At 35.6% G+C, this 55,571-nt stretch overlaps 2 protein-coding genes across 3 annotated transcripts; both read right to left on the bottom strand.

Moving 5' to 3' along the window:
• Window positions 1-15,959: 15,959 nt before the first annotated feature.
• cd79b (CD79b molecule, immunoglobulin-associated beta) lies at window positions 15,960-21,211 on the bottom strand. Its single transcript, XM_053510764.1, has 5 exons — window positions 21,042-21,211; window positions 20,256-20,570; window positions 18,959-19,077; window positions 17,293-17,346; window positions 15,960-16,669 (listed from the first exon to the last, which is right to left on the bottom strand). The coding sequence occupies exons 1-5, from the start codon at window positions 21,091-21,093 to the stop codon at window positions 16,562-16,564; spliced, it is 648 nt and encodes a 215-aa protein (XP_053366739.1). The 5' UTR covers window positions 21,094-21,211; the 3' UTR covers window positions 15,960-16,561.
• A 7,926-nt stretch (window positions 21,212-29,137) lies between these two features.
• scn4aa (sodium channel, voltage-gated, type IV, alpha, a) lies at window positions 29,138-55,156 on the bottom strand. 2 transcript variants are annotated; one of them, XM_053510969.1, is made up of 25 exons: window positions 54,872-55,156; window positions 54,636-54,754; window positions 54,335-54,424; window positions 54,012-54,140; window positions 52,332-52,423; window positions 51,217-51,483; window positions 50,481-50,544; window positions 50,229-50,370; window positions 48,437-48,637; window positions 48,194-48,343; window positions 46,236-46,368; window positions 44,481-44,719; window positions 44,223-44,396; window positions 43,411-43,767; window positions 39,482-39,859; window positions 38,657-38,789; window positions 38,329-38,483; window positions 35,167-35,340; window positions 34,477-34,599; window positions 34,105-34,383; window positions 33,739-33,792; window positions 32,466-32,607; window positions 32,279-32,379; window positions 31,840-32,110; window positions 29,138-31,594 (listed from the first exon to the last, which is right to left on the bottom strand). In XM_053510969.1, exons 1-25 carry the CDS (start codon window positions 55,127-55,129, stop codon window positions 30,303-30,305), a joined length of 5,517 nt encoding a protein of 1,838 aa, XP_053366944.1. In that variant the 5' UTR covers window positions 55,130-55,156; the 3' UTR covers window positions 29,138-30,302. The 2 variants fall into 2 exon arrangements, with proteins under 2 accessions (XP_053366944.1, XP_053366945.1); XM_053510970.1 differs by lacking the exons at window positions 54,636-54,754; window positions 54,872-55,156 and having other exon boundaries at window positions 54,335-54,426.
• Window positions 55,157-55,571: the final 415 nt, after the last annotated feature.

Raw genomic sequence — 55,571 nt, 5'->3', positions numbered from 1 at the left:
TACTGGGAATACAATGTTTGTACGTTTGGTGCACCTTTGTGTCATTTTGACTTTGTGCAGTGTGAGCTCTGGCTTCAGCTGCCGATGGATCAATCTTAAATTCAAGCAGCACCATGAGACATGTTTAGCACTGCTTAGAGAAATGGTGAGTCTATCTATCTATCTATCTATCTATCTATCTATCTATCTATCTATCTATCTATCTATCTAATGTATTATTTTATTATTTATTTTTATTATTTATATCTATCTATCTCATTTATTATTTTATTAATCCTGATCTATAATATAATGCAAAATGATTTTGTAAAATATACAACACAGGCATACACTTTTTTTTCCTACAGGAGGAGGAAATCAGTACCAGCTCATTCATTCCAGATAACTGGCATCACTGGTTCTTTAACCAAAGCTATTCACAGGTCAATATTTTAATGATAGTGTTCATATACAACAACTGTTGTCCTAATCCTGTACACTTTCTTGATGTTCATCTCCATCTGTTGTCCTCAGCCCGAGAAACAAATCTGGTTCATCATTCAGTCTCTGGATGAGGTCTCTCGGTTATTGGAAGAGTCAGACTCTGTCCCTTGGAACATGGACAAGCTGGACACTTTGTTACATATGCTGGATCTGCAGGCCAACGGACTTCGTTCATGTGTGAGTGCTCCTTTTCTCAATACTTTCAGTATATGTATCATGCAGCTGTTGGATGAAGAGTAAAGAGAAGTCCTGATTTTTTTTGCCTGGCATTTGCTCAAATCAAAAAGTATAATGTACTCTTTCTATAACCTTGGACCTGTTTAATTTGATTTACACAGCTTGATCACAAAATGAAAAAGAACAAAAGATTGCCCTTGTACTTCAAACGACTAAGAGATCTCACCAAGAATGACAAGGTAAACAATCATCTCAATGTTCTTTATTCACATACATTGTGACAGAGACAAAATTATATTTGATATAAATCTGAAATGATGTAGGTGGCAAGGTTTAATATTAGGGTTTAACTTTACGACAGAAAAATAATGAGGCCTGGGAGGGGATCAGAAAAGAGCTGCTTCAACTTTTCGGGCTGTTGGACTTCTTCCCTGCTGTCTCTGTGAATAATGCTGCAAAGAAGATTCACTAATCTGTTTAATCCTCATTTAATGTTTCTGTGCTCAAAATCATAGTAAAAAATGTTATTGCATTTTTATGCTTCATTTTTTTATGTTCCTTGAAGTTTGAAGTTAAATTAAGTTTATCTTTGTTTTTCATTTACTGAATTTTTTTAATGTACATTTATGTTAAATTATAAAAAAATATGCATATAAAATATGGTATACTTTTTATTTATACTACTATGCTATTTATAACCATATTGTCTTATTTATTTATTTATTTATTTATTTATTTATTTATTTATATTTGAATTATATGTGTAGAGTATATTCATATATTATGCAGCTGGACTGTGAATGTCTTACAATAAAAAATACATTTAAAAATAGCCATGTGAATGTTGTTTATTGAAAATACTGTCTTTTTAAATTATGATGAAAGTGCAAGTTCATGCTTATAATAGCTTCATGTTCAAAACACAAGAAACTAGTAACAAAGTTCTGCTTTGGGGAACTTGAACTGTTTACAAAAAAATCATTCAAAGAACAAAATAAACTGTGTCTCATTGTCATAATGAGGACTCAGTGGACCATTTATGAACAATTCAGCACAAATTCAATGCAAAACCTGATATTTGTTGATAAGTAACATTTCTGCACAGTAACTGTACCACAGTGGTAATCATATAATACATGCTTCAAATATTGAATATATATGTCGTACAATACATGCTGTATTTGTGTTAGTTCAACCATCCACTACAGCAAAAACTAAAAACATAAAGTCAATGCAAACTATGTCCTTTGAATAGCAAACAAAACACAACTGTTTTAAATAATAAAGTTGGAATGCAGAAATGCAACACTATAAAATTCTATAGGCCTATATCATATATATATATATAGGGAGGGATTTTGGGCCATTCTTCTTGCAGAATAGTGGCCGGGTCACTACGTGATCCTGGTGGAGAAAAACGTTTCCTGACTCCCTCCTCCAAAACAATATAAATAAATAAATAAATAAATAAATAAATAATAGTATTTAGATCTGATGACAGCCCATGGGAAATTTTCAACTTCACTTTCATGTTTATCAAACCATCACTGAACCACCCTCATGCTTCACTCCGGGCATGCAACAGTCTGGGTGGTACGCTCTTTTGGGGCTTCTCCACACCGTAACTCTCCCGGATGTGGAAAAGACAGTAAAGGTGGACAATACAGGTTTCACATTGTCCACAGCCCAAGATTTTCATTGCTGGAACCATTGGAGCAGGAAAGGAACTACCAGACCCCCGTCATCAATGAGAGCCCAGTGGAGATAGTGGACAGCTTCAAATATCTTGGTGTTCACATCGCGCAGGACCTGTCATCGTCCTATCACATCAACACCGTGGTAAAGAAGGCCTGACAGCGTCTCTACCACCTCAGACGCTCGAGAGACTTTAAACTGCCCTACAAGGTGCTCAGAAACTTTTACTCCTGCACCATAGAGAGCATCCTGACAGGAACCATCTCAACCTGGTTCGAGAACAGCACCATGCAGGACAGACGTGCCCTACAGAGGGTGGTGGGATCAGCTAATTGCACCATCCGGACTGAGCTCCCTGACCTGTACTTGATCTACAGCAAGCAGTGCTGGACCAATGCCAGAAAAATCGTGAAGGACTTTAACCACCCCAGCAATGGACTGTTCTCTCTATTGAGGTCAGGAATGCAATTCCGCTCCCTGAAGACCAACACAGAGAGACTGAGGAGGAGCTTCTTCCCGCAGGCAATACAGTCTCTTAATCAGTACACCACATAGTACTGATCCATTTTACACATACACACATATGGTTTCTGCACTCACTATGGACATTCTGGACATTCATTAACACTAGTGGCCACTGCAGAACTGCACATTTGTGGGCATTAGTTAAATCCCTTTAACACAAGTCACTTTAAAAAAATCACTTTTGAGCATACTTGCACACCCCCTGGATGTTCTGTTACCCTGATGCACAAGAAACTTTAAATATGTGGATTGTGAATCACTACTCTTTCAGGCACATTTGCACAGCACCTGGACATTTTCATTTTTATTTCCATAACTTTGTTTTATTTTTTAATTAACTTTATTCCCACATAAAATTCCATAAATTCTATATTTCTACATTGTACGGCTGTTTTTCTTATTCTTCTTTATTTTTATTTTTGTCTTTTATTTTAAGGTCACGAACAGTTGTTTAAGCATTTCACCGCATATCGTACTATGTATGACTGTGTATGTGACAAATAAAATTTGAATTTGATTTGAAACCGACATTTGTCATTGGCACAAGTGACCAAAGGTTTGGCTATAGCAGTCGGCCATGTACATTTAGGCATTTGGCAGATGCACTTATCCAGAGCAACTTACATTTTTATCTTATTATACATCTGATCAGTTGAAGATTAAGGGCCTTGCTCAAGGGCCCAACAGTGGCAACTTGGTGGTTGTGGGGTTTGAACCTGGGATCTTCCGAACCGTAGCCTTATCCACTGAGCTACCCCACATTGACCCTGTGGAGCTCCCGACAAACAGTCTTGGTGGAAACAGGAGAGTTGAGGTGCACATTTGATTCTGCAGTGAGTTGGGCAGCTGTGGTTTTATGTTTTTTGTATACAATCCAGGTTAGCACCCGGACATCTCTTTCAGAAAGCTTCCTCTTGCATCCACAGTCACTCCTGTTGGATGTGGTTTGTCCTTCTTGGTGGTATGCTGACATTACCCTGGATACTGTGGCTCTTGATCACAAAGACTTGCTGTCTTGGTCACAGATGCACCAGTGAGACGCGCACCAACAATTTGTCCTCTCTTGAACTCTCTTTTACTTTTTAACTACTTGTAAGTTAAATAAGAACAAAGGAAGAGGGTTCTTGAGAGATTAAGTCAAAGAAAGTTGGCAAAAGGTGACAATAAATAAAAAGTTTCATTAAAGGGGACAATTAATAAAAACTTACTTCCTGTTTTGAGAAGCTACATTTTCAATAATCTTCCTTATTTAAGTAAACATTCTGCCAAATAAATGTTATTTCTTAATATATTAAGACATAAGAAAAATAGGCTAAATTTGTTAATGTCAGAGGTGACCAAAATATGTTTTAAATAGTTAAAAGGAAGTATTAAGGATTTTCTTTTAATTATTCTTTTTACTATATTTCCAAAACCAATTTAAGAAAATTTATATGCAGAAAAGTGTAATCCAAACAGTCTTTTTGATAATGACACTAACACATCTGCATCAGTTTTAAGAAAGGATATCTATTTAGATTTAGAATTACGGTTGAACTGTATGTCTCATCATGTTTTAAATTAATACCCAAATTATAGCTTTGTACCTTAAAAGTGGAACAATTCAGTGTATCCCGTTTTAGGTTGGAAAATTTCTGTCATTTTGAAAATGATAGAACAATTTTTACATAAAAAAACATAAGGCAACAATTTCTCTTAAGTAACCACATCAAACTTTTTTGGTTGTATAATAATCTAAACTAATTTAAATCTACATTCCTATAAATGAAAGAAAAAGAAAGAATGTCTAATTTCCTTGTATATTGAAATGCTTCCAAACGTGTTAAGAAGTGACAAACAATGCACCTCTGGTTAAATTTTCCTTAGTAGTACACAAAGAGTGCTGTGGTTTTGGGGTTATACATGGTAAAGCATTATAGTTTCTTTTACTGCAAAATGACAGTTTGAAACATATTACTTTTAGGAAAATTAAATCAGCTCATGGGAAGGTAATTTGAGAGTTGTATAAAAATGTGCAAACATACAAAAATAAAAACATTCTGCATGAAAACATTTTTGTTATAAGGTACTTATATAAGTATCCACGGTACCAGACACTTTGTGACAAAAAAATAATGAATAGTAAAATAAATTAAGTTTTTGTTTTTTTAACATTTGCCCTACAATCTCTAAAAATTGGGATTGTTTGTATATTTGTTATGTCTGTGAACCTAAAACATTTTGTAAATAAAAAACTAAATTGTATTCATGTATTAAGTGTCAAGTATTTTCAAATTACACTGCATATTCCAAAAGGACCAAACCTGGACAAGCAAAACATTATTGGGATTGTGACATTATTTTTTTGGTGGCACTAATGTGGGAAAAAACATTGTTTGTGTTCAGAATTTTCATATTCATTTATTAGTTCAGACTAAATATGTATGAGACAACAATTAAACTATAAAAAATGATTTCATCATTTATTTCTTTACAAAATTGCTTCAGCTCATTGAGTTTTTTTTTTTTTTTGGCAGGCACATGCACAGCTTTTTTAAAGCCAATTTAATTAGATCAAAATCTGGACGTTAAGTAGACCATTCCAAAACCTTGATTCTTCTATTTTTCAGCCATTGTGGTGTAGATTTACTAGTGTGTAACAAGTTTTTGCTGACGGAAAGATGGCCTCACATTTGCATTAAGGAGTTCATGGTTGACTCAAAGACTACATTGTTCCCAGGTCCTGTGGCTGCAAAAAAAGTCCCTATCATCTCCCCTTCACCACCATACTTGAAAGTGTATATGAGATGTTTCTGTTGAAATGCTGCTTGGTTTTTGCAATATGTGGCAATGAGTGTTGAGGTTAAACAACTCAACTTTAGTCTAATATGTCCATAAGACGGCAATGTGTCAACACACAACTGAGTACTCCAGAACAGAAACTGCCAAAACATTTGCTTTTATAGAAGTCTGCACACCTGCTGATGAGGTTAATTAAAGGCTGATGATTTTCAACACCTGTGGCCCAAGTCTCATTGTGTTTTTACTTATTACCCAAATTATAGCTATGGATCTTAAAAAGGAACATTTTAAGATGGTGTCAGTTAAAAGTTTAATTTCTTAAAAAGTCTTAAAGCCAATTTGTAAATAATATTAAATCTTCTAAGTAACACATGGATTTGAAAATGTTTGGGTGTAGTTATATAATAAAATGGCAAAATTAAACAATCTAAACGTCAATCATGTGATGGACAGAACAACAATAAATGCTTAAAATGTGGCTATTGCCAGACAGATCAGGAAGGACATTACTATTTAAAATGGAGAAACTATCTAGCACTTCTAGTTAAATTTAATATATAATTTCCACACAAAGAGTGCTGTGCTAAAAGTGGACAAGCTTTAGAGTTCTTCAGAAACTGCAGAATGAAAAGTTCCACTAATTTAACTTAAAAATAAATTATGCTCAAGGGAACATCACATACAAAAAGAAAAAAGTTATTATTAAAAGTGTAATATTTTAGATATTTAAATAGGAATAAGATATAGACAACTGGATAAATATTTTAATAATAATAAAGTTCATGCAGTTTCTTTCAACATTTTACATATCTATTAGAATAAAAAATGCAATAAAAAAAATAAAAAAGCTTCTGTCAACCTAAAATATTTGTAAAATGAAAAAGAAATTGTGAAATATTAGCAATACTGGTGTGGTCCTATTGTTTTTTTTTATGTTTTTTTTATTGTATTATCTTTTATTATTATTATTATTATTATTTTTAAGAAAATGGGTGAAACCAGAAGACATGGCCAAGTTTAGTCTTTAATAATGTATACATTATAAGGATTAATTTATAGGAATATGTAAATTTCCAGTTGTTCAGTGACATATGTGAAATATTTAAATGGCACATTAAAGTAAAGTGGGACAGCTAGCAAAATTATTTTTGAAATATGAAATTATTTTTATACAATTCCCTTATCATTTTCTGTGTTTCAGTCAGGTATAATCAGGTTTAGGTGTAATTAATGTGCCTAATATAACACTGAGTTCTTTTTAGACAGAATTTTCTGTTTGTTTCCCAGTCCTGTGTATGATATTTGTGTAATCAGTTTCACTCAGCAGCGACAATGGCAACATATTCTGTGTGAAGGAAAAAACACGCACGTCAATACTTTCAGTTAGCTGTGCGCGTGCTTCGTTTAACAGACTTGTTTCCGGTTAAAACTCCATTAACGAACTGCTAATAATCATTACAAACTGCTAATCATCATTGCGGTGGCGTTTCACACTCGCTGTCTGAGCTCCTGCGCTTTCTGTTTCTGTTTCAGCAGAATTCTTCAGTAGGAATTTCCTCAAAGCTCCGATGTGAATCTCACACACAGACAAAGACCTGAAGCTCACATACAGTACAGTACTACTCTACTAAATAGTATGGAAACGTAGTACGTCTAAATAGGTGTTTGACTGCCCAAGTAAAAAAAAATATATATATATATATATATATATAAGTATATTAAATCCTAGTTACTGAGCTTCTCCTAATGTATTCGGCAGTGACGTCATAGCGGTCCTGTCGCACCTGCTCTCTCAGAAACATTCAGTGCAGTAAATGAGAAACTTGTTTTAAAGTCAGAATGTATGTTTATAGACAAATCTTTGTATGAGAATTGCAGTTGCTGTTAAGGAGGACGGTGCTAATGTATTTTATTTTGCATCCTTCAGATGAATCACATCAAATCTGAAGGCGTTTGTATTAATTGTCTGTCAATAAACTGCAGGTATGTGTAACAAAATCAGAAAATCAACCACTAGGCTATAGGATCTGACAAATTGAAATATATTGGCCATGATATTAAGGTACATTAATGCATTGTTATTTAAGTTTATGTTATCATTTAATTTGTTTTTGTGTGGATGTCAATTGTCATAAGTAAGACACAGAAAGGTAATATAAATTGTTTTATAAAACATTATTGTGTTCGAAAAAAAGAAAAGGAAAACAGCCTGTCACTGGAGAGACTTAGATGAATTACATCGAATCTGAAGGCGTGTGTATTAACTGTCTGTCCTCTGTCAATAAACTGCAGACTCATCCCCGAAAGAGCCTGGTGTCAGTAGTTCATTTGTGGTGCTAAGTAAAATCCGCTACACAATAACACATTTTACATTTATTCATACACATAATATAAACTGTAACTATTACACACACAGACACACGTCTTATCAGTATGTGGTTTTGTTATTGTTTGTCCAGAAAGTGAATTTTGACTTGTAGGACTTTCCTTTCATTGTGCATCCCACTTTTTACCTATAAATCTTGAGCATTAACAGCTCACAAGATGGTAAGAGTAAAGTATAGAGCACTTCACACTCTTATTAGGAGTAACAGTCTGCTGGACAGGAAAGTAAAGTGTGTATTGAAAATACAATGTTTCTACGTTTGGTGCACCTTTGTGTCATTTTTGTGCAGTGTGAGCTCTGGCTTCAGCTGCCGATGGATCAATCTTAAATTCAAGCAGCACCATGGGACATGTTTAGCACTGCTTAAAGAAATGGTGAGTCTGTCTGTCTATGTTAAAAAACAACCCAACCATAACCCAGCCGCTGGGTTATTTTTGGACAAAACAAATGCTGGGTTCTTTTGAACCAAGTGCTGGGTTTAACCATTTAACTTAGAATTCTGGGTTGTTCATCTGACCCAACCAGTGGGTTAAATTGACACTCTTGCTGGTTTGAATGTTAAAAGGCTGGATTATTTTATTTGACCCAACCAGTAACACTATTGCTATTAAATTTTTTGATATTTAAAAAGGATGCAAAATGTACACAACTTCACATAATTCATTATTCAACTTTCACAGAATAAGAAAATGTGAATAACTCAATTTTGACAAAATTCTCAGGCAAAACCATATAATCCCAAGGTGACCATTTGTTAAATATAAAGTAAATGTAACATACTGTAAATACTGTAATAAAAACAGTGACCCCTGTAAATCTGAATTGCATTTTTTTTTTGCATTTAATAAAATGTTTAAACATTTTATATAAACATTTTCAATACAAATGTTATAATGCCCACATGACATTAAACATTCCCCATCTTAATATTTTAACTATTAGTTATTTAACTATTACTTAATCTGATCTACAGTATGCTGGAGAAACTGGCAGGTGAAAAAAAACTGGTTTGTGTAGTTAACGTCAAAGATTAAAAAAAAAAAAAAAACAACTTTAAAACCAACATCAGCAGCCTCCACCAAAGAGTCTGTATCAAAAGCATTGCCTTTAACAATGGAAAAGATCTGTCAGGTTTCTCTTGTCTCATCCCACCCACAAAATGTGGAACATAGCTCCAGACATCCCCATATTTTGCAGATATCATTCCGACCATGCTGGTCCCCACCTGTGGACCACACACCATCACTTAGTGTTGCAATATAACTAACATTTTTGTTAAGGACATACAGCAACATATGTATTTAATGCAAAACGTTTTTTATCTGGCGGCACTGTGGTGTAGTGATTAGCACGGTCACATTGCACCTGCAGCGTCCGGGTTTAATTCATACCTAACCACATACCTAACCAGTCTTCTGATAAGCTATAATCCACCACGCTCCTTAAGATTGCAAACCTCTGGAATTCTTGTAATTCCCAGAATTTCAAAATCTACAAAAGGGGGTAGGGCTTTTTCATATTTAGCTCCAAAGCTTTGGAATAGCCTTCCAGACAGTGTTCAGGGCTCAGACACAGTTTCCCAGTTTAAAGACGCATCTCTTTAATCTGGCATATGCGTAACTCATCCCATAACTTCAAACTTCAGTACATCTATCCTGAATGGCAACTACGCTAATTCTCTCCATTTGTTCTGTACTTTTCTACCCATCCCGAGGCATCTGGAGATTGTACCAGTCTCAGTAGACAAAGGCCAACCCTGCGAGAGTCCTGAGGCATCCAGAGAAGGACCAGCTCCAGCTGGATTCTGCTTTATGATGGTTGAAGCTACACATCCTGCTGCTGTGCTCCCAGTGATCCAGACCCCATCTGCCCTCTGCACCTACTGACTCATCCCTATGCTGAACTGGATTTTATGTTAATTTAAAGAATTTCTGTTATATTGTACTTTCAGCTGCATAACACACATGATGTTATATGATCTCTATCTGTTATCACCCAAATGAGGATGGATTCCCTGTTGAGTCTGGTTTCTCTCAAGGTTTTTTTCTATTGCCATCTCAGGAGTTTTTCCTTGCCACTGTCGCCATCACCCTTGGATTGCTCATCAGAGACATTTCATTCATTCATCTCATTATTATCTAGACACATTTTTCTAACACATACAGAATTTATTATTATTTTTATTTTATTTTATTTTATTTATAAATTTCTTTCATTTTTGTAAAGCTGCTTTGAGACAATGACAATTGTTAAAAACGCTATATAAATAAAATTGAATTGAATTGAATTGATTTCCGGCCAGGCTCGATTCCCGTCTCTGTGTGCATGGAGTTTGCATGTTCTCCTCTTGTTTGGTGGGTTTTCTTCGGGTACTCTGGTTTCCTCCCAGTCCAAAGACATATAGATTAGTTTGATTGGCATTTCCAAATTGCCTGTGATGTGTGAGTGAGTGTTTGTATGTGCCCTGCGATGGATTGGCACCCTGTCCAGAGTGTACCCCGCCTCGTGCCCCAAGCCTCCTGGGATAGGCTCAAGGCCCCTGCGACCCTGAATACAGAATAAAGTGGTATGGAAGATGAGTGAGTGAGAGTGTTTTTTTCACTTGTCAATAAACAAAAATACATAATGTAAACATGAATTTAGTGTATATTTCTGACTAATTTATCTCACTATTTAACATGTGAGAGATAACAGGATACGGTGCTCCATCTGGATTTAATACAAAACGTACAATACGATATTTAAATGATGAATTTATAATAAATATTTCATAAGGATGAATAAAAAAACTTGTTTTAAAGTACTTAACGATTCCACACACAGCTTTAGTAAAGATTACTAGTAATTTACCTGAAATTACATTTAAGATTACATTTAGTAAAGTAGGTTTTTATCTGTGTGTGCTACAAACGCAATTTTCTCATAAAATACAGTACAGCCGACTATTGGAACAGAATATAAAAACATAAAAATTATCCACACCGCCATTTCAAAGTGCGACCTAAAAGATGGAAAAGCGAATGAGCTTGCTTTTACCACAACTACAACATTTTAAAATGAGGTAAAAATTCATATTAACTTACCATAAAATACTGCCAGCTTTAAGTGGCGTGGCCCTCGCTTCAGAAGTGAAGAATCCCGACGTCATGCCGTGTCTCAATTCCAAGAACGCAAAGAATAGACTTGACTTGAAAGTGCACACTTGAGGGTTTGAAGACACCGGATATACTGTGTTGCAAATGGAACGCGGAGTACAAGATGCGTCACACAGGCACGATATATTATGCCATAACCGTATTATACCAAAGATTGTCTTTTAGAAATACACAAAGTGAAATGAATCCGCTGTTTTAACCACTGCAGAGACCTCACAGCCAGCGGTAGTTTTCAAAAGTCCTTCCCAAGGTGAGGCAGCGTTGGGCGGCTACATGAGCGCAGGGCACCTGTATTGCCTGCCTGGAGCTCAAATCTCAGAAATCGTTGGGGGAGTTTTTTAAACGCTATCTTTAATAACCGATTTATATTTTGAGCTGTACACACATACATTCTCGCTTAAACAACTCCTAAAACTTCAATTTGTGACACAATAAAAGTAATATTTTAAACATTTTGCAGGCTGCCGTTACATACTCTTTACTACAGGGGGAGGAAATCAGCACCAACCCGTCTATTCCAGATAACTGGCGTCACTGGTTCTTTAAGCAAAGTTATTCCCAGGTTAATATTTTAATGATGGTGTTCACATAAAGCAATTGGAGGAGTCAGACTCTGTCTCCTGGAACAAGGACAAGCTGGACACTTTTTATTTTTATTTTATTTTATTTTTTTACATATGCTGGATCTGCAGGCCAACGGACTTCGTTCATGTGTGAGTGCTCCTTTTCTTAATAATTTAGCATATGTATGATGCAGCTGTTGGATGATAAGTAAAATGGAGCATTAATCAGCGTTGAGCTTTTGAACAGTCTGGCATTGGATAAAATGAAAAGGATCCAAGCATAATGTTCTCTTTTAATAAAACTGGACTTGTTTGTTTTAACACAGCTTTATAACAAACTACAAGGTAAAACAATTATCTCAATGTGCTTTATTCACATACACTGTGACAAAGACTTAATATGTTTAATTGTAATGTGACATGATGTAGCTGACATGTTTAAATATTGGTATTTAACTTTACAGCAGGAGAAGAATGAGGCCCGGGAGGGGATCAGAAAAGCACTATTTCAACTTTTTGAGCTGACTGACTTCTTTGCCTCTGTGTCTGTGAATCATGCTGCAAATGAGAGCCAATAACCACTTGATGTTATGTTGTTTTATTTAAAAGTTTAAGGTTTACTATTTAATTATTTATTATTTGAATAATATATTTTTAATGTCTTTTTTCATGTATTATGCACCTGGACGGTTTAAAGTTTTGGAATAAGAAACATGAAATTGTTTTAATATGTGTTTAAATATAGAGTTACATTTAAAGAATGCCTCAGTATAAAAAGCAATTTTAATTGCATTTGTTGTTCATTCATTACTTAGTACTGGATTGTATTATTCAGTTGAAAGATGATATGCATTGCAGATTTATCTTGATGATATAAAATGCATATATACAAAGAATATGTAATAAATGAGATATTATTCATTCAGCATTCTAATTCTAATTCATTCATTATAATTTATAAAATTTAAAACACATTATATATAAAATAATGTATTATTTGCCTTATCATGCATTAAAAAAAATATTATGTTACATTTTGACATATTTTAAATTTGATTTTGACTTTCATAAAGTTTGTGTGCTGCAAACAAACTTTTATTCTAAGAGGTATGATAATTTGTTTTTTTATTCAGTGTTGAAATGTTGTATAAAGTGACAGCCTCATTATGCCTGGGTTGTTTGGCTGTTCTTATAGCAAGGTGCTCCTATCATAAATTATTTTACACTTTCTTCTTACTTGTTGTTTTCCAAATTTCACCACAGGATGGCCCTCGTTTCACTTGTCATTATTTTAGTACACTGCACAGCTGAGGCGTCACCGCAGTGGAACTGACTGCTCATGAGGGTGCCCCAACATCTCCTGTATGACAAAGTTTGCATATTTCAAACACAGGAAAAAACTTTTCACAGATACTGCCTCTGCACAGGGCAGGAAGTGTGTGGTGCATCACTGCTGAACAGTAAAACATTTATAGTTGTTATAGCATTTATAATATTTAATATGTATACATACAGTACCAGTTAAAATGTTGGACACACTTCACCACATCTACTGTAATTATGATTTTTTTGTGCATTATTTTTTTTACATACCATGATTTCAAAACTATGAAAAGTTATGCATATGGAATTATGTAATTAAGTAACAACAGCAACAACAAAAGTCAGTTGTTATTATAAGACTGTTCTGGAATAGTTCTTGCAAGAACAGTATTGTCAAGTGCATTTGCAAAACCAAACAAGCTCCATGATGAAACTGGTTCTCATAAAGACCTTCTCAGAAAAGCAAGATCAAAAGATACCTTCTGCTGCAGAGGAGAACTTAATTTAGCGTTACCAGCCTCAGAAATCACCAATTAACAAACAGCACCTCAGATTAGAGCTGTTACAGTATAAAGGCTTTACAGAGCATAAGTAGCAGACACATCTCAATATCAACTGTTTAAAAGAAATTATTGCATATTTTGGATGCCTTCAGTATTGTATTACAGTGTAGAAAGAAATAAAAATCAGGAAAGACCATGGGATGGAGTGTGTACAAACTTTTGATAGGTACTGTGCATGCAGTACAAATACACTGATTTATATACACCGATTAGTGATAACATTAACGTCACCGAACATTGGCTCATGGGGCCAAAAGCCAGCCTGTCTAGTCCATGCAAAAGCCAATGCAGCACACAATAATGCAATGTTGGCCATGATAGAAAGGCACTAGAAAACCCACTGCAGCACAGGCTGCCAAGAACTGGGCCCAACTGGAAAAGAGCCCAAGGTCTCTGACCTGGCCTCCATCTATCCACTCTGATTAAAAGCACCATGGAATGCACCTAAAAAACCAGTCCGATCAATGCAGGCACCACCCTGAATCCCACAGCACCCAAAGGATCCGCTGCCAACGTCTTTGTGCCAGACACCACAGCAAAGGTCTTGTGAAGTCATGCACCTGAGGCACCAGCGCGGCCCCGGTGGCACAAGGAAAACCTGCACAATACTATAAATAATATTTTGTGTTGTAATGTTATGGCTGATCACTGTAAAGAACAAATAATTGCTGTACAGTTAAATTCGGAAAATAATAACCAAAAGGCTTGTGTGATTAGGCCCAAAGTTAAATGGAGTTCCTATTGCTGCCCTGATGTTTTTTGATTGTTTTTTACTTATTAATGCACACCTCTGGGTGTTTTAATTCTAATACAACACACGAATTTGTAATGTTATGATCACTTACAATGAATTATCTTGCATTTATTAAAAACAAGACATTCTACCTTTTCATATCTCATAGGTGTTACAATTGCTGTGAAACGTTATTTAAGGTATTCATTCCTTCTTATTATTTTTTCTTAATGTTACATTTAAATAAATACTTCCCCACAGGAAACATTTAAGCCCATCTTTCTATACACTTAGTGTTCTTACCAACATAATACTTAAGAAGTAGAATTGTATTTACTACGTTATATCTATACACTTTGCATGTGTTGTGAATTTAAATGTGTATTTTGGGTTCTTATTCTTTTAAAACTGCATGCTTTATTTTAAAAGACTTTTAGCATCTCAAAGCATGTCATTGCATTTGAATTCAAATATTTGATGTATGTGTTAATATTGCAGTGTTTGAGCATGAATGGAAGTTTTTAAAATGTGTGTGAATGGCTCATGGAAAATCAACTGACCATCTCGGTTTCATGTTTAAAAAATAGATTTGAAGTGAAAGAGAACACAGCTCATGACCACATGCCTTTATTATGGTAAAACAAATATCATAACTGGTCCTTTTCATGGAGAAAAAAAAAACTCATTATTAATATACAGAGCACCATAAAATGAACACTTAACTAACCTTAAGCTGGCAAACAAAAAGCATCTTCCATTTAATGAAACAAACAAATCTAAAAGAAATTAGGTACAAAATAAGTGCAATGCTGATTATATTATATTATATTATATTATATTATATTATATTATATTATATTATATTATATTATATTATATTATATTATATTATATTATATTATAACAAAGTTATAAGTCAAACCGGGACTTGTGATAAAATGAATGAAGGCATAGAACCAATTGTCATTTACAGAAGACTTCAAGTGATGAGACTCTTAGCCGCAGTAAAAAATCTGAATGGTGCAAACTTTTTAAAGAAGGCCGCTGATTAAAGATGTCCTTGAATGATGATCCCCGCCGGGTGGCTTGAAGCCCACTGTAGTTGTTTCTGGGAACATTCTGTGTGTGGATCGCATGATCCTTGGAAAGTGATGGATAATTTGCAGAAGAGATGCATTTGGCTGGGAGTTATTGCCACATCCCATGTACAGTCCTGACCTCGCTCTTAGATATTTCCACATGTTTGGGCTATTAAAGGAGTTCCTGAGTGGCCAGCATTTTACAGATGAAGCAAGCAGTCAAATCCTGGCTCTGGTGTACTGAGAAAACTTTCGACCTTGATAGTTTTCAAGCACTAGTGAAACACTGGGATAGGTGCATTAGTGTAGCAGGGTATTTTATAGAGAAATAAAGGAAGGTTAAACTCATAACTGTATCCTGTTATTCAAAAGACCCGGTTTGACTTGAATGCCCCTCGTATATAATGTAGTAGACCTGGGATAAATTAAACATGGTACAAGATTTTAAAAAAAATATAAAACGACATACTTTGTGTAATATGGTTAATATTACACTAAAAGTAAAACGTTTGGACACACAACATAATCCCATGTCTCTCCTGATTTGTATTTCTTTCTATACTGTAAAACAATGCTGAAGACATTCGAAAATTCACAATAAACTCCTTTAAACAGTTGATATTGAGACGTGTCTGTTACCTATAACTCAAATTTTCATAACGGCTCTAATCTGAGGTACTATTTGTTAATTGGTCATTTCTGAGGCTGATAACTCTAAATAAACTTCTCCTCTGTAGCAGAGGTAAGGCTTGACTTCAGAAGTCTTCATAAGAGCCAGTTTATCATAGTGCTTAATGAGTTTTACAAATGCACTTGACAATACTGTTCTTTTAAGAACTGTTCCAGAACAGCCTACCTTCCTGTCTTAATAACAATTTATTGTTTTTTTACTTAATTTCCAACTTCCGTAGTCAAGTTTTTAAATCTCCAATACTGTTCTAGAATGAGGGAAACAAATCCAAATTTGTGTCCAAACGTTTGACTGGTAAGTTATAGTATGTACTGTATTGCTGCCATGTCATCCTTGTTTTCCAAACCAAAAATAAAATATATTTCAGTCTGCCTACTGCATTGTTTGTACTCTGCATCGCACCAATTTTACTCCTGTTCCGGAGACTCAATTTGCCAGGATGCGTCTGCATCGGGGGTTTGTGAAAATGCAGTTAGGTCTTCATAGAGGTCTCCACAGTGCTCGATCTCCAAACCCTGAGAGAGATTGAGAAAGAAGGAAAGACAAAGAAAGGCAAAGACAGAAATACAGAACGATGGGTTGGAAAAAAGCAACAGGACAAAAAAGACAAAAGCAAGAGAGTAAAACAAGAAGAGGCAGATGAAGACATTTAAAGAAAAAGAAAAAACACAGGCAGGACATTTGCCAGATAGGCAGAAAGAAAAGAGGAAGAGCGGTACAACAAGAAGCAAAGACAGCAAAGCAGAGTGAAAATGACAGTGAAAAAGAGATAATGGCAGTGAATAAAAAGTGTGAATGAGCATCAATGTCTTGCGAACAAAACACTTTCATTCAAACACAAATCAACAATAATAATACCAAACATCAAAATTAAAAGAGCGGTGGTGAACTGTTTTGGTTAGGTTAGGTAGCAGTAAGGTTCTGTGTACTCGTCTTTATTTTTTAACACTTCCTCTTCCTGGAAGACACGCTGCAATGGCTGCAGCTCTTTGCTTTGAATAATCACCCAACCAAAACCACAATGCTGTCAGGCTGCTTTATAAACTTATAATAAAGAGCAGGCTTTAATAAAGGCGCCTTTGTGTTTTCTTCTAATTAATGACATTGAATATGTAATAAAGTAATTAAAAACAGCAACCTCATATGTATGATCATGCACAGGTTCTTCATAGACGGCTTCTCCCTTTTGCTCCTGATAATAAAAGATAGAGAAAGAGAAACAGAGAAACAGAAAGAGAGAGCGAGATGGAGAGAGAGGAAGAGAGAGATAACACTTATTATCTTTATTCAGACATCACTTCACACCTCTCTAACCTCAAAGGTTAAACAATTGTTTCATTGTAAGTCTTAATATTGTCAGTTTTTCCTTTAAATGTTTTTCAAAAAACATTAGGATGAAGGAAAAATGTGTTCTCTGTGACTTTGCTTATGGGATGGTTTTGGTACCAGATGTGTTTCAGACATTGTTGATCTCCTCAGAATTTCACACACAATCACCTCTAGAATTTATACATTATAGTGGGTACAAAAAGACTAAGTGACTGACAGTTAACATGGCACTCATTAAGATTTAAATGTTAATAGTCTATGTTAATGATTTTTCCAAAAAGTATATATACGTACATACGTTCAAGGCACATTCATTTACCCATAAAAATATGCGAAAGTATTTATTTTCTCCAAAAAGTTGTGATTTCCTATGGTACTGATATTGGCATTGTTACCAAATGTGGTTGTTCACTTAATTGAGGGTTACATTTTTGTTTATAAGAAAGATCATGTTCCACGACAGTCAGCCAAAAACATAAATGCAAGGCTTTGGGCGCTGGCTCACCTAAACTAGACAGCTTAGAAGATTAAAATAAAAAATTACTTGGTCAATTTACAGTTTAGCCATAAAGTTTTGGTGAGTATGTGCCCATGATCCCCTTAGATTCTTCTAAGTGATTCGTTTGGCTAAGTTGGGTGTAACCTAATGTGATAACCTGTTAAAGTGCGTTCACATCAAGTTTTGATGTTTTGTGCGCTCTGAGATGCTTTTCTGCCCATCGCTGGTTATACATATTTGAGTTGCTATAGACTGCTTATATGATTCCTTTGGCTGATTAAATAACTGCATGAATGTGCAGTTAGACCAATGTTCATAATAAAGTATATGTGTGGCATGATTATAACTTTACATTTAAGAACATGATCACATTGGGGTATAGGGTGTCATCAAAATCGATTAGGTTCCATATTTTTTGATGATCCAAAACACGGGTGTCAATTTTTCAGTGTGTGCGGGTTGTAATTCCTACAAAACATTCCAACTTCTGCATGGTTGGAATGAAAACACACACACACACACACACACACACACACACACACACACACACACACATGAACAATGGCCTTTTCTGGAGAAGGTTTGACACCTGTGAGCTAAAATGATGATTTAAACTGCATCCTAAAATAATTGTAGATGAGAGATGACTCAAAAGATTAGGAACATGTAAGTACGTGCAGCTGTCTGTGGAAAATGTTTTTTTTTTTTAAATATAAAGAAATGCCTCATGTCCTACTGTATAATTTTTTTCCACTATATGTTTTTGATACTTTCGTCTGTTTTACCCATACAATATATATATAGCATTTTTTTTACCTGTATTAGGAATGATATCAAGTGATCATTAATTAAACTAATATAAATTAATTATGCATTATATCCCATGGTTAATAAATGTTGGTCAAACCAAGCATGTTACATATGCTTTACACAAGAAGAGCTTTGTTTTGTTTGTATTGATAGGTGTGTCTCTTACCAATCTGTAATACCAGACCAGGGGAATGACTACACACAATATCAGCAGAAACCCCTGGAATAATATGATCATGTCTTTTATGTAGTTCCTCTGTTCAATCCGTTTTGATTTGCCACGTCCTGACAAAAACAATGAAAAAAAACGGTGCAAAATTTTACTCAAAAATTCCATAGACAGAGACTGACAAACAAAGTAATAGCTGACATACATCTATAGTGCCGTGAAAAAGTATTAAGATCATCAAACAAATTTAAATGTTACACAAAGATAACTCAAGTCAATAAAAATGCAGTTTTTAAATGGTTGATTTTATATATTAAGAAAATAAAGCTGTTCACACCAACCTTTGGGACTCCAGTTAACCAGGACAATGACATCTCATACAAAAACTACAGACATCACTTGCTCAGTTAAGGTCAGTGTTCATGATTCAACAATAAGAAAGAGACTAGGGGGGGGACATGACATCCCATGAGAGAGTTCTACAGCGAATACCACTGCTGACCGAAAAGAACACAAATGTTCATCTTACATTTGCCAAAAAACATCTTGCTTATCCCCAAAACTTTTGGGCAAATCTTCTGTGAACCGATAAGACAAGGTTAATTTTTTGGATGGTAAAACTAACACAACAATTCATAAAGAACATCATTAAAATAGTCAGACATGCTGGTGGTAGTGTGATGGTCTGGGGCCATAATTGATGGAACCATGAACTCTGCACTCCACCAGAAAATCCTGAAGGATATTGTCCAGCCATCAGTTTTGTTATACCAGCAATCCACCTCTGGATGAGACCCCAACAAAAAAAATTATGTTTTGTAGTGGCCTAGTCAAAGTTAGCACTTTAAACAGGCCATTCATGCTTGAAAACACTTTAATGTGGCTAAATTAAAACAATGCTTTATAGAGAGTGGGCTAAAAATTCCTCCATAGCGATGTGAAAGACTTATTGCCAGTTATCACAAAGGTTAATTGCAGTTGTTGCTGCCAAGGGTAGCACTTTCAGTCATTAGTTTTAGGGGGCAATTACGTTTTCACGTAGGCCCAAGTAAGTTTAAACAACTTTTTCCCTTAATAAATGAAATGATTATTTAAAAACTGCTGTTTGTATTTACCCGAGGTATCTTTGTGCAGTATAAAAATGTGTTTGATGATCTCAAACATTGAAGTGTGAGAAATATGCAAAAACATAAAAAAAAAATACACTTTTTCACAGCACTGTAGATGTGATGGTCCTTTGGCACTTGGTCTACAGACCGTCCTGAGCAGCTATATCATTTGAATGGACACTTACTGAATACTTGTAGCTCTGTTCCGGGTCCCCAAACATCTTTGATCTTGCAGTAATAAATGCCACTGTTACTGACCTCTACTTTTTCGAGGATTAACTGATACCTAATGTCGCCCAAAAATGTTGGTATTTTGGAACTAATGATTTTATCCATTTTACTATTGGTTACTTTTTCCTCATCATATTTTTCGATCTTGTACCACGTCACATTTGCATCTTTTAGAGTGAGATCATAAGCCAGACATATAAATCCCACTCTCCTTCCCACTTTGATGCCATAAAACCTGGGCTTCTGGTAAACTTGAAAATCAGCTGTGACTGCATGTGAGACATAAAAAGAAAAATGAAACATTGTATGATCAGCAATATGAACTACTAAAGGACTCTAATTAATAGATAAATAGCACATAAACAGCAATGTTACTGAAATGGTGAGGGTTACACAGACATGTTTTTAGGCCTTTGTGACTTCCTCTTTTATGCACAGATGGAGAGGAAGCAGAAGACTGAAAACAACACATCCACTATATGCAAAACACGTTTGCTTTTCTACAGTTCAGCTCTTTACTGTTTAGTAAAAATGAATGCTGCATAAACAAAAATGTGACCGAAATGACATAACACCTCAACTCACGCAATACCATAATGTAGCACAATATGCACATTACTTACAGTATTATGCATTCAACAAAAAAGGTCTCGTAAAATAATTAAATAGCACAAAAAAAATAATTTTATATTATTAAAATCATTTTAAATATTTTTATAAATGGTTAGTTGAAGTCCTACCTGTGAGGTTAACAAACAACAGCAGGAAACAGCCTAAAAGCATGCAGTTCATGATCTTATTGAGTCTGACTTCTATCCAAGAAACTCGGACATGCACGACAGTGTGTATGAAATGAATTACATACAGAAGAGAATGTATTCGTGTGAATAAAAGAGAGAGCAAGAGAGAGAGAAAGAGAGAGAGAGAAAGAGAGAGAGAGAGAGAGAGACGTATGGACCTCCCTGTGCCATAAAGGGGGTGGTTATCGCTAAACAGTAATAATAAGATTCACTTACTAGGCATCATGCAAATTAAATCATTCAGGCATAAAATCTGAGTCAGAATCTGGAAAAAAAAAAACATTAACGGTGATCAAGAGACTATACAGGCTAGATCCATCCTAAAACTTTTTGAAAAAAAGTAAGGACAAAATGTAGAGTCCATTTATATGTTATATATTCTGAATGCTTAAATTCTTTCTATAAGGTTTTATGCAGTTCAGAAAACTGTGCTTCATGTGTGGAATTCAAATTATTCAGCACTTGTCTCCACAAGGTCTGTTCTTATACTTATACGCTCTCTCTCTCTCTCTCTCTCTCTCTCTCTCTCTCTCTCTCTGTCTCCTAATTGCACTGTATAAAAGTAATGAAGAAGGACGAGGGATGGACGTTTAGAAAGTTTGTTATTAAACAATAATTATTTTGTAAGCTAAGCATATTGATAGTGTCAGTCTTGCTTGACCAAATGTGGTTCATGAGTAATTACTGGTGGGGGAATCAGAGTGTATTATCAAATTCTTGATTCAGTTGAAATAATATGTTTGTTTAAAATATTAAATAGCGTCTAAAATTATAATGGCGAAACGGTGCCTTGGTGGTTTGCGCTGTCGCCTTGCACCTCAAGCCTCAAGGGTTTGATTCCCGCCATGGGTCTGTGTGCATGGAGTTTGCATGTTGTGACTGGTGCTTGGTGGGTTTCTTATGCATACTATGGTTTCCTTCCACAATCCAAAGATATGCAGATTAGACTAATTGTTGTTCCCAGATTTCCCGTAGTGTGTGAATGTGCATGTAAACATTGACCTGAGTTTCTACCACGGTCCCCAGTTGTGTGAACATTGGGCTCCACGGTTCCTAGTCGGACTTTAGAGATTCCAAAATGGATGGATGGAACATTAGGAAAAAAATGAACTCATTGGTGTATTATCATACTGGAAGCACCTATTAGAATCTACGTAAATTGTGGCCATGGAGAGATGCACATGGCCTTCAACAATACTAATACAGGCCGTTGCATTCAAGCAAGGATTGACTTGAGGCCCTAAATGTTACATGAAAACATTCCCCACACTATTACACTACATCCACCAGCCTGGACTGAGACAGCCTTGACACGAGGCATGGATTTCTGCTATTTATTCATCAACTGTCAACTTTTGGTGATCCTTGGCCAACTACAATCTCAGGTTTCTGTTCGTGCCTGACAGAATTAGAACTCAAAATAGTTTTCTGCTATTGTAGCCCATCTGCCCCAAGGTTTAAATGTGTTTTGAACACTGACATGTAGCTTTTACAGTGGTTATCTCAGTTATTGTGGCATTTAATATTACACTTACTATTGTTCGCAAAAGTAGGTCGGTATGGTCCATAGTACTGAAGAGAGAGCAGCGGCCTGCCAAAACCCTACATTTAAAAGCAGTGACAGAAGCACTTTTAGCAAGAAAACTAATTTGATAACATTGTCATCATAAATAACACTTTGTCTATTTAATAATTGCTCCTAAATAATTTTAAACCATATGTACTGTTTATTTTCGCCTGAGGTGAGATACAAAGCTAATTAGTGCCTAACACAAGGCTGAATTTCAAATCTAATTCCTATTTAACCCCTGATCAAGGGCACTACTAATGTGGAATAAGTGATTGTACACCCAACATAGCACACTAGCTTTCCATTTAATGCTATTTGGGATTCAACTCGAAACTTGAAACCTGGAAGTTAACAGGACTGTCAACCACCTTTAACCCGTGTTAACTGTTAATCACTAACTGTCGGTTGCCAGACTATGTGTGGGCGCAGAAAAAAACTGAATTAATAAACAAACAAATCATAATCTGTTGTTAATAAATGTGTTTGGGCAACTGTTGTATAAAAACAATATCACATTCAATGTTTTACTGAATATCAGCATGGTTGTGATATCTCAGGCTGCAACCTCGTACCTATGACTGTGCTCATATTCAACACAACAGCATTCCTTCTCATGTTAAATTGCTTAAATAATACATTTGAAATGTATTTTTATTCCATTTATTAGCATTTATTATACGTTTTTTTACATTTTCCGAAAATTGCTAGCTTTTGTCACACTCACCAATCACATTCAATTAACTTGCTTTTGTATTTTATAATGATTTGTTGTTTTATTTGTATGTTTTAAACTTGACAGTGAAAGTAAGAAACTTGATTGATTCAAAACTGTAGCAAAACATCTTAATGATAAAGGCTTTATCTTAATGTATTTTATATCATCGTTATATATCAACATTATTTTGTATCTCAGTTTGCCAGGTCAGTCTGTCTCATAATAAGAGAAATACAAGATGATATCAAAAAGTTTCAAAATTTGCTCTGTTTAAAAGAAAGTAATTTATCACTTATTACTAACTTAATAATACTTTATTATTATCTGGCAAGTAGGGTTTACCTGATGCACAAGTTGCCAAATGGTTTGTCATTTTCGGGGGTCTTCCTAAACTCTTGTCCTCCTCCAGTGATGTTCTTCAGCTCTTGAAGTGAGCATGCCACTCAAAACACCTCAGATGACTCATTGCAGCATAAATGTGCCAAATCATGTCAAACATCTCTGAATTACAGAGTTATGTATCAGTGATATACTTACTAAAAATCTGAAACCAAATTCCAGTAGATGACAGGAGATTTTTCAACTCTCTGAAGCTATGTGAGAATGTGATAATTAAATAATATAAAGAGAATGTTTAATATAAAATGAACCTAAAATAAAAAGTAAATTGTTTAAAACTATTCAGATGTAAACTCTAGTACAAATACAGTTTTTATGACTTATGAGTAAATACTGTTTTGTACATGACTGGAAGAGCCCAGTATTGTGCATCTGGTAAGAACATCTAAATGTTACATTGTGTCCTTACAATATCACAAAGTGCTTTAAATATTTCATCAGCAGAAAAGAAATGATTGTTTCCACTGCATTGCTAAAATAGATATGATGTGTGTAGGTAGATGTGACGTGGCAGTCTCTGCAAGAAGGTCAGCCTACAGCTAAGTGGAAGTGATACATTATGTTTAACTTGTACATAACTTATAAATAGCCAGACAGTGGAAGGTTATGAAGTGACACATAACTATGGAAAAATAATCATTGTTTTTTTTTTTCATGTATAATTACACGGATGCTAATATCTACTCACAATTCATCTACCAGGGTTATAAATGGAAGCATCATTATTCATATTCATAAACCACCATATTTGCATTTCCCAATATTTGTATTTTTTCTATATTTGTATTACTCTGCCCCAGAGTTGCTTGGCTTATTGGGGAGAAATATGAAACATTATAATATTATATTACAAAAACTGAGAAATAAAACATACGATCCCCTTTACAAAATATTTCATGGCCTGTTCTAGTTTTCACTTAGCATTGATATAGTTTTTTAAGAGATACTTTGACACTACACTCTGTAGGGAAGAACTTCAGAGCTTACATTGAAAATAACGATTTATGTAGGCCTATCAACATATTTAAATCAGAATCTCCACTCAAGTTAAATATGTATATATGTATATGTATATACAAAATTAAACAATGGTAAATAATACTAAAAGTGGTATGTATATGCTAAATTAATTAGTAATAATTAATTACATATATGAATGTCATTTATTTTAGCAAAATTAAGATAATAGCAAGTATACAATTATCCAAAAAGGCCAAAATCATTTTATTGAGTGTATCTAGTGAAAAATGTGTTTTGATTAAAATTAGTTGAAGTGAAGAGTTTGTAGAACTTAATTAACAGTTAAAACTAAAAAATAAGCTGATCAACTTTAATGTAAACAGTGATATTATAATTTCAAGTTTAAGCCCATGTACAAGTCTTTTGAACTTGTGTATGGCAGACATTTCTGCCTAACTTATTAATACAAAGAAATAAAATTTGAGTATCTTACGCCATGTTAAGTTGTACTTCTTTTGTCTTCAGTCAAATACACTCCCTGTTTAGTAATTGGAGCGTGAATCTCAGGAGGTATCGAAAAAGTAGATCGAATAAGGATGAAGTTTTGTATTAAAATGACTCCAGCACATTAAAATTCACTTATACCACTTCAGCACTTATACCACTATATCACTTCTAATTCATATCTAATGGTGCAGGTGTTTGTTTACATTGAGCAAATAACTTATTAGTAGCTTGATTTAAAATAGATTATTAAATTATAACTGTTCAGCCACAAAACTGATCATAATATCATATTTACTCAACATTTTGATTTAACTTTTGGTGGAGGTTAAAGTTCAGGCAGATATCTACCTCTAAGTTTTATTAAAGCTGTGACAAAATCTGGCTGGACTGGCAGACAGACATCGAGACAGACAGACAGACAGACAGACAGACAGACAGACAAAAATAAATTTTTCTAAGACTAGCTTCAGGTCCTTCAGTGTATGAAACATAAAAATATAATTGAAAGAACGAGTTGACCAATTTGGAGACAAAATATTTCTGTTGTTTATATACTGTAGATAACAAATTTATATTGTAATATATATTTTTATAGAAATTATGTAGGTCGGGAAGGTAATTCATGCCAGGGCGGAATTATAGAACATAACACTGAGAATTTTCCATGTCCCTTATTTCGGACTGCTGCGGATAAATTTGCTGCTGTGGTTAAAACCCATGTTTTATCTCATACTGGTGCTTTACATGACTGCTTTTAATTAGCACCATGGTTTTTAGAACATATAAGACAAACTGGTTTTAAACTTCCCACAGGAAAAGCAAACATGTATTGATCTGTCCATGATCTTTCCTTTGAAGTTTTCATAGTCTACTATGCCTTTTTTTTAAGTAAGCCATACGTTTATGTTTCTTAAGGATGTCGGCAGCTTGACCAAAATATTATATTAATAATAGGAGAGTTAAACCAGCCCATGTAGTCTTTTAGTCTATACCCTAAAAACATTCAGTGGTGGCTACTGTAATTCTTGTGTGAAAATGTTTCCTTGTGGTTCCAGAACTACTCTTTAAACAATTTGAGCCTGATGTACTTTATGTTGGCATTGTCGTCCTTGAATATGTCTATGTCATCAGATAAAAAAAACTCCATAGATTTAATAACTTGGTCATTCAGTACATTCAGGTACTCAACTGACTTAACTTTATTGCCATATAACTTTACTGAGCCTAGCCCAGATCATACCACTGCCCTCAGAGGCTTGTACAGTAGGCCATACGGGTGCCTGACGGGTGGATAGCTCCTTGTGTTTTCCTTCTTATTCTGATGTGCCCACCCCTCTGGAGAAGGATTAATCTGGACTTTTCAGACCAAATTTCCATTGCTCCAAAAAATTGCATTTTTTATTTTGCTAAACAGTTTTTACCACTTTTTAAGCATTTTGTTTAAATTACCTTAACTAACAAGTGTTTTCTTTGATAAAACACTATAATTTTCATTCCAAACAAAATATATCTGAAATACTAGCAGTGATGTCCACATTGTATTTTTAGTGCATCCTCTGTCTTAAAAATTGAATGTTTAACATCGAGCTGATGGGTAAATAAAAGTACAAACTAAGAGACATAATTGGTATACAAACATGAAATATTGCAATATGCATAAAATACTTAATATTTAAAATAATAAAATGCATTACAATCTTTTAGTCAAAATTATGTTTTGTTTATTTTATTTAAAAGTTTTTTTTATTATGTATGCAAAGGAAAAGGGTAAAATAGCATTTAACATTGCATCTAACACTGTAATAATAATAATGTAATAATGCATATACAGCCAATACAAGTCTAATGAAAAAGTAAAAAGATAAATCAAAAATGCTTTATTTATGAATCTGCACATTTTCAGGAGTAAGACATTAGAAATCAGGTTAAGACTTAAGCTTTAGCTTCCAAAAATATCCTAATTATAAATTATTTTTTACCAGAATTACACAATCTATTTGACACTGTCAATAAATCTTTTTTTTTTTTTTTTTACAATGAGTATCGATTCATTCAACTTAACCATTCATAACACATAACCAGCAGGCAATGAATTTAAATCAATGCGTATAAATTAAATATCAGGCTGTAAACATTGTAAAATAACATTGCAGTCACGGTCTATAAATATTAACTATTGTTCATTGCTGCTCTGAACAAAGTAAAAAAAACATAGTTTGACATGCTATATAAGTGTGAGTCTAAACCTACTCCTAACGTCTAGAGTGAGGTTTCATTAATTGATTTATTTAATAAATATTCCTGAAAGAACCTTTACATTAAGGATGTCTCAGTTTAACTTCTAATTTTACCCTTTTAGTGTAATAAGCATGTCTCACAATGTATTTACATAAACACTAATATAATAAAAAAAAGAGTTGTTTTTAAATACATTTGGTCACAAAGTACAACTTCATTAAGCATACATAAAAAGTATGGCCCTGTGTAATGTAGACTACTAGAAATATCAACCTGAATTTATTATATTAATAGAGCAAACCCGTGTGCTGTCTCACGCACCTGCCGCTGCCATACTGGTAAACAAACAGAGCATCTGTTCAGATCATTTTCTTGGTAGGTGCCATTTAAAATATATTTTGATCTAGTGATTATTACAGTTTGCCTAAATGCACATGTTGTTGCCTGCAATAGGACAGAACTTTTTAATTTGAATTCAATTCATTTTTATTTATTTTTATTTGTGCAGCACTTTTAACAATTGTCATCATCTCAGAGCAATTTTACATAATCCAAAAAAATTATGGAAATTTGTATAAAATGTGAAAAAATATCAGGAACTAGTTACTATGACTGTTAATGGTAAGAACCCTAGGTGTACTGCTGCCAGTGTTCTGTCAAACCATGCTACTGTATATGTAATGTTTTGCTACTTAACAGTTCCATGCATGGAAAGACCCAGAAGCTTGGGAATTTTTTTTTTTTTTGTTCATTTTGTTGAATATGTACTTGTTGTCAGTGTTACTCAAAAAAAGTAATCTACTACAAATGACTAATAACTACTTTAAAATTGTAATTTGATTACATTACTGATTATTACATGTAAAAAGTAGTCAGATTACTAAATGCTTCAATTTCCTGTTACTTTGAAAACATCCAACATAATAAACTACAAAGTTCTTCATTGATTGTTTAAAGTGCATGCTCATTAACTGATGCTGCTGTGTAAAACGTGTTTTTTAAATAATTTTTAAACCCTACATTTGTAGGGCTAGTAAGGTAATGTTATTGACATTGATACCTGTAATTAAATTACATCCATTAAAAAGTAATGTGTTACATTACTGTGTTATCAGGAAAAGTAATTAAAATACAGTAACGTGTTACACAATAACATGTTATACCCACCTCTGCTTGTTGTATGTATTTGATGGGAATATTTGTATATCAGAATGTGCTACCCCTAAATTCTCAAATAAACAGCCACTATAAAAACGCATAAAAACATGCTTCACTTGCTGTTAGAGTACATTTACACATTAAGCATTTACTATTTTTCAATAGGGTATTGCGAATTCATCAAATTCAACTTTGGTAGCATTTTTTTGACAAGGCAGCATAATTTACCAGAATTGAGATATGTGCATAATAATATTGGTCGTGCTCAGCATCAGGTGCTTGTCTTCCAATATGGCAGCCACCAGAAATTACGTGGGGTATCGGTACAACCAACTGCACTAAAATAATGTTAAATAGCACTATTTATAAGTTTACATAAATTATGTTAAATGTCTAAAAGCTTTATACTTCCAGTACAAGTTTAACTACTATACATTTTTTTACTACTTTTTAAAATAATGTTTTTACCAGGAAGTGAACATTAAAATAATGTTCAAGTTCGAGTCTGCAGAGATTTCTTACAGCATATTTTTGTGAGTGTACTAATGATATCATGTCTTTCATAAGAACAGGTCACACAACTACTAACTAATTATATCTGAGCATGTAATTTTACCCAGATAGCTGATGCATAACAACACAGAAACAGTGCCAACAGAAGAGGAATTAGACAAAATAAGCATAAGAGTGCCCACATGTGAGTAAAGGCTCACAAAAAACAATAGACGCAAACATAATTGTGCTGACACTAATAAGAAAAGCTTATTTGAGTGGATATCACTGGGACATCTTTTGATAATGTATTAATTTTAACCACACCCTTCTGGACCAGGTCGCTGACTGCACCCATGGTCATAAATATTCCTCTGCCACACCCTTGGACTCTCAGTCTTATGCCTTTTTTATGCTTTTCTGTCATGATCACGAAAATAGCGCTATAATGGTATGAAGACGACTAATTATAATATTCTGAAAAACATTTTACCATACTGTTTTTAATCCCTAATGAGGTTGAACTGATCCAAGTATTTTCAGAAGATTTGTAATAAAAACTACAGAAAGTATGTACTGTACTGGTTATGTATGCCTTATGCAGTTGCACATAGTGCCCAATGTGACAGGATACCTCCCGTGTCATTGATCAGAGCCTGTTTTACTTATTCTATCTCCCTGCTGTAAACTGGCAGGCCATGAAATGGGGGTCTAAAAATAGTGCAAAGGAACGAGAGGTTCCAAGACATATCAGGAACTAGTTACAGCAGCTTTAGGGTGAAGGGAGAGGAAATAATGTTTAATAATTCACGTTAATACCAGGAAGTGAACAATGTTATATGCTCAACATGCCTGCACAAAAAAAAAAAAAAAAAAAAACACTGTGGATTTTGGGAACATGGGAAGCAATAGCCAGACTAATGTAAGGTTTGCCACAGGATAAGTGTTTCATCTTCGAGCATGGAACAGTTAACAACTTAGCTCCTAAAACAGAATCTATTGTGATAACAAATATCACTACTGGACACCAATAAATATCACCTCAACAACTCTATAAAATTGATGTGTTTAAGAGCATCAGTATTGTTTCTTTTTGTGCCAGTGATACACCAGTTAAACACATCACTCTCTGCTTAAAATATGAAAAAACATTGTCTCTCAACTATATGACTGATTCATTTCCTGCTGCCATGTCTGAACTTGAAGAGTTCGGCATAGATGTGGGTGCAGAACGGAGAACTACGTCATTTGTAACTTCGACTGGCACTATCCTCTGATGGCCTTGGGTCCGACGAAAAGGTGCCGGCATTGGGAGTCCAGATGAAGTTGATTTGACTGGCATAGGCCTAGACTTAAGCTCCAGAGCCATAGCAAGCTCTGCGTTGCTGCCATATAGGGCAGTCATCTTGCGTGCTAGCAGACCCTCTTTTTCTGGTGGCTCTTCATCCCCCTGCCGCCTTACTTTTCTTTTCTTAGAGCGATGCATGAAGGAGGCATGCCGGATAGAGCGTTTGAGGAGATGTTTGCGGAATGAATTTTGAATAACAATGGCGGCCCGCTCCTCCTCCTTTCTCCTCAGAGTGGTGATGATGGGCTCAAAGGATTCGGGACTTGGGTTATTCATTTTGAACTTTGCCTCCATGCTCTCCCTCATGGCCGCCATCTCAGTAGTATCTCCTAGCACGTTTTGGGTGACGGCCAACATGATATCTAGACAGTGAATCTTGTCCCCTATTACAACTGGCAGATCCATATTGACAAGTTTGATTCTGTTAGGTTTGTGAATGCGCAAGGGTTCTTGTAGTGCATCTACAAAATCAAACACTTGTTCATAGGGCAAAAACTGAGTGGCTTCTGTGTCAAACCTCTCCCAAGTCTCATCAAACATCTCAAAGTCATCCTCACACAGCAGGTCACTGCTCTCCTCCTGGGCAACATTAAAATTCTCCAAGATGATGGCGATATACATGTTCACCACCACTAAGAAAGACATGATAATATAACTGCAGAAGAACATTATGCCCATGCCTGGGTTTCCACAGTTGCCCATTACATCTGTTCCAGGATTTTCAAAATCAGGGTCACAGTCAGGAGGACCACTGTTAAGCATGGGGAGTAGGAGCCCATCCCAACCAGCTGAAGTTGTGATCTCAAATAGGCACAGGATGCTATTCCCAAAGGTCTCAAAGTTAAAAATGTCATCGACGCCAGCCTGCTTTTTTACATAGGCGAAGTTAGACATGCCAAAGATGGAAAAGATAAACATGATAAGGAAGAGAAGTAGGCCGATGTTGAACAGAGCAGGAAGTGACATCATCAGAGCAAATAAAAGTGTCCTGATGCCCTTTGCTCCTTTAATAAGACGAAGCACACGTCCAATTCTAGCCAAGCGAATGACACGGAACAGGGTGGGGGACACAAAGTACTTCTCAATTATGTCTGACAGCATAAGTCCTTTGGGAAAAACAGATATAAACAGTATAAAAATCTATTCAAACTGTAAACTCAGAAGCAAGAGGAATAGCAATGTGTACAGTATAGACAGGACATTATCAAAAAGCCTGACCACAATTAACGTGGAATGGAATTATACAGCTAGAGTAATCAAATTTTAACCCACACTCTATCTCACGAATTAATAAACCAGAATCAATACAAACTGATAAACACTTCAGGACTTCTCAAAGCTTACAACCTACCAGCTATAGAAAGGATGACAACAATGAAATCAAACACATTCCATCCCACGGTGAAAAAGTATTGTCTCAGCGCCACCATTTTTAGGATGCACTCCCCAGTGAAGACAACGATAAAGACCAAGTTGATCTGGTAAAGAACATTTTCTTTCTCTTCACTTTGGTCATCTGTCTCAATCATCATGGTAACCATGTTGAGGCAAATAAGCACCATGATGAAGATATCAAAAAATTGCTGAGAGATGAAGTCAAACACCACACCCTGGATTATATTCTGGAAAGGTAATAGAAACAAAAATTGATGCCAATTAGAAAAGAACAAACAAATCATCCTGGATATCCTTTAATGGGTAATGTCTAAAAAAAATCATCAAGTCTAAGCATGCAAAAAGGCACAGCAGAATGTGTAGCATTCAGATTATTTGTGCTGATTTGTGCATACTGTGGGACGAGGTATGGGTTTAACAGGCTTCTTGGAACCCAGCTTTTTCATGGCATTGTAGTACTTTTTCTGCTCCTCTGTCATAAAGAGATCTTCCCCACCTAAGTAGAAAATGAAAACAAATACACAATTATTTTTTCTATCTATGGAAAAGAATCAGTCTTTTCCTGATTCAAATAACTGGCACATATCTTTTGTTTTTGCTGATTAAAGTTGTCTATGATGACACCAATGAAGAGGTTGAGGGTGAAGAAGGAGCCAAAGATGATGAAGATTACAAAATACAGATACATGTATAAGTTAATCTCATATGACGGCTGGTCTTCAATCTGCAAGTCAACCGAAATATGTAATATTAATGAAATGCTTAAAATGTATGAACACATTATATAACACAATGAATGAACTTCCATTTTTTGTCAACCTGTCTGAAAAACTTATGTATCAAACTAATAGAGATCAGCTGCCTGCCAAAACCCACATGCAAACCCAGTCATGGAAGGACAGCAAAAATCTGATAACATTATGGCATCTTATACCCTTAAAACCCAACTGGCACAGATCTGTGCTGATAAATGACAATTAAATCTACTGTATGTGCTTATATGGAAGCCTTGCCGCTGTGTGTTAACGCGAAAGCTGCATTTGTGTTTTCGGGTATTTTAAATAAAAATGATCATTACTGGTTTTTTTAAGGCTACACACTTTGCCTACTTAGTATCTGCTTCAAAGTCATTCCAAACTGCCTTAAACTGTCCGTGTTTTGATCTTTCATTTGTCCTATTTAATGTGAGTGTGAGTTTCCGCCAGAAAGCTGACAGGTTCATGAATCACCTCACTGCTATGTTCATGGCTAACACGAGTTAACCAATTCTAACATAAGGCTGAATCCCAAGTAGCTCTCTAACCCCTGATCAAGGGAACTACTTGATTCTTTTTTTTTTTTTTTTTTTTTAATATTGTCAGCAGCAGTTGAACAGAGACTGTGAAATTATATTTTTTTAATTCTCAGAGGTTTATTCCAATGTGTCTAAGGATAGTTTCCGTTTAACTTATTTTTATGTTCCGACGCCTTAGTAAGTCATGGCCACAATATACTGTACCTTGTTCCAACAACTTAGTAAGTCATGGCCGCAACATAGCATAGTTTCCACTCCTTAGTAAGTCACCATGACAACATAGTATCTTGTTCCCCCAAGTTAGTAAACCATGGCCACAACATAGTATTTAGTTTCCACAACTTAGTAAGCCATAGCAAAATAGAACCCTTAATTTTATTATTGCTCTCTATATTTTGTTATCCATCTTACTTTCCCTCAACATGCCGCTGTTTTGCACACATAAATAATAGAGCTATTTGGTGGATTTAGATCAGAGTGTATACTCCATGCTTTATATATGCATATAAATTATACATAAAACTGGAAGTGTTTACAAATTATTAAACACAAGTGTGTCACCTCTCTGGAGTCTACTGCAGCATACATAATGTCCATCCAGCCTTTAAATGTAGCCTACAAACAAAAATGTATATATTAGTATCGGACCAAAGACATCTACACATTAATAATTAGGCTTAAATGCAGCATTACCGTGCAACGTCTGAAGCAAGGGAATAAAGATAGGATAAGAGTTATATTGTAAACTCACTTCAGAATGATGTGGTTTAAAATTAAACAATTAATATTAACTAAAAGCAACAATGATCCAGGTTTTCCACAGTAACCAAAATTCTGCCATAATGCGTAATTATAGAGTAATGTACTGTACATAACCTGGAAAAAAATAAATAAATAAATAAATAAATAAAAAAAACATGAGCTCACCACTTGTAGCAGCGAAAGGTAACCTAACCCCACATTGTCATAGTTGACCTTGACATTGACCCAGCGCGATTCATTAGTGTGCATTAGCGCTATGCAGTCACTCATGTTGTTCACTTGGTCGATGGGGAAAAGTTCTTCTGTTGTGGTATTAATGCAGCGGTAGAATTTTCCAGCAAACAAGTTGACACCCATAATGCTGAAGATGAGCCAGAATATAAGACACACCAGGAGCACATTCATGATGGACGGAATGGCGCCCAGCAATGCGTTCACTACCACCTGTACAGATTGTTACGATACACATAGAACTGATTAACTGAAAACCTGTATATATACATATTATATAAGTTACACTCTGAAAGAAGCTCTCACCCTCATTCCTTCAAATCTGGACAAAGCTCGTAAAGGTCGAAGAGCCCTAAGAGTTCGGAGAGATTTTATTGGCCCCAGTTCTGAATAGCCCAACAGATTTGCTGTCAAACTGATAAGTGACACCTGAAACAATGCATGAAAAAACAGTTTAGACATTTAAGACATAAATTTTAAATGATTAAAAATACACACAGTATAAATTACAGTACTGTGCAAAAGACACCATGTTTTCTGTAGAACAAATTTTGATTTGACAGCATGTTTAGTAAAACTAATGCTAACCTGTTTTACATACAGAAATATGCAAAAGTCTTGGGAACAAAACATGGCATAAGCAAAGACGGCTATTAAACATTTGTTGAAAATAATCAGTAGTGTTAGACACTACAGCTGGTAGTTTTTACTGAGTGTCCTGGAGAATATACCAGAGTTCTTGCTCCTTTCTATTCTACTGTACATTAGTTTTTTTGTATCTACAGTATATGAGCAACTATTCTTCTGTAATGTTATTTATTTATTTATTTATTTATTTATTTTTAAAGTTATGTTTAAAAATTTTGAACATTCTTGTACATAATAATGCAGAACAAAGACTGTATTTAAGACACTATGGTGACTAAAACTTTTGCACAGTAATGCATCAGACATATGAGCGCACTGCTCTCTAAAAATATAGGATAACAAGCTTACATCAACGATTAAAAAATCCAGCCAGCACCAGGCATTGGTAAAGTAAGTCTTGAAGCCATATGCAACCCATTTCAGTAACATCTCTACTACAAATATATATGTGAAGACTTTATCTGCATACTCCAAGATAATCTTAATTGTCCTGCGACGCTCGATGTAAATGTCCTCAAAAGCCTGAGAAAATACAAATTAGTAATTAACATTACAAATTAGTAATAAAAATATAATACAATATATGCAGTATATGTACAATGAATAATAAAAGTAGTGATTTACTAAAAAATAAAGGTTCAAGTCCAATAGCAAGGATTAATCTTTAATCATTTTATTTATTATTTTCATGCATAACCATTGTTTTAAATTAAATTGAGCTAATATTATAAATAAACTGGTTTACATATTTGACTAATGTTACATCATATTTAACCTAAAATGGCCAACATAAAAAAAACTATATATATATATATATATATATATATATATATATATATATATATATATATGCATTTTTACTTCTTTAATTGAGAAGTGTAATTTCAGAAGTGGCATATCGGGTGTGGTTGAGCATGTGGTGGCTGGGGAGAGGAGGAGGTTAAACCTTAAGAGGAGGCAGTTAACGAGTACTTGTAAGTCTAGTAGTGGGCAAACGTACTGACTCACCCCTCATTTCTCCATATTAAATTAAAATTTAAGTGCTTAAAGATACAATTAGATAATTGTTTATGTAACAATTTCAGCAGCTACCTCATTTCCATTCTCGTTTCCTAAATACTCTGTTCATCAATATATTAATCACCGGCCTGATCATCTGTCATCATCTGCTCCTGTTTCTTACTGGTTCATACCTTAACTTAGATGGTTTTACTGTATATGCTTGTCACTGTGTGGCTTAACTAGCAAAACACATTCCTTAGAAACCTGTTAGGTACAGGGACTGGACTGAAAATGAGAGACAAAAATTTGACAAAAATGAGAGACAAAAAGCCGTTCAGGAAGCCTGGTGTACTCTTCCTCAAGACCTGCACTGACAACAAGCTTGCATTAACATACAGAGTTTACAAGTTCTAGACTCACACTAGCTGTAGCCTCCCGCAGCTGTGGAGCCTAGAGTAAACTGAAAGGCCAAGCTCTCTCGTTGAAGCCATGAGTGACATTTTAGCACTCGCACATCAATTTCAAAGCAGAGCAATCATGTGCCAGGGTGGTGGTTGTAGACTGCTCTTGGTCTCACTACACAGGGGGAACTTTTATGCCCACAAAGACCAATACAAAACCCAGGCTGACTCTGCAGAATTTGTCAGACCACAAGCATCCACTAGTGCCTCTACTAGTAAATTTCTTGTGATAGTGCTTACAGCACACCGCACATAGAATAATGAGGTGCTTGATTGGCAATGGAGGTAGTGACAGAGCTATTGGATTAGCATCATGGAGACTAGGTAGTGTAAGAGGGCTTTGCTCCCCTATTTACCTCCACAAGAAGTGTTAAATTCTTGTGGACTTCCTTTTGGAATAGCTGTGCCATTACCGTGCCTTCTCACTCAACCATCAAATGTGTCAAACACTGTGCCATCCCACTCATCCATCTCAGACTTTTAGGCCAGGCGTTTGTGGCGGAGTGGTGTGCAGCATTTCACTATTTTCAGTTTCAATACCATCACTGCACTCATAACCTTTAATCAAGGCCTCTGGCTTTCGGTGTATTATGCAACACTATATCAGAGGCAGTGCCCTTGTGTGGGCTAAGCACTGAGCTGTGTTAGAAATGCACTTTTCTGAGTCATTTGGTGAGCTAAGGAGATTTTAAATGCATATAAATGATTGGAATTTGAATAAGTGGCTAAGATGGGTACTTCCAAACCCTGGCACAATCCACCCTTGTTGTCTGTGGAAACCACCTCTTGTTTTTTTAGATAGCAAAGGTTGCCTGCTTGCAACGAAACTTCTACCGTTTCACATACAGTAGAAGTAATAAAGTAGGCCTACTGATTTAGCAAGGCTCCAAGGACCGACTTGGTCGCCGGTCCTGATTGGTCAATGTGTTATTGTGTGGATTTTTCAGCAGGGTATCCACACTAGATGTACTTCTACAGATCAGTTGGGTGTGGCTTTTTTTTTTTCACCAAGGGGTAATGGCAAAATTTCTTCAACTGTGGATATACAGTAGTTACATTTACATTTAGGTATTTGGCAGATGCTCTTATCCAGAGCAACTTACAAAAGTGCTTTGCAGATTCCATTATTGGATAGGTCCTTACATTGGGTTACTAGGTTACTAACCTAGGCAACAGGAGCATTGGCAGTCAAGCATTGACAGTAGAAGAAGAGAGGTTGACAGTTGAGCTGGCAGGTAAGACATTGTTCTCACCTTTGTGGTATTACTTATGAGTTGTATTGTCTTATAGTGGGGGACCATGAGCCAGAGAAATACTCTGACTTAAGCAACCCGTAAGGCTACAAATTGCGATATTTTTCATTAAGTGTATTCAATGGGAGTTGAGTTGTTGCCCCATCATCCAGAGATTGCAAGTTTATATAGAAAGCCCTAGAGACAGCAGATTGACTATCATTGAGAGCAGCCTAACTCATTTCTAATACTGCTCATTCCACCTGTGTGAGCTCTCAGAAGGAAAGGGTGGGAGTGCTTTTAAATCAATCATGGTTCTACAGCCATTCACATGCATCTGTGAGCCCATGCAGGCGGAAGGAGAGGATAGCGCTTTCCTCCGAGCAGTTTAAAAAGATGTGGCTAGTGGTGTCACGTGGTTCAGAGCCAGTATATGATAGCCTTCACTCTCCCTGGTTGGTAGTTGTAGCCTTGATGTGGGAATGCCTTGATGACGGAGAGGAATTGGCTACAACTAAATTAGGAAGGAATTTGCGGGTTATAAACCTGTTAAACTTATATTTCTTGCTAAACGGCTTTCATACTGATTTTAACATAGTTACAATATACCATACAAAAATAGATTAAATTCAGTGGCTGCTTTACAGCAATCACTGAACATGCTTTATCTGCATTTAAGGAGTTAAATATGATTCTCACGTTGATTTCAATTAATTATATTTTGTCGTAGAATGTTTACATTATAGAATATCATTTAATTTTTCTAGGAATGTTTATCTAGAAACATATTTAGCATTTTAAAGACTCCGACATACCAGCGCACCGCTACTGAGAAGGATCATAAAGATGATGAAGGTTTCAAAGTAATCATGTTCCACTATGGTGTAGCAAGTTCTGCGCAGATTCCACCAATTCTTTCCCTTTCCTTGAGTGATGTCCACATTCAGACATGGACATCGTCTTACACAGTCTACCACATAAAACGACATAATCAAGAAGAAAAGCCTTTCATGATATTTTAGTAGTGAAACTATGATGCTGCATGCATTTAATTTGTTTAACGTTAAAACTTCATAATTTAAAATATTATCACATTCGATTTATTAAGGTCTAGTAGGAGCATTATATAACAAAGGCACAGACTTTCAGTAAAACAAGCTTCTGGATCTTCAGGCTCTGGTTCAACTTCCTCCTCTTCCTCAGGTGGGGGTTCTGGAGGCCTATAGTCCACTGTGCTACACACTGAAGAGTCTCCATCATTGAGGACACCCTGACCCTATAGACAAAAAGAAAGAGGTGTAGCAATAAAATAATTACAGCAAGTAATTGGGGGTATCTACTTTCTTCTAATTAAAAGTCATTTTAAAATCATCAACTATTAATTTTAAACATATACTTGAACACAGACAATTTTATTTGCTCTAATTTTTAGTCCGGTCCTTGTACCTACTGTAAATAGTGTCAGAGGTATGTTTTTGTTTGTTAAGCCACATGGTGACCTATGAATCGTTCAAGGATCTAACTTAATGCATGAACCAGTGAGAAACGGATGCTGATGATGACAGATGACCAGGCCGGTGATTAGTATACTGGTGATGCTGAATGCTGAGTGCTTAAATGAGGTTGCTGCTAAGGTTGTTACATAAACAACCAGTTTTTTTTTTATTGTATCTTTAGACACTTTGCATCTGGTCACAGTAAAACATTTGCCCCCATTTTATAATTAATCTAATTGAATTAAAAGTCTGATGTAGTACATTCCGTAATGATCTCTTATGTTAGGAGACTCTAAGTGGCTTAACAAAAGAAATGGTAACATAAAATGTGTGGAGAAAGGTAATGTAGTAATTTAACCATTATTGAGTCATCTAATATTATTTTATTTCAATATATTTTAGAAAGTATATTTTTGTCATTTTTAACAAATGAATAAATAATAATAAAAAAGATGTAGTAACAAAATGACACCTTCTTTTTGTTTGCATCCTCTTCTTCTGATAAATCCTCTGACTCTTCATCATCGACATCAGACTCAGCTTTGGCAATCGGCACATTCAGGGTCAGCGTCTCCAGACAGTTGGCTAACCCATCTGCCATCTGGTCTTTATCAAGGTGGTTTAATGTAAAACTTTCCTTTTTTCCTGTTTCCCCTGTTTCGGCCTCTGGAGGCTTCCTGCCCAATATCTGCTGTACAGTGCTGATGATAAAGGCTTTGATCCAGTCAATGGCTCTGGTGATGCGGCCAATGGCAATCTGGAGATTGTTCATCTCACCATCTTCATCACCTGCTGAGAGATTGTCCCCGCTGAATGAGCTGAGCAGCAAAGCAAGGAACAGGTTCAGCACCTAGGAATTTACAGTAACAAAGAGATAACAGTTTAGAGAATGATAAATCTTGAGTAGGTACTGTATAAAATATTTTGGATGTTTTTTTATTCTGACAGATAAGCATTCAGAAAATGGACAGGAATTTCTGGCCTTATTATGACAAATTCAAGATTGAATATGCAATGAGTATGTATAACAGCTATCAGGTTTTGTCCTGACTGCTATGACACGGAGTCAGTAAATATTTTACTGTCTGCAGGGCCTCCAGGGAGAAGCTATCTAGTTTCTAAACCATTTTGGTCCATGTTTGGATTCTCCTGCTTGCTTTAGATCTAAGTCATGGTCATGGCAGGTAAGGCTATGTTAAAGCGGTTAAAAAATGTGTGCTCCTTTAATCTATAATGTTAATCCTTTATAAATTTTTAAATACACACATTATCATTCAAAAGTTTAGACACACTTTCTAAGTCCATGGCCTTTCAAATTCTATTACTTTCTACATTGTAAAACAATGCTGAAGATGTCCAAAATATTGAAAAAACTGTTCCAGAACAGCTGACCTTAATGTCTTGTTGTTACTTAATTACATAATGCTATATGTGTTATTTCATAGATTTGAAAAAAAAAAAAAATCAGTATTGTTCTAGAATGTAGAAAATAAAACAAAACTTGAGTCCAAACTTTTGACTGGTACTGTATATGCATGAACATATCATAAACAATATGACAAGAATATAAAGAAATAAAAAAATTACAAATAAATAAATAAAAATCATAAACGCATTATAAAATAAAACCTTAACACAAATATACTGCCATTTCATTTTTCATTCTATCCTATTATAATATAATATAGACTATGGAGACAAAAGTACTTGGCCAAACCTTTAATAACATTATACTTATACTTCAATATGGAGTTGTTCCCCCTTTTGCAGATACAACAGCTTCCACTCTTCTTGGAAGGCTGTCCACATGATTTTGGAGTGTTTCTGTGGGACTTCATGTCCGTTTATTCAGTAGAGCATTTTTGAGGTCAGGCACTGATGTTGGACGAGAAGGCCTGGCTCCCAATTTCTGTTCTAGTTCATTCCAAAGGTGCTCAATGAGGTTAAGGGTCAGGGCTCTGTGTTCGGGCCAGTCAAGTCCTTCCACACCAAACTTATCAAACCATGTCTTTATAGTCCTTGTTTTCTGCACTGGGGCACAGTCATGTTGGAATAGAAAAGAGCCTTTCCCAAACTTTTGCCACAAAGATGGAAGCATGGAATTGTCCAAAATGTCTTGGTATACTAGAAAAGAGCCTTTCCCAAACTTTTGCCACAAAGATGGAAGCATGGAATTGTCCAAAATGTCTTGGTATACTGAAGCATTAAGATTGCCCTTCAGGGATAAAGGGCCTGAGTGAAACACCTGAATTTAATAGTTAACAGGTTTGACCAAATACTTTTGCCCATATGCTGTACCCCTCATAATCTATATTTCCTTATCAATATAAAAAAAAGATGATGTTTGCATTACAGATGTACAGTGTATTAGTATCTGGCCTAAGTATCTGATTTCTTTATTGCTTATCAATTAGAGGATTCTGCTGATGTGTTTTGCATGGGGTGGAGCAAGAAGCAGGAGCATATCAAGACTCCAGACTATGCTGCTGTGCTTCTCAGCTGTCTGTGTTTGTTCCCTGTGTGCCAAAAAGATCACTTGAGCTGGATCTTAACACATAGCCAAGGTCAAAACCGCTGTTTGCTGGCTCGAATCATAAGACATAAATAGAAGCATGAGTAGAGAAAGAGTCCTGGTGTGTTATGGGAGTGTGTGTGTTTGTCTGTGTTGGTGTGTAGCTGAGTCTGTGTCTACGTGACACAAAAGCTTGCTTTTGCTTATGCTGAGTAGTGATGCTTTTGTTAGCTCACTAAGATAAGCCATTTCATTTCCTCTTTCCTTTCAGCAGTTGAGCAGCTGCTGTAAGTGTTATCTCTCTGCCATCCGTCTCCACTTACAGTTTTTTTCTCACACTTCAAATCACTGGTAGGTTTACTTGGTCTGTTAGCCTGTTTCCTGAACTCTAGAAACCTCCTACTTCATGATAACGAAAGCAGGAGGAAGTCTAAATGCAATATAATGCACATCCAAAGATATGTATATTTTGTAATTCACTAACCACGCCTTCCTGCTTCCATAAATATTTCTGCTTACACACACCCACAATGTCTTCCAGTTAACTCACTTGGCACAAACTTGTAAAGTAAAACTTGTAAAATTCAAAGCAGTAAATGATATAAACATATAGTTTTTTAACCTGTTAGGTAGTTTGCACACTTTGTCCTAGGTTGCCTACTCAGGACAGATTTCAGGCTTGTTTTTTCGAACACTGGCTGCACTATGATATTTTATTTTATGCATGTGCGGTATGCACTAGGTTAATTCCTTTGCTGTTGGATGCATGATATCTCATGGTGCAGCAACACCTACAAACAAGGACTTGATTTGGTATGCAGGCTGATATCAGACAGGCTTTTTTGCTGCAATCTCAGCTCAAGTACAGGTGCCAAATTGTGACCTAATTATAGTTAGGTCACAATTTGCACAGTTCCTTTGCACAATTATAGTCTGGTTTTATGTGTCATTTTCCATAGTAACACTTTGCCCAGCTTCATGAGAAACAGGAAGTCAAACCAATCATGTTACTCAGTATGGTGTAGGCACTGAATGATGTCAGCTTCCGTGCCTGTTATAGACTTGTACCAGGTTTGTTTGTAGAGAATCCTAGACTAATAGCATGTACATTATATAGTATCATATATGGTGAAAGAAAAATTATGCAAGTGTGAAAATGACCCAAGGCCACTAATAAATAAAATTAGTTTGTTCAGTTCAGTTGAATGGGAAATAACATAGAAACGTAAGAAGGAAGGAACTTATATTTCGTTTTGTGTGGGATTCACCCAGATAAACATTAACCAATAGTATTTGCTGACCTTTCGTGAGAAAAAAGGAGATTCTAGATTTGGTTCACAATTCCAATTATTTACAGTCAGTGAATTAGGTTTATTTATTGCATAATCTTAACATCATTCCTGCCTCAGGGGCTGTGTGTATGGAGTCCCCCCGTGCTTGGTGAGGTTCCTCCGGGTTCTTCTATTTCCCCCAACAGTCCAAAGATATGCAGACTAGGGTTATTAACTGGCATTCCCAAATTGCTCGTAGTGTGTAACTGCATGTTTGGATCTTGACCAGATGTCCTACCATGCTCGTAAAAGGGGAATAAATACAATGGTAATTTCTTATTGGCCTTAACAATCAATAATTAGATGACAAAGGTTCCTAGTTGGATGGATGGAATCTTAACATCAGACTATTGATAAATGGTTATTAATCATAGGACTTCTGTCACACTGAGAAGATATAGAATGACTACAATAAATAATCATAAAAAAATGTGAATGGGAAATTGCACTTTTGGCACCTCAGAAGGCACATTTTTAAGGGTAAATGCTCTCCTACTGTATATAGTACCTGATTTGACCGCATAGACTTGCATAGTTCTTCTGAATATCTATACTCACCACCAGGTTTCCTATGACCATGACCATGAGGAAAACCACAAGGCACATGGCCCCTCCAGCCACTTCCATGCAATCCCACATGGTTTCAATCCATTCGCCACACAGGATACGAAAGACAATGAGGAACGAATGGAAAAAATCGTTCATGTGCCAGCGAGGTAGCTCGCAGTCCTCTGCAATCTTACACACGCAGTCCTTGTAGCTTTTGCCAAAGAGCTGCATGCCTACAACGGCGAAGATGAAGACAATGATGGCCAGCACCAGAGTCAGGTTCCCTAGAGCGCCCACTGAGTTACCGATGATTTTGATCAGCATGTTGAGCGTGGGCCAGGATTTAGCCAGCTTAAAGACTCGCAGCTATCTCCAGCACAAGTACGAAACAAACACACACACACACACACACAAAGACAATGTCAGCAACAGGAACATTTTCCCTAACTACTTGTAGTTGAACAAATGTAGATTGGTATTCAATGTAAAGGAAACCTACAAGCCCTTGAGCTTTAATTATGCAGAATGCTTTAATTAAGGTGAAGAGGTATCCTTGAAAATGCAGTGCAGTTATAAGCATTACCACACATAAAAGAGGAGGAGAAGAGTAGGACACAAATCAAAGTGCTAACCAACTCATCCTATGGAAAGCAGGTTGGTTAAAAACACAAATCAGAGGGCAATGGGGGCTCAATCTGGGTTACTGATCGGAAGGTCAAGGATTCAAGCACAAGCAACACCAAGCTGATTTTTTTAATGTTAGCACATAACATGCTTTCTTAAAATAAAAATCCGGATATAGGGTAATGGTTCGGGCTTACCAAACGGAAGGATCTGAGGACAGACAGACCCTGCACGTTGGCCAGACCTAACTCCACCAGGCTAAGAGTGACGATGATGCTGTCAAATATATTCCAGCCCACCTGGAAGTAGTAGTAGGGATCCAATGCAATGAGCTTGAACACCATTTCTGCCGTGAAAATACCAGTAAACACCTGCATTGAAAGAATTTATTTAAAAAATTTTGCATAGTGGCATCAAGATCAATCAGTTCTTTGGTTTTCCTGTGGTTTACCTACCAAGTTGCCAACAGATAGTACATGTTCAAATTCTGGACTCATTGGATAGTGCTCCATAGCCATGAACAGTGTATTGAGCACAATACAAATTGTAATGCCTAGGTCCACAAAGGGATCCATCACCACAAAATGGACCCATTTCTTGAAGACTATCCATGGTTTACAGCAGTCCCACTTTAAAAAGATGTCAGCAAACTTATACCAGCCAGGCGGACAAGGCCTCTGGGCCTCCGCCAACTCTGAGGGAAGACAATTTGCAATCATTAAACCACAACATATTAAATATATCACATTTAATAAGTAATTCTGTTCAGCATTTATCAACTCACTATGTCAACTCGTGCTCCATGTCATTAAATAATTTAGAAGCTTTATGTTGGGTGTTAATTACTGATTCTTTTCCGCTACTATAGTTATTACCCTCAGTAGGCAACCGCAGGACAGATAAGTGCCACATGCCAAGTCTAAACTCAGCCACTTGAAATAACCTGAAGCTTAACACCACTCAGTGTAAGGCAACAGGGCTTTTTTTCTCATACAACTTGCTCGACCACTTCTCCTGTCTGCTATTCTCCAGACAATACACACTCACTGCAAGTGCTAAATAGTAATAATAGCAGAGTAATCTCTGCTATTAGACTACAAATTAAAGCACAGCCAGTTGTATCTGTCTGCCTAAGCTTGACGATTTCCACTGTGAGAAGGTAACCTTTTTCCAGGATAGATTAAAAATAATGTATTTTTGTTCAGTTTTTAAAGGTCCATAGACTTCTTCTATGTATAAATATTATGAGCAGCAAGTTCAGATTTTCTTAAATCAAAATTGAGGTCCACATAAATACAATACATGCAATAAGTCTTCTTACAGCTGCTCCCATCAAGAGGCTGGCACATCCGCAGCCCTCCTATTTATTGACTCCCGGTCTTGCAGCATGCAGTTGCTGGGTAGGATGGGGCGTGGCAACATGCGGCAGGGCTCCAACATGGATCCTCAGATTCTCAACTCAACAACTTAGAGCCTTAACTGCCTGAATCATCACTCCCCATCTTACAATAGGTTTTAGTCTTTGTAAAATTTCCCTGCTCTGCACATCAACTGTGAAGTTTTGGGGACAATATAAGTAATAGGGACCATATGGCTAGTTCTGATTAGCCGTTTTTAGTGGTTAGCATTGTTGCCTCGCATCTCCAGGTCCTGGGTTTGATTCCCATGAAGGGTCTGTTTGCGTGGAATTTGCATTTTCTCCCCATGTTTGGTGGGTTTCCTCCAAGTTCTCCTGTTACCTCCCACAGTCCAAAGACATGCAGATTAGGCTATTGGAGTTCCCAAATTGACTGTACTGTGCAAATGTGCGTGTGAATGTTGACTGAACGGCCTACCATGGTCCTACAAAAATGGTAGTAAATACAATAGTTACCGTTGGCCTCCACAGTCCCTAGACTAAAGAGGTTCCTAAATGGATGGAGATAGATGGTTAGCAGTTCAGCTAGTTTCAAAGAAAGAAAAGAGTTACATTTGTTCTATAACACGATTCATCTCAGTGGGACAGCAGAAATTTCATACTGTTTTAAGTCTCAATTGAATTTTGGAGCACAGCATTGTTGCACAGAAAAAGGGTTGTGGACAATCGTCACAGTTGGTGTCCAGAGCAGGAAAACGTACAAAGACCAAGACCTAGTAATGATCTGTTAAGATGCACATTAATTTTGCATCCAAACTATCCCTTTACGTCTCCCTTCCATCTCTGGTTATACCTTCCCTAGTCACACTCAGCACGCTCAATGCACTGGCTGTCCTCTGTGAGATCCCAGGATGTTCCAGGTGCATCATGCTATGTTTGGAGCATATTGATTTCTTGTCAACTTTTTGCTCATCATCTGATGCTGACTGGAGAAACAAAATGCATATACTGTTAAGGCAACAGATTCTCTATAAATGTTATTTTACTTCTTACATAAAAAGGCCTGTATTCCTAACATAAAGTAGGTTGAAATTCAGTTGTGTATATATGTCTCTGAACAATAAGTGACACAATTTTCATAAATTAATTACTAAATTACTAAATGTACAACACCACCATAAGTTTAAAGATTTCAATTTAAATTTGTACAGTAGATTTCTATTTTTTGCACATCATATTTCTATTTTTATTTTTAGTTCTATTTTTCCTAGTTTAATTTAATTTTTATTTAATTTCTATCGTATTTCTTTTATTCATATTTATTTCTTATTTGTAAACTTAATTCTCTTCTAGGGTCAATGGCAGCCGTAAAATGCATTTCACTACATTTCGTACTGTGTATGTTTGTGTATGTGACAAATAAAATTTGAATTTGAATTTGAATTTGAAAAGAAGAAATAAGCCATAAAGAAGTGATTGAAGTGAAGATTTTAAGTTCAACAGGCTAGATGAAATATATATGCTATTCCATTAACCATTTTTGCATTGCAGCTATTTTTTATATACTGTAGTCCCTCTATTTTCACAGGTTAAAAAATTATTTTACAATCGACTGATAAGCAGTTTCATAGGCAGGTTTAGGCTGTTTTTATTTTATTAAACAACAAATTAGGGATTTGACAGTTGTTCATGTAATTAAATAAAGCTTTGTGGTTGAGAGAGGTGTAGATACTTAAAACTTGCAGAAACTGAAGGTGTGGCCAACTTAAGAAACTGATAAAAATACTTATTATTTTATTTTTATTATATTATTATTTTTTTATTATGCATTGGTGAGCTGAAAGTCCATAAACTGAAGTGGATAATCACAGAATTCCTTTCTTGGTGAAGAAAAACCCCTTTACAAAATTTACCCAAGTCAACCAAGATACTCTGGATGATGTGGGCGTGTCATTGTCTAGCATCCAGATATGGCTTTATGACTAAAGACACTGGGTTAAACTCATTAGACATAAGGAAAAAAGTTGCCTAGTTATGGGACAAATTTCTCTGAACAGATGAATCCAAGACGAATACTATATACCAGAATGATGGGAAAAGAAAAATTAGAAGAAGGAAAGAAAGGACTCTACTCGTACCGTACCACCTGTCAAACAAATGGTAAAGCCATTGTTATGGCATGAGTCTAAATAGCTAATGGTGGAATTGGATCACACGTTTTTTGATAATGTGACTACTAATAGAAACAGCTATACTTTCTGCTCATGGGATATGCAGAAATGTTAATGGGATGAATCATGGCGGAAAACTTCTTAACACATGAAAGTATGGGTTTTAAATTGCTGACATCAATCCAAGGGAGCATGCTTTTCACATACTGAAGACAAAAAAGCAGCAAGCAAAGCAAAAAGGCCATCATCTGCCATGTTCATGGGTAGCAGATTTCAGGCAGTCATTGCCTGTAAGGGATTTGCATCCAAATATTAAAATTATCATTATATTTATATTTTTGTCCTATAACTTTTGAGCCTGTAAAATTTTGTTATTCCTAAAGGAAGATTTTTTTGCATTAAAGTTTAAAGTCTACGATCTGGATTGCTTAATTTCAAATCCATCGTGGTGTGTACATGTGCTGTATTGTCTCTTGCTTTTAAACTATACTTTGTTTTTTAATATTATAAATGAGCTTTGTAGTAATTCATGTTAAGCACAATTCTAGAGACAGAAAACTGGAACCTAACAATAAAACAGTCACCATTTCTGAATATGACTCAAAGACTTGAACTAGAAGTAACTTGAGCCTAGGTTTACCTCTTTCATAGTCGGGGCTCTATGGATGACCAGACGGGGAATAATCCTTCCATTACGGTCCTTTATTACATCATCCCCATCATCTGCCATTTCTGACTCTCTGCTCAGAGTTGTCTGACTGGCCAACGATGCCTTACTACTACTTTGCAACTGCAAGAAACACAATGTTAATTGTTTTTTCATTTGAAAGAAGACTGCCGTTTTCTCTCATCTATCACATGTAATGGTATGTAGTCACCTGACCTGTTGCTCTTGGTTATTGAGCTGCTCCAGCATTCTTTGAAATTCTTCCTCTTTTTCTCGGGCCTCAGCAATTGTGGCCTGGTTCTGTTCATCATATGCCATGGCAACTACAGCCAGGATTAAGTTGATGAGGTAGAATGATCCCAGAAATATGACCACCACAAAAAAAAGCATGTAGGTTTTTCCAGCTGCACGGAGAGTCTGTGTGAAACACAAGGTGGCGTTATATCAATAACACACATATAATTAACTAAAAGGCAGTTGAATAAAGTTAAACTACAAGTTGACTTTAGACCATACGTTTACATTCTCCCCATGGTTTCATTTTGACAGTTTAGAAATGACAGCCGAATGTGATAAACGCCATTTTTAAAATTTATTATTTGCAAATTATGGCATGTAGCAGCCACATATTACGTTGACATTTAGGCATTTGGCAGACGCTCTTATCCAGAGCGACTTACAAAAAGTGCTTTAATATTTACATCATTGGATACATACTTACACTGGGTTAACTAAGTGCCATTAGTCCAACACAACTGGGAAGAGGTTTTTTTTTTTTTGGAGGGGGGGGTTAATCCAAAAAAAGGATATTTATAATGTTACTGGCATTGCAGTTACTCCAGCATTAATCAATTAAAGTTATGCATCACCTAAAATCTGTGTCACTTTCTGTGAAATTAAAGATTTTGAGATTTAGATCTTGGCCTAACATCATATGACATACTGTACTTATCAAAGCTACTGTAGTGGCGTTATCTCACTTCTAAATCTATACTTTTGTCTTTAATTATTGCTCCTTGTATAACTACGATTGTTGCATTCGGAAGCTGTGCTCCATGTTGCAGTAAAAGGTTAGGCTAATTGACGTAGTGTGTGAATGTGAGTGTGTGTATGTATGCGCCCTGCGATGGAGTGGTACCCTGTCCAGGGTGTACCCTGCCTTGTGCCCTAAGTCTCCTGGGATGGGCTCCAGGTCCCTGCGACCCTAAATACAGGATAAAGCGGTATAGAAGATGAGATGAGATGACTAATACAACTGCAGGCTGATTTATCGCTTGATAAATCAAAACTATGAAAGAATCACACAAAAATTCACATTTACACTATATAAACCTTTGTGGGTTTGTGGTTTTTTTATATCTTTGTAATATGTTACTGCTTGTTCAATACTTGTATGTATGTAAAACTATTATCAATATTCATGTGCAGTACTCTCTATATAATTATCACACTTTATCACTGTTAATACACTGTAAACTTACAATTCATCATATTTCTCACACTCAACTCTTGACTATCATCATATTCAAAACAGGAAACCATTGAAATTAATTTCTTATTTTGCTGTCAAACTGTTCAAATATTAACCATGCAATCATGCAATGTTTTTTTCAAGACAAAATAATATGGAAATTATTTTTCCTAAAATGAATACCTACTTTAGCATTGAATTTAGAATTAACACCATTCTTTAATAATTCATCACAAAACCTGAGGATTTCCAGAAGTCTTTAGACAACATCTATGCCAAAATTACTGTAAGCTAAATTTAGCAATTAACCAACCAATTAATTAATCAATCAATCAATCAATTAAAATGACCTTTTTCCCATATGGTACTGCTTGTTAAATACTTGTATGTATCAATATTCATGTGCAGTATTCTCTATACAGTTATCACACTTTATCACTGTTAATACACTGCAAGCTTACAATTTATCTTATTTCTCGCACTCAACTCGTGACTATAATCATAGCAAGTCAATCAATTGAAAACTGATTATACTACCAGCTGAAAGAGATTTTCCCAGTAGTCCTGAGTCATGAGCCTAAAGAGAGCAAGAAAAGCCCAGCCGAAATTGTCATAGCTGGTGTAGCCGTAATTCGGGTTCCTTCCAGCCTTCATACATGTATATCCTTCTGGGCACTTCCTGTCAAAACAACAGCAATAATATCACACTTTTTGATTTATGGTAAAACCTCAGTGTGTACATTTAACAGGGTAATTGTTGAAATATCCACAACTGGATCACAGACTTACCCAGCATCAGAACTGTTTCCACATAGTAAAGCATCTAAGCTTCCTTCCAGAAAGTATTGGTTTTCTGCAATAAATCAATCAATCAAAAAAACAATTAATTAATCAATCAATCAATTAAAATTACCTTTTACTGCTTGTTAAATACTTGTCTGTATCAATATTCATGTGCAGTACTCTATATAATTATCACCCTTTATCACTGTTAATACACTGTAAGCTTACAATTTATCTTATTTCTCGCACTCAACTCTTGACTATGATCATATTTAGAATAAGAAACCCTCAAACCAAAACAAACCATACTTTTTCAATCTTTTTCTAAGACTTCTTCTGTCATGGACCTAAACATTTAGCATGCTCAATGAAACCTACAGTATGAGATGTAGCTTGTGGGTTTTTGTTTTTCTTTGAGCATTGCATGATCTGCCCTTGGGGTGAATGTGTGAACAGTTTTTGCCTAATATTAAGACCTGCTACAATCAGATGGTTTTCACTTGTTTTTTCACAACAACACATAGAATTAAAAGAGGAAAAACTAATTTTTACACATGACTGTACAGTAGCTAGCAAATTAGGCTAGTTATAGTATGTTAGCCGATACTAGCTAGGACTTATATAAGCTGTATTTACTTATTTATATATTTATTTATTTAAGTTTAGTTCAAATTGTCCGAAAAAGAAAAAAATAATCAGGATAACGTGCGTAGCCATAGTATTCTCCTAAACCTAAAATTACCTTCATTTTCAATGTAGGCTTTGAAGTCAAAAGTGTCGTTGAGGAAGGTGGTGTTGTAGGTCAGAGTGGAGTTGTAGGTCAGGGTGGAGTTGTAGTCATCCATGGTGCTGTTTGGAATGGGCCAGCGTATACACTTCTGCCGCAGGTTACCCATGAATAGCTGCAGGCCAATCAAGGCAAACACGGCGAGAGCAAAGTTGGTCAGAATCATCACATCCACCATCTTCTTGACAGACTGGATCAGAGCTCCAACAATAGTTTTCAAGCCTTTCAAGAAAAAAAATGCAAATAAGCAAGAGACTGAAACAAGGAAAAATAAAGGAAAATTGGAGACTAATTTAAAAATGGGACCTAAAGAAAAAAGTAACACAAAGGTACAGTCAGGTCCATAAATTTAAGAATAAAGATATTTTTTTTAGGATTTGGCCTCCGTACACCATCAACTTGAGTTTGGTATGCAACACTGACGATGTGAGCAAAGTCAGGACTTTCAGCTTGAGTTCAAGGAATTCGACCAAATTGTGGCAATAACCGTTTCAGAATTAAAGCAATTTATATATATAAATTCATACATAAGTATTCATCACCCTTGAACTTTTCCACATAATACATTATTACAAATAAAAATCTGAAAAATGTGGCGTGCATTTATACTTAATCCGATACACTTTACTAAACCAAACTAGAATGTGGAAAAGTTCAAGCGGTATGAATACTTTTGCAAGGCACTGTATGGTGATATGCAGTTACATGGACAGGTGTGGCCTGTTTACTCGTTACTCCATGACTAATCAAGCAAATAAAAGTGGTATGCATTTGGTCGCTGTGCATTTGAATTCTCAACTTGAGGTCCAAATGGGTGTCTATGGAAATAAAAGTTGCCATCATTAAGCTGAGAAAATAAATAAATAAATAAATAAACCTATCAGAAAGATTCCTAAATGTTTAATGGCACGCTTTGTCAAGCCCTGGAATTAAAGCTGAAAGTCTTGACTTCACTCACATCTTGAGTGTTTTATTTCAATGTGGTGAGGCCAAATACATAGAAAAGAAAAAAATCCCCAAATTTATGGGGGCTATACATATAAATAAAGGGAAAAAACAAATAAACAAACCAGGAATAACAGTGATTGTTTTAAGGGCTCTGAGCACACGGAACGTCCTAAGCGCTGACACATTGCCAAGGTCAACAAATTCTGTGATGTACCTAAAGGCAGCAGAAAGACAAAAACCTTAATACAAAATAGGGTTTCAAGAAGTACAATTTAAATTCCAAAAGTATAAGTTGTACTCTGCATCCAATGTGGAATTAGTTAAGACTGTTGTCCCTATACGCATTTGTGTAACCCTGTAAAAACGATCCTGACCGATTAGGTATTATCTGTTCTTCCTAAAAGGAAATTGGGTGCTGAAAAACACTTGGAGCTATTACTGGGTATAGACATTGTATCCTTCTTCAACCTTTTTCATGTCCTAGAACTAGAATATAATCATCATCATATAATCTACATAGACATAGAAAAAGACTATGTACTTTAAAAAGTACATAGTTTACAAAGGGTGCAGTTTTTCGATCCTTACAGCTTTGGTTGTTGCAGTGAAATGGGGTTGTTGCTGATGTAAATGATATGTTTTAATGAGTGCTATATATACATGTGTCCACCACCTCAGTCAAATGGCAGCATTAGCTGACTGTCATTGAGAAGGTGCCTGAATAGCATAACTGCGTATGAAGCCTAAGATCACTTAGCAAACAGCACAAAAGTCTGAATTTGAAATTCCACAGAGAAATCAATCTTTCCCAAGCATAAAAGATTCCCAAGTGTAAGATGATGGCTCTATGAATTTGTCTTATTATTGACTGGTTGATATTATACTGTCTAATTGCAGTAGACATGTCTAACATTTTTTTTTCTTCAGAAAACAGGGTCACATAAACTAAAACTTTCTTCTTAGTCACCTTATGGTAAGGACTTTTTTTTCCTTTACACTAGCATGTGTTGTTTAGATTTAGCTATTTCCAATATTTGTTTTAAAACTGTAATTCTATGCTAGCTTCTTGTTGGTGGATTTTAGATGATCATCACAGCCACATCTGCGTACCAAATTTCTTTTACAGTGTGTGAAATTTTTGTGTTTTTTTAATATATACAGTAGGGCAGTCGATTCCTGCCTCAGGGTCTGTGTGCATGGAGTTTGCATGTTCTCCCTGTGCTTGGTAGGTTTCCTCTGGGTTCTCCGGTTATGCAGATTAGGCTAATTGCTGCTCTCAAATTGCCCATAGCGTGTTAACGAGCATGTGAGTGTGTGCATGTGTTTTAATGGTTGTTTTCTGCTTATGATATTACAATTATAAACTTATAAAAGGCTTATTTTGAGAGTTTTTATTATGGTGTTTGACGGATTTTGCAAATGCACTTGACAATACTGTTCTTGCAAGAACTATTACAGAAAGGCTGACCTCTGTGTCTTAAAATAACAACTAACTTTTCTTATTGTTATGTAATTACCTAATTCCATATGTGTTATTTTATAGTTTTGAAATCCCCAGTATTGTTGTAGAATGTAGAAAATAAATCACTAAACAAAAACAAATAAATTTGCAAATGACCCCAAACTTTTGAGCAGTAGTGTGTGTGTGTGTGTGTGTGTGTGTGTGTGTGTGTGTGTATATATATTATCGTCATTGATCTATGCAGTGTTGCTGCCACAGATCTGTGCGTAATGGGTTTAATTGGTTTAACTCAATATTAAAAGCATGCTTATATTGATTTTAAGTGTCATGATATACTTACGCCATGCTGATCACCATGAAATCCAGCCAATTCCATGGATCACGAAGGAATGTAAAAGATCCAATACAGAAGCCTCGTGACACCACTTTCGTTGTTGCCTCAAAGGTATATATACCAGTAAAGACATACCTGAAAAATTATTGTAATATTAAACTTATTAGTAAATAATAGGTAGATATGCAGAATGAATAGATTAAAATATTTTATAAATATATATTGTTTGCTTGTTGGATAGTTTTATATATTGTATTTTTGCATGCAAATAATTTTGAAAGTCACATTTGCCATTGAACTTATACGATGTTGAAATGTGTTACACTTACTCCACAATTTTACTCCAGGCAGGAGGGTTGCTCATTGTCATGAATACACAGTTGGAGAGAATAGTTATCATGATAATCATGCTAAATAATGTAATCAAAGGTTAAGGGAAAAAAAATCACATATTTAAGACTCAACAAAGTTGAAAGGGAAAAGATTAATACAAGGTATTTATTTTCAAACATTTTTTTATATTTTGTATTTGCTTAAAATTGATAGACAAGAAAGAACAAATAAATGAACATAACAAGGCAAGACAAAACTATGTAAGTTAATCGTGAATCTTTAGAGCATAAAGGATATGAATGTATGAGAATTCTAATGGCTGCTCTTCTTATGAGGTTAAATGGGCTGATAACGTAACAGGATGGTTCTGCATTAAACCTGTAGATTGTGTTGCCTTTGGTGATGATAATAAAGGTCTGAAAAACACAAAATATCAAAATTAATAAAAGTCCATTAAACATTTTCATACAGTTATTTTGAAAGTAAATTGAGCAGCCATATTGAAATGCACAAAAGAAGGCCTTCAGACTGACTTTTTGCGTTTTGTAGAAGGGGTCTATATCTTCCAGAGGTATGTTGAACAGCTCCTCTGGTGGATCCCCATAGATCATGGGCAGAGTCTTCCCTGCTTCCAGGTCACTTTTAGGTGCTGTTGGCTCTGTTTCCAGCTCCTCATCCTCTAATTCCATTCGGATTTTTCTTTCCTCGATGAGCCTCTCGATCTCTGCCAGTGATTCCGGAGTGAAGCGGCGGAACACTTCAGGGCCTGTGGTAGGTACCATTTTCGCCATCTTTGCATTGCGAAGATACACTACCTCACTGAGGAATCTCTACCCCGAGCTGTCAAAAATGACACAAACATGGATTTATCTGCACATCAATAACAAGCGAGATTAGAAAACGTTTAACAACTGAGTGGTGTCTTGTGTGGTGTGTGGTGACAAAGAAAAATATTTTTAAGCTCACAGAATAATGCACTGTACAGTATGTATTCTTTGGCTAATTAACATGATTGTCATGACAAGTATTATTTACGGCTTTAGATTGGTCCATTCATGTAAATATCCAAATAGCCAATCAGTTGGCAGATCACATTCAGATTCAGGTCAACAGCTTCAGTAAATTTTTTACATCAAACATCAGAAAGGGGTGATGTCAGCGTTTTGAAGATGATGATTTAGAGTTTGTTCAGAATGATGCGAAAAACAACAACAGCAGCAATGACAACAAACC

Source organism: Clarias gariepinus, chromosome 14 (assembly GCF_024256425.1).
Source record: "Clarias gariepinus isolate MV-2021 ecotype Netherlands chromosome 14, CGAR_prim_01v2, whole genome shotgun sequence".
Lineage (NCBI taxonomy): Eukaryota > Metazoa > Chordata > Actinopteri > Siluriformes > Clariidae > Clarias > Clarias gariepinus.
The sequence above is the reverse complement of the archived record's forward strand: the minus strand, read 5'-3'. Positions and strand labels throughout refer to the sequence as shown.

Excerpts from the sequence above, each read along its gene's own strand:
- scn4aa (XM_053510969.1), bottom strand. The coding sequence starts at position 55,129 with ATGGCGAAAATGGTACCTACCACAGGCCCTGAAGTGTTCCGCCGCTTC. Across the intron at positions 54,425-54,635 it reads ATTAGAATTCTCATACATTC|ATTATTTAGCATGATTATCA; the intron begins ATATCCTTTATG and ends ACCTTTGATTAC. Across the intron at positions 33,793-34,104 it reads ACCTTTCGCTGCTACAAGTG|GCTACATTTAAAGGCTGGAT; the intron begins GTGAGCTCATGT and ends TTTTGTTTGTAG.
- cd79b (XM_053510764.1), bottom strand. The coding sequence starts at position 21,093 with ATGAACTGCATGCTTTTAGGCTGTTTCCTGCTGTTGTTTGTTAACCTC. Across the intron at positions 20,571-21,041 it reads GTTGTTTGTTAACCTCACAG|TCACAGCTGATTTTCAAGTT; the intron begins GTAGGACTTCAA and ends TCTCACATGCAG. Across the intron at positions 17,347-18,958 it reads TGGTCTGGTATTACAGATTG|GAGCAAAAGGGAGAAGCCGT; the intron begins GTAAGAGACACA and ends TTTTATTATCAG.